At 44.7% G+C, this 67,763-nt stretch overlaps 1 protein-coding gene across 1 annotated transcript; it reads right to left on the bottom strand.

Moving 5' to 3' along the window:
- Nucleotides 1-21,986: 21,986 nt before the first annotated feature.
- Nucleotides 21,987-46,331, bottom strand: OTUB1 (OTU deubiquitinase, ubiquitin aldehyde binding 1). Its single transcript, XM_082270666.1, has 7 exons — nucleotides 46,231-46,331; nucleotides 33,127-33,188; nucleotides 31,416-31,514; nucleotides 23,902-24,020; nucleotides 23,616-23,700; nucleotides 23,211-23,405; nucleotides 21,987-22,334 (listed from the first exon to the last, which is right to left on the bottom strand). Exons 1-7 carry the CDS (start codon nucleotides 46,274-46,276, stop codon nucleotides 22,137-22,139), a joined length of 804 nt encoding a protein of 267 aa, XP_082126792.1. The 5' UTR covers nucleotides 46,277-46,331; the 3' UTR covers nucleotides 21,987-22,136.
- Nucleotides 46,332-67,763: the final 21,432 nt, after the last annotated feature.

The following is a 67,763-nucleotide window of genomic DNA, read 5'->3' on the forward strand; positions in this document are numbered from 1 at the left end:
GGTAGCCCTCTTTTCTTCTTTGCAAAGTTCGGTATCCTCCCGTACCTGGCGGCTAAATGAATCTCAACTCAGCAATCTGGCTATTTGCCTTGATATCGAGATGAGTCTAAAGGAATTTTTCTCTCTGAACAATACAGCACAAACACCCTCTTATGCACTTGGGCTGCTCACAAGGCCACGATCAGGGGTCTTTTAATTCAATTGGCTGCTAGATACAAAAAAACGATATAACGCTTTGTTAAAACAAAAAGAGGACAACCTTACAGCCCTCCTCAAAGAGCACAAACATAACCCTCGGACAGATTTACAGTCAATTCGAAGCCACCCAATTAGAATTAAATGTATCCCGCACTACAAAGGCAGAAAAGCAAATGTGCTGGTCACAAGTCAGCTTTTATTCCCAAGCTGACAAACCAGACAGGCTCCTAGCATCAAGATTGGCCCCCAGGACCAGGACAGGGATGCTGCTGTCCGTGGACATTTGTAATGCTTTCAACTTACTGTCATGGTCCTTCCTTTTCAGGGTAATGTCGAGATGGAATTTTGGTCTGAGATTTTTGGCCTCGCTACAATCATTATATAGTTCTCCTACTGCCCAAATAGTCATACGTGCCCACAAATCAGATCCAGTACAACTCCTATCGGGTTCTCGAGCAAGGATGTCCTCTATCCACCATCTTGTTCGTTGTAGCTATAGAAACCCTCGCAATTGCAATACGTCGCAACCCGGACACTTAGGGTATAGAAAGCGGAAACAGAAATCATAAATGCGCATTATTCGCAGATGATTTGTTATTATTTATCTCCTCCCCTCACACCATGCTACCAAACCTGATATCTCTACTGAAACGGTTTGTGGAAAATTTCAGGACTCATGGTTAACCATGACAAATCAGAAGCATTGAATATCAACCTCCCAAATTCGACTCTGCAGAGTATTTAAAATCAATTCCCTTTTCAGTGACAGCAGACATCCCTCTCCTATTTGGGGATCAGACTGACTCTGAACATCTCCTCTCTATACAAAGCCAATTATCCAAAATTGTTTGACCCGCTACTGAAGGATGTGCAGACGTGGTCTGACACGGGTTTGTCTTGGATGGGCAGGATCGCTTCAGGGAAAATGACAGTGTTACCTAAGTTGCTATAATATTTTCGTACTCTGCCTACCCAGTTCCCTACTTATGCCATGCGACAGTTTAAAGCGGAGTTCCAGCCATTTCACTCACCTGTCCAACGGTCCAGCGATGCGGCCGCCCGAAGCCTCGATCCTTTCCCTCGGCATCACTGCTGTGGGCACCCAGCTGTGACAGTTTGCGGCTTCACAGCCGGGTACCCGCTGCGCATGCGCGAGTCGCGCTGCGCGCCGTGATTGGCCGGCAACCTTCTGGGACCTCTGACATGTCCCAGAAGATTGCAGGGAGGGAGGGGGAGAGGAGAACTTCCGCTCAGGGAGCCGCGGCGCTCCGAGCGGAAGTGGGAGCGGGTACCTGTCAAAACTAGGTAGCCGCTCCCCCCCCCAAAAAAAATGACATGCCAAATGTGGCATGTCAGGGGGTTAGGACCACCTAAAGCGGAAGTTCCACTATTGGGTGGAACTCCGCTTTAAATCACAAAATTTCAGTACATTGGGGGCCCAAAGGTTCCAGAATAGCTTGAGCCTCTATGTATGCCCCTAAAGATTCCGGTGGAATAGGCGTTCCTGACTTTAGGAAATATTATGTAGCTGCACAACTTGCCCAACTAAGCCAACTTCATAGCCGTCACTACCGCCGAGATTGGGTTTCCATAGAAGCCCAAGCATGTTCTCCAATTGCAATTGACTTAGTTCTCTGGATCCCACAGAAAAATCTCAGGGCTATCCTCTGTCCCATGCTCTCCCACTCATTACAAGTAATGGATATGAGCTGCAGAAGGTAGCCCTTACATTCAGCACACACCCCTGTGGCTCCCCTTTTTGGAAATCCCCTGTTTCCACAGGGAACACAACCTGAAAGATTTGCTTGGTGGTTAAACGGATTATATTGCATAGGTGATTACCTTGATCACAGGGGCATACGCCCCTATTTTATTACACAGGTAGCCTGGGGATGCCTCCCATAGAGAACTTCCACTTACTACAAACCTGTCATTATCCTAAATGTTTGCAAAAGGAAAATACAGACATGACAGTCCATACAATATTTGAAAGTAGACGTATGCAAGATGCTGCTCAGCGCAGAGGTATCTCCATGCTATACAAATTACAGGTAAACTCTGACGCGATCTGTCCGTTGCCCCTGAGGTGGAGGACAGGCACAAATGGAGTGCGAGAATCCACAAAGGCATTCTCAACGTTGCCTTAATAGAGGCAGGTTACAAAGTCCAGGCTAGATGGTATTTAGTTCCAGAACGCCTGGCCAAAATGTTCCTGGGCACCTCAGCCTACTGCTTTAGAGGTTGTGGACAGATAGGTACACCATTACACATGTGATGGACATGCCCCAAGGTCCGACGTTTCTGGATGCGGATCCATTCTTTCATTTTCAAAGTCACACAGGTCAATATCACCAAGGATGCGAGTATCACTCTGTTAAATAAAGGAGGGAAAGCAGCGCTCACAATGGTTAGTATAATGGAGACTAGGAGAGCAGCCTATGAGAGAAACTCATGTTTATTTGAGAAAATACATGTATAAATCAATAAAAGGTTCCAAACCGGTAGCCTATCCAGGCTGGGGCTGCTGGTGGTGAACGGTGCACAACTGGCAGAACCGCTGGGTGAGGGGTCCGGTATTCACGATGGCGTGGGGAGAGCCCCAGTTCGATTATGACGCCTGGGGGCCTGGGAGCGCCGGACCAGCCAATGTTCAGTGGGGACCACATTCTGCAATGCAGAGCCGAGCGGAGCAGAATCGCCTGGACCGGAATCAAATGAGCAGATAATATTGCCCGAAACACTTCAGAATTCATCCTTCTGCTTTTGTCAGCAGTCACATCATCAATAAATACAAGAGAACCAGTTCCATTGGCAGCCATACATGCCCACGCCATGACACTACCACTACCATGCTTCACTGATGAGGTGGTATGCTTTAAATCATGAGCAGTTCCTTTCCTTCTCCATACTCTTCTCTTCCCATCACTCTGGTACAAGTGGATCTTGGTCTCATCTGTCCATAGGATGTTGTTCCAGAACTGTGAAAGCTTTTTTAGATGTTGTTTGGCAAACTCTAATCTGGCCTTACTGTTTTTGAGGCTCACCAATGGTTTTCATCTTGTGGTGAACCCTCTGTATTCATTCTGGTGAATTCTTCTCTTGATTGTTGACTTTGACACACACACACCTACCTCCTGGAGAGTGTTCTTGATCTGGCCAACTGTTGTGAAGGGTGTTTTCTTCACCAGGGAAAGAATTCTTCGGTCATCCATCACAATTGTTTTCCGTGGTCTTCCGGGTCTTTTGGTGTTGCTGAGCTCACCAGTGCGTTCTTTCTTTTTAAGGATGTTCCAAACAGTTGATTTGGCCACACCTAATATTTTTACTATCTCTCTGATGGGTTTGTTTTGTTTTTTTTCATGATGGCTTGCTTCACTGATAGTGACAGCTCTTTGGATCTCATATTGAGAGTTGACAGCAACAGATTCCAAATGCAAATAGCACACTTGAAATAAACTCTGGACCTTTTATCTGCTCCTTGTAAATGGGATAATAAGGGAATAACACACACCTGGCCATGGAACAGCTGAGCAGCGAATTGTCCCATTACTTTTGGTCCCTTAAAAAGTGGGAGGCACATATACAAACTGTTGTAATTCCTACACCTTTCACATGCTTTGGATGTAAATACCCTCAAATTAAAGCACATCTTGTTTGTTTTATTTCAAATCCATTATAGAGCCAAAAAGAATTGTGTCGATGTCCCAATATTTATGGACCTGACTGTACATGTCTTTTCTCAAATAAACATGACTTTCTCTCATGGGCTGCTCTTCTAATCTCCATTATACTAACCGTTGTGAGTGCTGCTTTCCCTCCTTTTTTACAAACATTCATGCTGTCATCAGCATTTCCCAAGCACCATTGGTCAGTTGTAACTTTGGAAGTGAGATTGCTACAGTGTCAGCGCTGGAACTTTTGGTTTTGTATGGCGCTCTGTTAAATAAGCCTGTCGAAAATATCCCGAGACATACCCAAACATTAATCGACTTCATGTTTCTGTCAGCCAAAATTGCTATAGCAACAGCATGGAAAAGTCTGGTCATAGGCATAGCACTAGCAAAGTGCAAACTCGCATGGATTATGTTTATTGAAAAAATTGAGAGTGTTCTACGCGACAAACAATTTTCGACAAAATATGGTGTCCCTGGCTTACCTACTTACAGGTTCCAGGGGAGTGAACCTAAACACGCAAAACGTATTGATGGGCGAGGCGCCAGGATGGACACATCCACCTACTTTATTCTTCTTTTTTCCTTTCTTATTTCTTTATACTATTCTTCCGATACATACCAGTCTGGTACCGTATTCTTAATGTTCTCCTTTCCTATCTCGAGGTACAAGTGTTACATGTAAATGGGTACCTATTTACCTACACATGGGTGCGCCATAACACTTAGAAAAGTTTTATATATACTGATGTAGCAAGGTTTCTAGGCCTGTGGCCTGATGCAGGTCTGCCATTAGTACCGGAATCTACTCCAGCCCATGTGAGCCGAGTCCCTGGGTGTGACAACTGAAGCAGCGACAACTCCGGCATCTTTGTTTGTGGTTTTTATTATAAGTTAATGGGGATGGGAGAAGGGAATGAGTGGGATACTCCTTTAGGCTCGAACTAATTACAATTGGGACTTTGATCCTGAAAATGCCGTTGGCGCTTAGTTGACGCCAGCCAACGGTCACTAATACTGAGTACACACTACAACCAGGACTGTGAAACTGTAGAACTCCTGACACTGTAAGACTGTACAATTCACTGAATACTGTCCCCCCCCCCCCCCCCCCCGCTTTGGCCAGCTTGAGGTAGTATGAAGTAGAACTCTGCAAATCTGTACTTGCAACTGACACCTCTATACAATTCAGTGCCCAGATGCAGGTGCCCCCTTGACTGTAACTCTTCAGGGTCCACTGACTATGTACCCCCTTGGTAACTTCAGGGTCCTCAACCTAGGTACCCCCTTTTGCAGCTAGCTAACACTGGATCCCAGAACCTCTTCCGGAGTGGTCCCCTCTGACTCTGGGCAGACCCCCAGGAGCAATCCTCAGTAATCACGACCTGTGTAGGCTTTCCTGGGACTGGACCCCTCTCGCTCTCCACAGGCTCTCGGCACACCTGATCCCCTCAGCTCAACTTAGCACTCTCTGGATACTCAGGCGACACCCCGAGATATCCTCTTCCTCAGACAGGAGGAGAGACAGCCGTACTCTCCCTCCTGGGACTCTGCTCCTTCCCAAAGCCGTGCCACGCACTTCCCCCAAAACTTATATCCACTACCAGAATCCTTTGCAGCCTAATCTGCCTTCTAGGGTAGTTACAAGCTTGGATGTGTCCCAAGATTGGGCTTCCCACACTGACCTATGAGAAGCCTCTCACAGGAGCCAGTGGGGATACTTCTCCCCTCAGCAGGCACATCTGGAAGCCCTGACACCCTAGCCAAGTAAATCACATCCCTGCTGTTACATAGTTACATAGTTACATAGTTAGTGAGGTTGAAAAAAGACATCAGTCCATCCAGTTCAACCTATGATGCGTGCTTGTGTTTGCTGTTAACCGTACATTGTATACCCCTGTATGTTGTGGTCTCTAAGGTGCCCATCTAATAGTTTTTTGAAACTATCAATGCTTCCTGCTGATACGACTGCTTGTGGAAGAGAATTCCACCTCCTTACCGCTCTTACAGTGAAGAACCTCTTACGCATTTTAAGGTTAAACCGCCTTTCCTCTAGTTTTAGTGAGTGGCCACGTGTCTTATTGTATTCCCTTACTCTGAATAGTTTGTTCCTTATGCTAGGGTCGCCAATACAGTATTTGTACATTGATATCATATCCCCCCTCAATCGTCTCTTCACCAGAGAGAATAAGTTCAGTGCTTGTAGTCTTTCCTCATAGCTGATGTCCTCCATTCCCCTAATTATTTTTGTTGCCCTTCTCTGGACTATTTCCAATTCCAGCACATCCTTCCTGAGGACCGGTGCCCAGAACTGGACAGCATACTCCAGATGTGGCCGGACCAGAGTCTTGTAGAGTGGAAGAATAATCTCTTTATTTCTGGAGTGAATCCCCTTTTTTATACATCCCAGCATTCTGTTGGCTTTGCTTGGCATTGCATGCCACTGCCAAGCCTGTTATCTACCAGTACCCCCAAGTCTTTTTCCATCCTAGACTCACCCAGAGGTTCCCCCCCTAGTGAGTAGCTTGCTTTCTGGTTTCTGGCCCCCAAGTGCATTACTTTACATTTTTCAACATTAAACCTCATCTGCCATGTAGTTGCCCACCCCGTTATTTTGTTCAGGTCCGCTTGTAAGGTTTCCACATCCTGCATAGAAGATATTGGCATGCTTAGTTTAGTATCATCCGCAAATACTGAGATTGTACTAGATATCCCCTCCTCTAGATCATTTATGAATAAATTAAACAGGATTGGTCCCAGGATCGAACCCTGGGAGACCCCACTTTCCACACCCGCCCAATCCGAGAACTCCCCATTAATCATCACCCTCTGGACTCTCCCTTGGAGCCAGTTCTCTATCCAGGTACTCACCTTATGGTCCATACCTACCTTCCTTAGTTTGAACAGTAAGCGTTTGTGGGGAACGGTGTCAAAAGCCTTTGCAAAGTCCAGATACACCACATCCACAGGCTTTCCTTTATCTAGATGGCAGCTCACTTCATCATAGAAGGTTAATAGATTGGTTTGGCAAGAACGATTTTTCATGAATCCATGCTGATTACTACTAATAATGCCAGTTTCATTACTAAAGTCTTGTATGTGGTCCCTTAACATCCCCTCCAAAATCTTGCAGACTACAGATGTTAGGCTGACCGGCCTATAGTTACCCGGGATACACCTCGGCCCCTTTTTAAATATTGGTACCACGTTGGCTTTTTTCCAATCAGCTGGCACCATACCGGTCTGTAAACTATCCTTAAAGATCAAGAATAATGGTCTGGCAATCACCTGGCTGAGCTCTTTAAGAACCCTCGGGTGCAAGCCATCCGGTCCCGGTGATTTATTTATGTTAAGTTTCTCTAGTTTAGTTCTAAGTCTATCTTCTGTTAGCCATGGCGGCACATCCTGTTAGGCAGACAAGGCCCACTATACATTTACCTAGCACCTACCTGTAGGGTGCTACACTGAGAACTGGGCTCACTGGTCGTTGGGGTGGTCTATGGCCGAAGGGTGCGGTTTAATACAGTCTCAATCTCAGGGTCTGGGGCTTGTGTGTTCCATATATAGCCTTGGATATGGATATGTAGATTTCCAGTGCTAATGACTAGATTATTCTTGTTGCTCCATATTTATGTTTTCATAAATCGCATCCCTACTGGGCCTATTATGGTACATTTGACAACTAATAATGCATCCTTGACCTCTGAAAAGATACGATCTGCTTTCTGAATTACTATGTTGATGTTCCCTCACCAATATATCATTATTCTGTCTATACTGTACAGTACTTTTGTTACATTGTTTTTTATTGTCAAAATATGAATAAAAAACAATTGAAACAGAAAAGATATACACATATACTGATTATTCAACATTAGATAAAAAAATAACACACAAAATAAAAAAAAATTAAATACTACTAGTAGAAATAAATAAAAATAAAAACCAGCAAAAATAACAAAGTGGATAAGGGGAGAAAGAGTTAATTAGATAGAGTTAAATTATACATAAAACCCAAAACATTTATCATTGTGTACCGCACCCAACATAGGAGTCACTGGTTAATAGGAATCCCCCACCCTGCACAGCCAGGCACACCGAATTTCCACAGTCACACTTGAGACAGGAAGCAGTTCAGCAACTTTGTTTTTGTGTTTTAGAAACTTGGATGGGGATTGGATGATTATGGGATGCCCACTTGACTCATCAGCAAAGAACTCTTCAGGGACACTTCAGCTTTCTATAGTCTATATACAGTGGGTATGGAAAGTATTCAGACCCCCTTAAATTTTTCACTCTTTGTTATATTGCAGCCATTTGCTAAAATCATTTAAGTGCATTCTTCTTCCTCATGAATGTACACATAGCACCCCATACTGACAGAAAAACACAGAATTGTTGACATTGTTGCAGATTTATTAAAAAAGAAAAACTGAAATATCACATGGTCCTAAGTATTCAGACCCTTTGCTCGGTATTTAGTAGAAGCCCCCTTTTGATCTAATACAGCCAGGAGTCTTTTTGGGAAAGATGCAACAAGTCTTTCACACCTGGATTTGGGGATCCTCTGCCATTCCTCCTTGCAGATCCTCTCCAGTTCTGTCAGGTTGGATGGTAAACGTTGGTGGACAGCCATTTTTAGGTCTCTCCAGAGATGCTCAATTGGGTTTAAGTCAGGGCTCTGGCTGGGCCATTCAAGAACAGTCACGGAGTTGTTGTGAAGCCACTCCTTCGTTATTTTAGCTGTGTGCTTAGGGTCATTGTCTTGTTGGAAGGTAAACCTTCGGCCCAGTCTGAGGTCCAAAGCACTCTGGAGAAGGTTTTTGTCCAGGATATCCCTGTACTTGGCCGCATTCATCTTTCCCTCGATTGCAACCAGTCGTCCTGTCCCTGCAGCTGAAAAACACCCCCACAGCATGATGCTTCCACCACCATGCTTCACTGTTGGGACTGTATTGGACAGGTGATGAGCAGTGCCTGGTTTTCTCCACACATACCGCTTAGAATTAAGGCCAAAAAGTTCTATTTTGGTCTCATCAGACCAGAGAATCTTATTTCTCACCATCTTGGAGTCCTTCAGGTGTTTTTTAGCAAACTCCATGCGGGCTTTCATGTGTCTTACACTGAGGAGAGGCTTCCGTCGGGCCACTCTGCCATAAAGCCCCGACTGGTGGAGGGCTGCAGTGATGGTTGACTTTCTACAACTTTCTCCCATCTCCTGACTGCATCTCTGGAGCTCAGCCACAGTGATCTTTGGGTTCTTCTTTACCTCTCTCACCAAGGCTCTTCTCCCCCGATAGCTCAGTTTGGCCGGACGGCCAGCTCCAGGAAGGGTTCTGGTCGTCCCAAACGTCTTCCATTTGAGGATTATGGAGGCCACTGTGCTCTTAGGAACCTTAAGTGCAGCAGACATCTTTTTGTAACCTTGGCCAGATCTGTGCCTTGCCACAATTCTGTCTCTGAGCTCTTCAGGCAGTTCCTTTGACCTCATGATTCTCATTTGCTCTGACATGCATTGTGATCTGGAAGGTCTTATATAGACAGGTGTGTGGCTTTCCTAATCAAGTCCAATCAGTATAATCAAACACAGCTGGACTCAAATGAAGGTGTAGAACCATCTCAAGGATGATCAGAAGAAATGGAAAGCACCTGAGTTAAATATATGAGTGTCACAGCAAAGGGTCTGAATACTTAGGACTAGGGCTGTGCATCTTCACTTACCTCACGATTCGATGCGATTACGATTATTAGGGTTGCGATTCAATACGATTCGATTCCGCGATGCATCACGATTACTATGGGGACCCTTTTCTAAAGGGGGATCTATGGGGACCCTGCTCTAAAGGGGATCTATGGGGACCCTTCTCTAAAGGGGGATCTATGGGGACCCTGCTCTAAAGGAGGATCTATGGGGAGCCTGGGCCTGCCCTAAAGGGGATCCAGGGGAACTGAGCTCTAAAGGGGGATCTATGGGGACCCTGCTCTAAAGGGGGATCTATGGGGACCCTGCTCTAAAGGGGGATCTATGGGGAGCCTGGGCCTGCCCTAAAGGGGATCCAGGGGAACTGAGCTCTAAAGGGGGATCTATGGGGACCCTGCTCTAAAGGGGGAATCTATGGAATAGATCCCCTTTAGTGCAGGCAGGTCTCCCGTAGATCCCCCTTTAGTGCAGGCAAGGGCAGGTCTCCCGTAGATCCCCCTTTAGTGCAGGCAAGGGCAGATCTCCCGTAGATCCCCCTTTAGTGCAGGGAAGGGCAGGTCTCCCGTAGATCCCCCTTTAGTGCAGGGAAGGGCAGGTCCCCCATAGATCCCCATTTAGTGCAGGCCCCCCCTTTAGCGCAGGCAGGTCCCCCCATAGATCCCATTCCCCTTTAGAGCAGGCCAGGGTCCCCTACCAATAGAGCCCCCTTGGAGCAGGCCAGGGTCCCCCTTCCACAGACCCCCCCCTTAGAGCAGGCCAGGCCTGCTCTAAGGGGATCTATATGGGGACCCTGGTGGTCCTGGCCTGCTCTAGGGGGATCGATGTGGGGAGGACCCCTGGCTTGGTGACTGGTCCCAACCAATAGACCCCCACCCCCCTTAGAGCAGGCCAGGGTCCCGACTCCCAAGCGACCCCCTCCATTATAGATCCCCTATAGAAGAACACTGCAGCAGACCAGGGCCCAGCCCAGTCCCCCCCAGGGTGGATCCTCCATAAAGAACCCTTAAAACAGGCTAGGCCCCAGGGCCAGAGCAGGTCCCATCCCTTCCTGAGGTGGCCTACTGGCTACTGGCCCCCCCCCCCCCCAAAGTTAAAACTTTAAAAACTTCTTCTGTTACTGTACCTTGTGTAAGTTGTGTCTCCCCTCAGTCTCTGGTCCCCTGGTCAGTCCGACTCCGGCCTCTCTCTCTCCACTGGTCCAGCAGTGGGGCCCCCCAGCTGCCTGCAACAACACGGTTCTTCCAGTGACCACCGGAGTCTCACCGCCGCACCAATTCCACAGTCCATCCCCCAGCCAGCAGAGAGATAATCTCACTGGCCAGCAGGACTCGGGAGGCTGAGCGGGACTGTCTGCAGGGGGGAGCGGCGGGCGGCGACTCCGGCCGGCGAGGCAGTGTCAGTGAGCACATAATCATCTCTGGGAGTAAAAAAAATAAATCAATGATGGCAGGGCAGCGTGGCGGACCCGGCAAGAACCACTCACGGACACCGGTGTCCGTGAGCGGACACCTTGCGGACCCCTGATCCCGGGGCCAGAGAGAGCACCGATAGCTCCGCTCTCCTCTACCGCGCCGCAAGGAGAAGCTCCGTGTTCCACAAGCCCGGCCAGCGGCCCAGCGCCGCCATGTCACTTCTGTCCCCGCCCCCGGAACTGACGTCATTAGTAATCGATTTTCCAAGCACCCCGAATCGATGCAGAATCGCGAAGGGTCGTATCGCGATGCATCAATCTTCCGATTATATTGCGCAGCCCTACTTAGGACCATGTGATATTTCAGTTTTTCTTTTTTAATAAATCTGCAACAATGTCAACAATTCTGTGTTTTTCTGTCAGTATGGGGTGCTATGTGTACATTCATGAGGAAGAAGAATGAACTTAAATGATTTAAGCAAATGGCTGCAATATAACAAAGAGTGAAAAATTTAAGGGGTCTGAATACTTTCCATACCCACTGTACACTCCTCTTCTGCCTCCTGGAACTGCATATTCCAGATGAGGTCTTACTAATGATTTGTACAGGGGCAATTGGCTAGCACTTGGGAGGAGTTATTTAAATATTAAAATGCCTTAACAGGTGGGTGTCAATCTCAATGAGTGGACATTTCTTGGCAGGCTGCATTTGCATGGCAATATCCACATACTTTTTGTGCAGTCTGATGCGATGTGCAGCCAGGGCCGGATTTACATCCCAGGAGCCTATAGGCAGGAAATTCTGAAGGGTTCAGGAGTGCATTTTGCTCAGAAGTGATCAGGAGCGTGTTACACTCAGAATGCAGGGTTAAGGAGTGCATTGCACTTAGAATGCAGGGTTCTGGAGGGGTTGGGGGTGATGTGAAGGGTGGTAGAGGATATTATGGGGGTGATTTTGCTCATACAGTGTCCCCCCCCCCCACACACACACACACACAATGGTGTCCCCCCCCCCCTTTTCTCCATAGCTGTGCTGCCTCCCGGTCTCTGTTGTGCACTGATGACAGCGGCAGAGGAGGCTGGGGGTGGGAGGGAGAGAGAAAGACTGGGACATAGAAGGCGCGGCAGGGGGGCTGGGTGGAGACAGAAGGACCAGCACCTAAAAGGCGGGGGTCTGCGGCGCAGGAACCTGTTCGCAGTCTACCTGTCACCGGCCCAAAGTTGACAGGTAGACCGCGATCGATGGGTTGTCTGATCGCACCTCATATGGGCAGGCAGCTACACAATGACAGGAAGAATCAATGAATTACTTAAGAGTGCCCTGGTGGTTCAATGAGAACTATAAGCTGTCAGCCGCAAAGGCTGTTGGTACTTGTAGTTCGTTCATTCACAGAACTCTGTGAATAAATGACGCAGCCATATGGGCAGACCCCTGCACGGCCGTGCTCTTTTCAAATAGTGATAGGTGCAGTGAGAAGATGCAGGGAGAGGCTGCAAAAGTGGGAACATGTTACATGTTCCACTCTAAAAGGTGAACTTGTCCTTTAAAAAGGGGCTTTTCCTTCCATTTGTGTTGTTGGAGAGTTTCCCTCAATTCCTGTCTGGAGTAAAGGTTTTCCCTGGGACAGTGAGTAAAAGGAAATCTCTCTAATGAAGCTCTGGACAGCAGAAAAACCTGACAGTGCTTCTCTGTGCAGAGGTTTTGCACAGGGCAGCATGGACCCTCCTCTTCTCGGGTCCCTCTTCACTGCTGCTCCTGGCCCCTCCCTCCTGTCGAGTGCCCCCACAGCAAGCAGCTTTCTATGGGGGCAGCCGAGCCACGCTGCAGCTCAATGTGTCCATTCAGACACGGAGCTGCTGTTTGGCCCTGCCATCTCTCTCTCCTGATTGGCTAACTGACTTTGATTGACAGCACTTGGAGCCATTGGCACCGTTGCTGTGTCTCAACCAACGAGGAGGGAGAGTCCCAGACTGCCAAGGAACTCATAGACATCGCTGGATAGAGATGGGGCTCAGGTAAGTATTAGGGGGTCTGCTATACACAGAAGGCTTTTAACCTTATGTATGGGGGTGGTTTTATCATTATTAATTAAGCTGCTGAACCTGCATGGCTCTAGCGAGGAAAGTGACAGGGTTTGCATCCCCTTAGATGTGATTTCCCTTTGGGAATATCTCACCAAAAATGCAATTTTTATTGCAGGGGATGCCAAAAATCTGACTTTTCTTAGTGTAGACTTCTGGGAAAATCAGTAAGCTAATCACTCAAGCAGGAAATTACATTTCTGCTGGATGTTCTGTACACCATCTGTATACAGAAAGCCTCCAGCTTGCCTTTGTGCATTTTACAGAAAATGACAGTGCTGCAGATTGAAAAAGAAAGGTAATTTTTAACCACTTACCAACTGCCGACAGTAATCCTACTGCGGCAGTTTGGCTCCCCTAGGTCTACGTAGCTGGACTCCTAGAGGCCCTAGAGCCTCGATGCTGCTGTGTTTAGACACAGCGGGAGACGGGCTGGAGGAGGAGAGGCGGCAATCGCCGCCTCTCTTCCCTAATTGTCGGGGAAAGTGTGAGAAGACCCGCCTGCTTATGTAAACAAAGCAGATGGATCTTCTCAGTGACAGACAGGGAGAGATCACAGGATTCAGCATAGCTGAACCTGCGATCTCTGTCTGTGTCACAGAACCCCCTCCCCCCACACACACGTCAGTAAGCATGAGGCATACATTTAACCCTTTGATCACCCACAATGTTAACCCCTTCCCTGCCGGTGTCATTATTACAGTAACAGTGCATAGTTATAGCACTGATTACTGTAGTAATGTCACTGGTCTCCCCAAAAGTGTCAAAATGTCAGTTAGGGGTCCGATCTGTCCGCCGCAATGTGGCAGTCTCACAAAAAAAAAAATCGCATATCGCCGCCATTACTAGTAAAAAAAAAAAACAATAAAAATGACATAAATCTTTCCCGTAGTTAGTAAACGTGATAACTTTTGCGCAAACCAATCAAAATATGATTATTTCGATTTTTACCAAAAATATGTAGCAGAATACAAATTGGACTAAAATGTTAAAAAAAATTAGATTTTTACATTTTTTTTGGGAATGTTATATAGCAAAATGTAAAAATATTGTTTTTTTTTCAAAATTGTCGCTTTTTTTATAGCGCAAAAAATAAAAATTGCAGATGATCAAATACCACCAAAAGAAAGCTCTATTTGTGGGGGAAAAAAAGACGTAGATTTTATTTGGGTACAGCATTGCACGACTGCGCAATTGTCCATTAAACTAACGCAGTGTCGAATCGCAAAATAGGGCCTGGTCAGGAAGGGGGTCAAATCTTCCGGTCTTAAAGCGGTTAATAATATTCAGCTACAATAGGACTTAAGTCGCAATTGTATACGCTATATTATTTTTTTTTTTTTTTATTTGCTACTTTTTTCCCCACAAAAGTGGAGTCAACCTTTATTTTGCAAATGTATGTTCGCTTTACAAAGTAAATGATAGCACATGAAATGAACTTTTCTTCAATTTGAATACCCACTCGTGTGCCGGAAAAGAAACAGGATTTTCGCTAACATGATTGGTTGACTGTAAGTAAGCAAAGTTTCACCATATTTACTAAGCTCAGTCTCTACTTCTTTAATAAATAAATCCTCTACCATAATTACTGAAAACATGGTTTTAATTGTTTTATGCCCTCTCACTGAGCACTCTGGAACAGTTGTCACCCGTCTAGAAACCAAACGAAACAGCTGCTGGTTATGGTGCCTGAAATGGAAGCCTTCACAGAGCTAAAATAAGAATGCCCAATTCAGGACTGCAAGTACACTTGTGCACTCCTTTTTCATAAGGATGCAGGGAGCTGCCTGCAAGAGTTTGATATCTTGTAATGCAATGTACTTCTGCATTATGCAGCTATGTAATCTGCAGGTATGATTGTTAGGTAGCATTAGGAAGAAAAAGGCAAAACAAGACCATCCTGTTGTATAGTTAGTAGTCAAGTTTAGAAAAAGATTAAAGTCATTCTAATTTTGTTAAGCTATAGAAAGCTCATACTTGTGTCTTTTATAACAAATAAATATATATTCAGCTGATAAAATATTGATACCTAGTTTACTCCCATTGTATAACAGTAAAAAGAGCATATCAATTTTTTAAATTGTACTATCAAGACTTGTGTGCAATATTTTGCATGTCATGGGCTGAATTTGCTCTGGATTTCTAATAATTATTGTAAATTATGTATCAGTTCATTTTGAGTAGTATTAGCCTTTGGTGAGTGGTTTCAGCTACAAACAATGACGTGTTTCTTGTTGCAAACTAATTCTTGCATTTCTCAGATCTAAAGCAGTATTAGCCTTTTCTCTGCCAGAGTGGTTTTTGCTTTTTATTTTCCACACGTTTAAAAAATAATTTTAGCCCTGAAGATGTAAAACACCCAAACATATATTTGCTGAAAGCAGACACCCTAGAGCAGTGATGGTGAAATTTGGCACCCCAGATGTTTTGGAACTACATTTTCCATGATGCGCCACTACTCTGCAGAGTGCATGAGCATCATGGGAAATGTAGTTCTAAAACATCTGGGGGGCCAAGGTTTGCCATCACTGCCCTAGAGAATAAAATAGAGGTGGTTCCAATTTTTTATCGATATTACAAAGAACTAGCAAACACAAAGTTTCAGTAAACAACAAGCTAAAGTGAATTTTAGCAATAAATTACCGGTATCCACGTTTGAGAAAATATAAAAGACGAGGTTGCACCGAGTAAATAGATACCCAACATGCCAAACCTTATATTTGTGTGTGTGCACATGAAATGGCGACAAACTTCAGTACCCTATATTTTCTCATCAAATTTGTTTATTTTTTTAAGTAAAACAGAGATTGACAAATTGAGTACAAATTGAAAACAGAGATTGACAAATTGAGACACAAGTCGCTCTGACTTAGAAAAAGGGTCCGAAGCTTCTTTGGGGCGACCAGGAGGCGACCGCCATAGATTTCAATGTTATGAAGTCCATGGCGGCCGCTCCGAGGTCGCGGCGCGCTGCTCGAACCGCGACCTCCCACCGCGACCTCGGAGGTCGCGGTGCGAAGTAGCGTCGCTTGTATGTGAACGGGGCCTAAGTGTCCATTCACACTGGTACGACTTGTCAGGCGACTTGGTCAGCCTGACAAGTCGTGCACCGTCGCTCCCACTGTGTAGTACAGGAGCCGTTCTAATAGGAGCGACACAAGTCACTCCGACTTACATTGACTTCCATTATGTGAAGTCCGTGCAAGTCGCGCCAAAGTTGCGCTGCACGCGACTTCACAGGTCGCCCCCCTAAGTCGGAGCGACCTAATGTGAACGGGGTCTTAGAGAGTAGGTCTGGTGATAGAAGAATTGCTCTCACTCCGGCATGCGCGATGGTATGCAACGTGTATCGCAATCAATGTTTTCACGACCCTGCATGTCTCCACTGGGCTTCACTGAATGTTTTGCAATGCAGATCGCATTGCAAAACATTCCTTCCCAGCTATGCTAGTCAGGGACACCGAGAGGCTGACCCAGGAGTGACATCAGAGACGTCGCTTTTCAGGTCACAGCAAGGGGAGGAAAGCGTGTCTGCTCTTCTCCTCCTCCCATGCCATCGGCACCCACCATGCTTGTCCCAGGCCTGCAAGTGGGCAAGCAGAGCCCCGAGAGCATGGCGGGGCGCCGGTACTGGGGTGGGTTGGAGCAATCAGGCAGCACAGCCATCCAAATGCTTTCACCTGACAGTTTCACACACAGCCCATATGACCTATGACCCTGGTAGCGAAAGTGTTAAAGTGATTGTAAAGTCTCGGTTTTGTTTTTTTCTATTAAAATAACAAGTGTTATAACTTACCTCCTCTGTGCAGTTGGTTTTGCAAACAGCAGCCTGGATCCTCCTCTCCTCAGGTCCCTCTTCTGTGCTCCTGGCTTGTCCATTCAGACACAGAGCCATTCGGGCCTGCCCCTCTCTCTCTCTTGATTGGCTAACTGAGTTTGATAGACAGCCGCAGGAGCCAATGGTGCCTCTGAAGTGTCTCAGCCAATCAGGAGAGGGAGTCCTGGACAACTGAGGCACTCATAGACATCGCTGGATAGAGAGGGGGCTCAGGTAAGTATTTGGGGGGGGGGGGGCTGAAGGAGGCTGCTGCACACAGAAGATTTTTTTACCTTATCTAATGCATAGAATGCATTAGGATAAAAAAAACCCTCTGACTTTACAACCACTTGAAACCCAAAACCAAAAAAGTAATTTCTTACAGGTTACCAATCATTAGATGTGGTGGCTGCATTCGTTTTCTTTAGGCTTTTCCCCTTTGTTTCACCTGGTGATCTGACCAGTAACACACCTCCTGTGTGAGAGTGCCTACACTCTGAATGAAGGAGCACAGGGGTCACCTTTGGACAGCACACTTGTCAAGCTGGGGGTAGGGGAATGTTAAATGTATGAGCAGATTTAGATACACTAACAAATTGAAACCAAACTCCAGATCACACAGCAGTTGCACAAGCAGTTAAAGCAACAGTTTTTTTTTTTTTTTTATTTACGAGATAAAGGTCTTGTACAGCGATATCACTTCAGGTTTCATCATGTCCGCCCCTGTGGAACGCACGCTGACACAGAGCGACGTTTCGAATAAATCAGGCCATTTGAGTGGGTGCCGCTTGAAGGCACAAGGAAATGTGAGTTTACACCTTTTGTTTTTTTATCCAATTTTTAATTAAAAAAAAACGATATTGCGCTATTATTCATTTTATTTTGTATCCTGGGAAACTTATGGCATCTAATCCTCTGCTGTGAAATGGGTATGCAACCTTCTTGCAACTACACCCAGGGGGAAAATCTTAGCGATTTTTTATGGTCAGGGACTTAACATATTGAAGACTCTGATGGACATGATGGACAAGCAACTAGCATTTTCATAATAGTGCAGCCTTCATATTTTTTTTTTTTTGAAAATTACCTTCATCAGTCATTGACAAGCAAAAGGATATATGTATCAGAAGAAACAATGGGTGGGGAGACATTTATCACTCCTTCAACACCTCAGAACTGCAGAGATCCTTCAGGGTCACCTAATATGAATTTCTGACTAGCTCTGAGTGAAATCTGGAGTACACTACTGGTTCACACCGAATGTGAACAGACACTTTAATGCCATGTAGGCATGTGCAACAACAAGTTCATTTTAGTGACAGCTAAAAGGCACTCAAGAGAAACTACAGATTTAAACCTTGAAAATAAAGTGTCCACTAGAGTAAAATGCAGTGCCTATTTTGAAGAGATCAGCATCCTTAGAAAGCAGTGTCTCTAGAGAGCACAAGGCTCAGGGGCCTCCAGACCATTGCATGTGGCCCTCACACTTCTCCTGCCGCTGCAGCAACCCCCTCATTGTTGCCCTCGCCTTGTTTCAGCAGTCGGTAGGAGAGAGAAAGATAGGTCTCCTACAGGTCTTGCAGACTCCAGCCTTCAGACTGCACTTTTTGCTTCCAGCTCCGCCCACAGCTTCTTCCTGGCCACAGCACAAGGTAAAGGGGTGCACTGTGATGTAAGGGAGGGTGACTGATAAATAGGGGGTGCTGCTCAAGGTTCCAGCCAGGCCCTTTCCTGTAGTACACAACTGGGATTGCTGGCAAGGACAGAGCCAAACCCAGCTCCAATGATACGAAAAAAAGTCTTATGCCCTACACCTCACTGCAAGACCCTGTGGCTATGTGAAATGACAGCCTCAGCCCGGGTCCAGCCAAGCCATACCCCCAATGCAATTCACTCCACCCCTGGAGCATAATCTTGGGGAAAATCATGATTAAGCCAAGGGGCAGAGTGAAACGAGTTGGGGGTGTGGCCTGGCTGCAACCTGGGCTGAGGCCATCATTTCACAAATCCACAAGGTTTGCAGGAAGGTGCAGTGCATAAGACCTTTTTTGTCTCTGGTAGCATTGGGGAATCTTAACATCTGATGTAAGGTGAGTGGGGTGCTCTGCACATCTAGTCTTACACAGATACAACTAGCCCTTTGAGAGCAACCATAATGCTGATAAGGCCTGTGATGAAATTGAGTTTGACATCACTGCCTAAGAGGGACAGCAAGGCAAGACTAGACAAAAATTGTATACCATATGAAGTAGCACTATTGGCCAATATACAAGAAAGGTACAACTGCCACAGAGTAAGTATATAAAGCCCAGAAAAACACAGATACATTTAAAGTCTTTGTGTACCAGTATGAGATGTGCTGTACAGGGGACTGCAAGAGCAGATACCAAATTAGACTCAAATACTTATTCAAGTAGTTGACAAATGGCACTGTAAAACTTTCAAATTATTATTTTTTTTGTTTTATTGAGGCACTAGTGTAGTTGGATATTCCCTATGCTGTTTGCCCTACTTTGGAATGACAGGCTTACATTTTATGGCTGTAGTTTCTAGTGTGATCAATTATGCTATGTCCATGTATTTATTATGCACCTAGCTTGCCCTTAGCCATGCCTCAATATTTTTTTTTTTGTCTTGCATTACAGACGTGGGAGCATTAATGTGATAAAAACACATCTCTTGCCTTCAGTGCCTGCACATGTTTCAGGTCTAATTACTATGCAGCTTTCACCTGCAGAACACTAGAATGTAGTCTGAGTTCTTACCATACAGAGGTCATGCCACACCACATGCCTCATGTTTGAACACAAACCGAAACTGACACCGGAATATGAATATTTACTATAAGCTGTGCATACAGGCCAACAAATGACACCATAAAACTATATGATCAACACACATCTTGTGAGGGTGAAAAACAAAAAGGTGCAGCCAGCAAGACTTATGCTTTTAGTAATATATTAACGATTACAGATAAGCATTAATGTAGATCTGCTTGAGGTTCAGCTTTAAAGTGAACTTGTGCCTAGACTATGGACAAACTATTTAGATAATCTTGAACATAAAAAAGTTTCATAAGCCCTCTCACCTTTCTAGCTGCTAAGATTCTAAAGTGAAGTGTAGAGGTCCTTTCATAGGGAGTGTTTACAGTCTGGATTAAACTGTCAGTTTTTCAGACTGAAGCAAAATGTATATCTATAGACATGTGGATTTAAGCAGACGTACATCTGCTTACATCCAGGAAAAAAACTGAAAAGGGGTTGCATCCTTTTATGTTTTTTGCAGACATAAATGGTTGTTCAGATACTTCCATTTAGAGCAGCACAAAAAATGTTAAAACACTTTTGTCCGCCTTTGACTATTTCTATCAAAAAAAAGAAGTATACAGATATAAACTAACGTAAACTAAAAAAAACAGATCTACAAACTGATTCAAAAGGATTCAGTTTTTTTTTTTTATTGTTTTCATGATGGAATACATGGCACATGTGTAAAAGAATCCCAAGCCTCGGTTCACACTATGAATCCCACAGGAATGCGCACATGCAATTCAGTGCAGTATGATTTAAGCCCATTTATTTTGAATGGGCTCAAGTTGCACCAAAAAGTAGTGCATGCACTACTTTGGGAAATGCACTGCAACTGAATTGTATGGTACTTTTACACCATGCAATCCAGTGCAGGCAAACACTGCATTTGTGACCTGCATTTGGGTGTCGTTACTGACACTCGCTGCAGATCACAACTAGAGTGCATTTTAAACAAAGTGCGGAAAATGTGCATAGATCGCAGGTTTCCAGCACTACGTCCTAGTGTGAACCAAGGCTTATTTCGATTCTAACCTTTAAAAAAGAAAAAAAACACATGCAGTAGCCTCCTGCAATCCAAATGTATTTTAGTACTAGTTTCTTTCAGCACTAGGCCAAAGCAGTTACTAACTGAAAGGTTAAGTGTAGACCTGAAAGGGCATTTCAATAATTCAGGCTGCCAAAAAAGGGTTAAAGGAGATTTACAGCCAAAGCTTGTTTGGCTGTGCTTCTTCTGTAGATCACAGGAGAGCAGTTCGCTTTGCACTCCTGTGACCCGTTTTTAGCAGAGAGCGAGCTGAAGTCCAGCCCAGTGCTCCAGTGGGCGAGGAGGGGGCAGAGCAGAGAGCTGTTGACTGTCAGCGGCTCTATGGCTCACGGAGCTGTAAGAACCGAGCGATTGGCAGGGTTCGTTCGCTCGGTTCTCAGTGTTAGAGGCGCTGGGGGACAGATGCGGAATCGCACCAGTAAGTAGGATTCTAAATAAAACAAAACAAAAAAAACAAACATTCATCTCTTATAGACCCCATTCACACTGCCGTGACTTGTCAGGCGACTTGTCAGCCTGACAAGTCGCGGTCCATCGACTGCTACAGGACCCGTTCTAATAGGAGCGACACAAGTCGCTCCGACTTAGAAAAAGGGTCCTGTACTACTTCGGGGCGACCTCGGAGCGACTTGCATAGACATTATATGAAGTCCGTGCAAGTCGCGCCGAAGTCGCGGTGCACAGGACTGACAAGTCGCCTCCCGAAGTAGTGCAGAGTCGTGTCGCCATAGTGTGAACCGACTGTGAAAGATTGGCTTGTAAAACAGAAAATAAAGAAAGTATAGGTACAAGTCTTCCCAGCAAAAGAAAATGGGTAAAAAGGTAATGTAAAACTTAAAATGCTAAATAAAATTTATTTCAAAGTTATTACCACTTGTGCCCCTTTAAAGCACTAACCAAAAAGGTTTATAGCAATTACAAACTCTCCAAAAAACACTCTCAGGTTCAGAGAATTCTGAAATACTAGTGTCACAAAATTAGCAACTATTTGCATACAACTCCTAAAAATTAACACACTGGATTGTCAAAGGATTACAAATTCAAAAGAAAAATGTCAGGCTCCATTAATGAGAAAGTAGATGCAGATATTTCTCACCTTTTCTTTACTTCATTTCTAATATTTTGGAGTTAGATTTTTATTTCAAGAGCATGACCACCACTATGATACACAAAATTTCATCTAAATTTGACATGTGCCCTCTGCTTCCCACATTAACCCATGCAGTACCAGCACATATATACATTCACCACTCTGTAGAATTCCTTTATTTTGCTCCACTGAGATAAAATGTAACAGACAAGGGGTAATGTACAGACAAGGGGAAGCAGGTCAAAGCACAGAAGGTGTAGAGAAAAGAAGATGACTTCATGTAGGGGAAGAGCTGAACAATTCAGGATAGGTCACTTATAGAGAATGTCGTAGTGTCCAGGTCGGTAGAGCAGGAAAACCTGTGGATTTGATCCCTCCGGAAACACATGGGTGACTGTGCTTCCCCCCTCACCCCTGTCCATATATTCAACTTGGATGGAAACATTCAAGGCCTGGGAGAGAGCAATGATGTGGATGTGATCACTTTCCTTACACATGGGCTCCACTTCCTAAGCATAGAAACAGAAGAAAACACCACCATGGTTGAGGAGAGCAGCAGACACAATAAGAAAAGATGAGGGAAAGAAAAAAAAGAAAAAAGAAAAAAATGGGAAAACGGATATTAAACTGCTGTGTCTACAACTGCAAGGTACACACATTAAAAACATTTACAGAGGAAAGGTCATGAATACTTACCTTCACTTCCCCTGCTGCTCTGCAAACCGCCTAGTAGCCGGTACTTTGACCAAATGCTTACAGGTAATAAATCTGATTAGCACCTTCCAAAGAGACAAAAATACCATAAAGCCAGCCATTACTGGGTCTCAGGGCAGCAGTGAAGGTATTTCCAGACTTCTATGGTATGGGATGGGCTGCAGGGCAGCATGTTTATGTGACCATAAGTCTCCAATAAATGAAAACAATAGAACAAAGTTAGATCCTAGGAATAAAGATAAATCCTGGGGTGGGTTTTAAAAAACACATCTTTTCTTTAGAAATACACTTAAGGCATCCACAAAATGTAGATAGTAGGTATCCTTTCTGCACCATCTGAATACTAATGGCATAGGTTTAAAAATCATTTAGCACATATATTTATTTTTATGTATTGATGTATTGCTGAAAGAGCTCCTATGGGTCCATATTGTTACCCCAAACTGTTCTATTTTCCACAAGATATAGCAGTCCCACAGCTGGTATGCTTTTCTATCCAGATACATTCCATTTCTGCAAAGTACTAAACGTACACTAATAATTCTATATGGCTTCACATCAAAATATTTCCCTTGCTTTCCTTATTACAGAAAGGAAATGGAGTAAGCCATCTGATAGACTATTCCCAAGAGATGGTGAGCTATGAAAAACAAAGCGCAGCTTTTCTTTACCTGCTGGCAGAATTCCTTGACGCTTCTTCCCCCTTCTATAAAGTGCTGGTAGAAGACACCGTCTCTCTGCAGGTGACCAGATGTCAGAAGACGCAGGTAGACAACCACATAGTCTGAAACAGTCTGCTCATTAAATGCAGCTAGTAGCTCTGACGCTGCAGGACGCTTCTCCACAAGAGCGATTAAATCCATGAACTGCAAATATAGAAGGAAAAGAACACTGGAGGTCATATTAAATAATATAACTTTGCCATTTTCTAGAGCAAGCAGTACATACACCAATTACAAAATGAAAATATTTACAAAAAAAAAAAAACAATGGAATTGTATGGAGTATTATCTTAAAGTGACAAATAAGCCTTAGGGATGATCAGTCTGGATAACATTGTCAAAGCCAGTGCTCACCGTATTGTGAAAATCTTCTATAGTAAACTCTGTAAATCCTTGTTTGATGAGCTCTTCCTTGCTGTGCAGTGACACTTCCTTAAACCTACAAAAGTGAAAGGAAAAGACAGGAGGAGGTGAAGATATGAGGATGGAGAGTGCAAACGCACGGAAAAAGGGAACGTTTCATCACAGAGAAGAGCCCCACAGTGATAACTGTAAAAGTAAATAACCAACCCGTCCCTTGTGCCATGCTCAACGAAAAGACACTTTCTAAGCATATGTAGAAAAATCATTTCCATCTTACCTTGTTAGGTCAGGACCTCCATCCAATAAAGCTTCTAAGTATGAATAGCCAAACGCTCGATAAAAGCAATTTCCATCTGGTCGCGTTCTGCGTATGTAAGCATATCGTCTGTGTAAATCCTAAAAAGACAAGCGACATGCATCTTAAATATAGCATTTGTATGCATCGGAATTACTTTTTACTGTAAAATACATTTAGGTAATGATAAAACTAGTATATTGCAAGTGTGGTAAACCATTAGTTATGCAAGTGACAAGAAGCATGAAAGGAAAAAAAAAATCCCCACTCAGTCATGTTATGTATGATGCAACAAGAACCCATCATCATTCTTACCTGGCTCCTATATTAAAGCTACACATCTCTGAATTCCTAATGCAGTGCAGTTTTAGTGTGGAACATTTTACATGCATTAAAGTAGATGTAACCCCCAACTAAATGACATTTACCCTGTTTCCCCGTAAATAAGACAGTGTCTATTTCCTTTTTTTTTTGTTCAACAATAAATGTGTACCATATTCCTCTTCATGGAAAAATATTACCTGTATACGGTACGGTAGTAGTTGTCATCACAAACCAGCAAATTGCATCCTCTTGTGTCATTTTGATTACCCCCCTCCTTCTGATCCTCCTTTGTCATTTTGATTGCCCCCTCTGATCCTCCTGTTTAATTTTAAGTGATCCCACTCCCCCCTCCCCTGTGCCCGTGGACACCTTCACCAGACATCCACCCCACCCCTTTATCAGACATTTCCCCCCTACCTCAGTCACCCCTGTGTCCACACAATGTGCCCAACTCCTGCCCCGCGCGATTCACTGTCTAATTGCGAGTCAGCCAGACTCTGTCAGGGCAGAGTGAGCAGCAGCAGGGGGCAGCTTGTCCTGGCGGCGGTGTGGGCTCTCTGATTAAAATAGACCTCGCACTTCCTGTCTGCTCCGGCTGCGCTACGGCCAACAGTGAGCTGCGCAGCCACGCCCGCCGCTACGGTCCAGAGTTACGGTAGCTTCGGGGGGCCTTATTATCGGCGAGACCTTATGTTCGGGGGAGGCCTTATATTTCAGCAAGAGGCAAAACTGTAAGTTGGTCATATTTTCAGGGGATGTCTTACTTTCGGGGAAACAGGGTAGTGCTCTAAAAGAAATAAGGGTCATACTACTGTTTCTTTTAACCACTTGCCGACTGCTCACACTGAGCGTACTGCGGCAAAGTGGCTCGTTATTGTCCAGCGACGTAGACCTACGTCGCTGGACTCCTCCCCTTGTGGGCGCCGCGTGCGGCAGGAGGCTCGCTCCCGCTGTATTCAGACACAGCGGGAGTCGGGCCAGGGGAGGAGAGGCGGTGATCACCACCGCTCTTCCCCGATTGTCGGGGATCGAGTGAGGAAATCCGCCCGCTTGTGTAAACAAAGCGGGCGGATCTCCTCTGTGACAGACAGGGACAGATTACAGGATTCAGCATAGCTGAACCTGCGATCTGTGCCTGTGTCACTCAATCCCCTCCTCCCCCCACACACGTCAGTAAGCACCAGGCATATATTTAACCCCTTGATCCCCAATAAAGTTAACCCCTTCCCTGCCAGTGACATTATTACAGTAACAGCGCATATGTATAGCACTGATTACTGTAGTAATGTCACTGGTACCCCCAAAAGTGTCAAAAATGTCAGTTAGGGGTCTGATCTGTCCGTCGCAATGTCGCAGTTCCGCAAAAAAAAAAAAAACGTAGATCGCCGCCATTACTAGTTAAAAAAAAAAAAAATTACATAAATTTCCCATAGTTAGTAGCTGCGATAACTTTTCCGCAAACCCATCAAAATACGCTTATTGCAATTTTTTTTAACCAAACATATGTAGCAGAAAACAAAGTGGCCTAAAATGTTAAAAAATTTTGATTTTTACATTTTTTTTGGGGAGTTTCATATAAAAAAAAGTGAAAAATAGTTATTTTTTCAAAATTGTCTCTCTTTTTTTGTTTATAGCGCAAAAAGTAAAAATCGCACAGGTGATCAAATACCAATTTTATTTGGGTACAGCGTCGCAAGACCGTGCAATTGTCTGTTAAAGTAACGCAGTGCCGAATCGCAAAATATGGCCTGGTCGGGAATGGGGTAAAATCTTCCGGTCTTAAAGCGATTAAAAATACACTCATTGAGAATTTTTTTGTCAAAGACATGTAGCTAAATACATTTTGGCCTAAATATATGACAAAAAATGAATATATTGGATATTTTTTAACTGTCAAAGTAGAAAAATAGTTATTTTTTCAAAATTATCTTTTTTATTAATATCGCAAAAAATTAAAAGCGCAGAGGCGATCAAATACCACCAAAAGAAAGCTCCGTTTGTGGGGAAAAAAAGGACGTAAATTTCGTTTGGGTACGGCGTTGCATGACCGCGCAATTGTCAGTTAAAGTCACGCAGTGCCAAGTTGCAAAAAGTGGCCTGGACGTAAAGCAGGAAAATCCTCCAGTGGTAAAGAGGTTAAAATATTATACCCAATATCTTTTTTCATCCTTTGTTAACATTCCATGCTGATCTCCTGCAACACCTTTGTAGTCACTTCCTGTCTACATCCATGTACTTTAGCTGCCTGGCATTTCCAAATGGTAACAACATTGGACAAACACAAGCGTGTTGAAACAGTCACCTAGTGTCTCCATCAGAAGCACAGGATCATAGCATGGAGTACAAATGGAAGACTGGGACACAGTGCAGTCAAGTCACCCTATAGCAGTGATGGTGAAACTTGGCACCCCAGATGTTTTGGAACTACATTTCCCATGATGCTCAACTACACTGCAGTGTGGATTGCAGAGTGGATGAGCATGGGAAATGTAGGTCCAAAACATCTGGGGTGCCAAGGTTCACCATCACTGCTCTATAGAGAGTGTCTGAACAATGACCTTCATTGGCAGGATTGCTTGTAAAATTTATGGAAAGTCCAATTCTAGATTTAACCACTTAAGCCCCAGCCCTATTTCGGACACTTTTTGTTTACAAGTTAAAATCAGTATTTTTTCCTAGAAAACTACTTAGAACCCCCAAACATTATATATATTTTTTTAGCAAAGGCTCTGGAGAATAAAAGGTCGGTCATTGCGATATTTTTTGTCTCACGGTATTTGCGCAGCGGTCTTTAAAACGCATTTTTTTGGAAAAATCACAAAAAATACTAAACAGTAAAGTTAGCCCATATATTGTGAAAGATGATGTCACGCCAAGTAAATAGATACAACATGTTATGGTTTAAAATTGCGCACACCCGTGGAATGGCGACAAACTACGGTCAATAGAAATCTCAATAGGCGACGCTTTAAAAAAGTTTTAACGGTTACCAGTTTAGAGTTTGAGTGTAGCTCTTTTTTTTTTTTTTTTTTTAATTATTGCTCACGCTCTGGCGATCGCAGCGATACCTCACATGTGTGGTTTGAACAGTGATTTCATTCGCGGCTCGACTTCCGTATATGTTTTTTTTCGTGCGCAAGCTAACGGTGACAGGGGCGGCTACATTCTTTTTTTTTTTTTTTTAAACTTTATTACAGGTTTTTAAAAAAAAAAAATAATAATCTGATCACTTTTATTGCTGTCACAAGCAATGTAAACATCCCTTGTGACACCAATATGCAGTGACAGGTACTCTTTATGGAGGGATCTAGGGTCTAAAAAACCCTAGACCCCTCCACTACACTTCCATGTATTCAAAACCCCGAAAACGGCATTTTTGCATACAGATGTTTTTTTAAATCTGCCACATTTTGCAGCAGAGTAACCCAGAAGTGACGTCATGGACGCCGCCTCCGGGTTACGTCATCGGAGACTCGATCGAAGCCGCTTCCGGCTTAGATCGGGACTCCATCCAGGCGGCGGATTTGCCGGCTGGGTGCTCGGGTCACCCGGTGGGACGGGAGGCCCGGGCAAAATCACGGAAGGCGGCGGGAGGGGGGACGTCCCCTCCCGCTTACCTGGGTAACGATTGAGCGGCTCCCGAGCCGCATCGGTCATTACCGACGGTCTTTACCGTCGCCTCTAAACCATGGTACCGGGATGGTGCCTCTAGCTAGAGGCATCATCCCGGTATAACCCCGCAAAGTCTGCCGACATAAATATACGTCACTTTGCAGTAAGTGGTTAAAAATATAGAAATTTTGCCCTTATTTAAGTGTGGAAAAAAACGTGGTCATTTATACATAAAAATAAAAAAAAGTAATCCTCTGCCCCGACACAAGAACATAAATGCATTAAGGCAGGTGAACCTACATATAAAAAGGACAATTGCACTATACATCACATATTGCCATGAACATCAGAATGAGGGCCATCAGTCACAGTTAACTCTAAATGAGAACCAGTAAAGGTTTTTAAAGTGTCGTCTATGAGCAATTTTGGGCAGGTGTAAAAAAAATGCTGTATATAAAAGGCTCGTCACACTGTAAACAAAAATTTTAAAGTCAGCAACTACAAATACTGTATTTACTGACAGCGATGTCCTCACCTGACCTGGCTCTTTGCTGGTCTTGGGGTCCGTGCGCTGGCAACTTAACTGTTGGCAGCCAACTGACTGCTTTTGGCTTCACAGCCGGCTGCCCACTGCACATAAACGAGCTGCACTGTGCCCCGTGAATGGTCCTGCAGTCTCCTGGGACCTTTGACGTGTTGAAAGAAGCTGCGGGGAAGGGGACGGGGAGAGCAAACTTCCGCCAGAAGTGGGAGCAGGTACCCGCCCAAAAAGCATTATTTACACTCTTGGGTGAAGTATCACTTTAAGAATGCTTTCAGAAATAGAAGTCTTAATAGTTTCTTTTTATCAAAACAATGGAAAGTAAATGAACAGAAGAGAAACCTGCACAGTTTTTGAACGAACAGGCAGGTAGGTTGTTCCAAACATGATACGCATGTAATCCCAGACAGACTCATGTTGAGATCAGGGCTCTGTGGGGTGAAAGCATCACTTATAGGATTCCTGGTTCTTCTTTAGGCTGAAGATAGTTCTTAATGACACTGGCTGCATGTTTGGGGTAGTGTCCTGCTGCAGAATAAATTTGAGGCTAACCACACGCCTTCCTGATGGTATGGCATGATGGATACGTATCTGCCTGTTTTTCTCAGCACTGAGGACACCACTGATCTGGCAAAAAGTAGTAAACTAAAAAGCAAAACTTTCTTTTGGACAGAGTAGGAAGGGTTGAAACTCCTATTGGGTTATGTATGGTTTCTGTACCCTGCTGGAAAAATGTCTATTCACTTCCTGTCTTGAAGAAAGAACATGAAGTGAGAGGAAATCTACACAAAGTGAGGGGATTTCCATCTTAGACAGTAGTCACCAACATTTGTCCCCATTGAAATATTTCCCATAACCTCTAGCTCTCATGGTGACTTTAAATTTTAGTATTTACCATAATTTTTTGTCTTAGTGACAATGGTCACCTGTACAGAGGGATAAATCTCCCCACAGACAAAAAGCCTAAGCAGTTAGGAGACCCACATAGAACATATCCCTTTTATAATACCTATTTCTAGAGTGTTTTGGAAAATAAACCCCGACATACGAATAGCTTTGAAGAATAATGCATCCAACTGTGATTGCTGTTAAAGCTTAAGTTTAGCTAAAATTACAAACGGGGAAAAAAAAAAAAAAAAGGCACAAGGTACACAATTTACAGCTAGTATGAGGTGTCCCTTGTGTTGATTCTTCCCCTTTCAGCTGAACTGCTACTCTGTCCTACCCCCCACCCCCTGCAATCTTCCGATGCAGCAGGGCATTAAAACAGACAAGGGGCTATGAGGAGCTCTCAAGACCTTGACTATGCCCACCCTGCTAGATCTGCCATTTATAGAAGCCATATTAAAGCTGAATTGCCATAGCCATGTTCTCAGAATTGAAGGGACAGAGCTATCAATCATCTACACAACCCACATTCAGAGGGTATGTACAGCTTCCATGAATGGTAGATCAGAAAGGGGCGGGCATACTTGAGCTCTCTTAATGAGAGCGCCTGACAGCCCTTTGAAGCTGTATTAATCCCCACCGCACCAGACAATTACGCAAGTAGGACAGAGCAACATTTTGGCGAAAAAGAATCAACTCAGTGCTTTGAGAAAGTATTCATACCCCTTGACATTTTCCACATTTTGTCATGTTACAACCAAAACTGTAAATGTATTTTATTGGGATTTTATGTTAGACCAACACAAAGTGGCGCATAATTGTGAAGTAGAAAGACAATGATAAATGGTTTTCAAGATTTTTTGCAAATAAAGATCTGAAAAGTGTGGTGTGCATTTGTATTCAGCTCTGAGTCCATACTTTGTAGAGCCACCTTTCGCTGCAATTACAGCTGCAAGCCTTTTTGGGTTTGTCTCTACCAGCTTTGCACATCTAGAGTGTGAAATGTTTGCCAATTCTTCTTTGCAAAATAGTTCAAGCTCTGTCAGATCGGATGGAGAGCGACTATGAACAGAAATGTTTAAGTCTTGCCAACGATTCTCAATTGGATTTAGGTCTGGACCTTTCTAAAACCTGAATATGCTTTGATCTAAACTATTCCATTGTAGCAAAGTTAAATTTTGGTCTAATCTGACCAGAGCACCTTCTTCCACGTTTGCTGTGTCCCCAACATGGCTTCTCGCAAACTGCAAACGGGACTTCTTATGGCTTTCTTTCGATAATGGATTTCTTCTTGCCACTTTACCATAAAGGCCAGATTTGTGGAGTGCCCGACCAATAGCTGTCCTGTGGACAGATTATCCCACCTAACCTGTGGATCTCTGCAGCTTCTCTAGAGTTACCATTGGCCTCTTGGCTGCTTCTCTAAGTAATGCTCTCCTTGCCAGGCCTGTCAGTTCAGATGGACAGCCATGTCTTGGTAGGTTTGCAGTTGTGCCATACTCTTTCCATTTTCAGATGATGGATTGAACAGTGCTCCGTAAGATGTTCAAAGCTTGGGATATTTTTTATTTTTTTTTTTTTATATAACCTATAACCTAACTCGGCTTTAAACTTCTCCACTACTTTATCCCTGTCCTGTCTGGTGTGTTCCTTGGCCTTCATTATGCTGTTTGTTCACTAAGGTTCTCCAACAAACCTTTACAGAACAGCTGTATTTATCTTGGGATTAAATTACCCACAGGTAGACTATTTACAAATTAGGTGACTTCTGAATGCAATTGGTTCCACTAGATTTTAGTTAGGAGTAGTAGAGAAAAAAGAATAAAGGAAAAAAAATGCATGCCACACTTCAGATATTTATATGGAAAAAAATTTGAAAATCATTCATCGTTTTCCTACGACTTCACAATTATGTGCCACTTTGTGTTGATCAATCACATAAAATCCTAATAAAATACATTTACGTAGTTAGTTGTAACATAAAATGTGGAAAATTTCAAGGGGTATGAATACTTTTCCAAGGCACTGTAAGTAATGTCCCTTGTGCATATTTTCCGGTTTGCAATATCAGAAAATGTAGGCTTTAATTCTATCCTTCAACCTCAAACAATTTTATACAGTGTAAAATTACCTTAATTTTCGCTTGGTACACCTGATCATCGGAAGCATATTCTTGATATAGTACAGATAGATCCAACCGATCTGAGAGTAGTGGAGTCTGTCCAGCAATCTAAGACCACATAAAAAGATTAAAAAAACTAATTTGTAAGACTGATTTGCAGAAACATCAGCAAATTTCTCTAAGAGACAAAAAAGTACCTTCTATTACTCTAAGCCTTGTCCAAATCTCCAAATTCCTTTTTTGCTGCTGTGATCCAACTACCTGTTAGAGGGTGGCTACATTCATTCTCCATGGTCCCACTTTATGCAGGAACATGCCACCCCACCTTTTTTTTTTCGACTTGGACTAGGGACTATGGAATCTGTAGAGTGCACAGAGCAGTGCATATGACTGCAACTAACATGCACTGCTTGTTCCAAACAGAAGGGAGTTGGAAGAGGAGGAAATTGCAATGAGGGACAAAAATAGATTACATGGCCATTAAGTAGTAGATGTGTATGGATTATTTTTGGACACTAAGAATATTGTCTAGAGCAGTGATGGCGAACCTTGGCACCCCAGATGTTTTGGAACTACATTTCCCATGATGCTCATCTACACTGTAGAGTGCATGAGCATCATGGGAAATGTAGTTCCCAAACATATGGGGTGCCAAGGTTTGCCATCACTGGTCTAGAGGAACGGAATGTATTCTCTTGAGAAGAGGAGTTTAAGGGGGGATATGATCAACGTGTATTAATACATAAGGGGTCCATATAGTGAACTTGGTGTAGTTATTCACTTTAAGGTCATCACAGAGGACAAAGGGGCACTCTATGTCTGGAGGAAAAGGGATTCATCTCCAAAAACTGAAAGATTTCTTCACAGTAAGAGCTGTGAAAATGTGGAATAGACTTCCTCTAGAGGTGGTTCTGGCCAGCTCTGTAGACTGCTTTAAAAAATGCCTGGATTATTTTCTAGGTGTACATAATATAACTAGATACCAACATTTATAGGTAAAGTTGATCCAGGGAATATCCAATTGCCTCTCGGGGGATCAGGATGGAATTTTTTTCCCCTGCTGTAGCAAATGGGATCATGCTTTGCCGGGGTTTTTCTCCTTCCTCTGGATCTACTGTGGGTATAGAATTGTGTGTATGGGATTGTATGGTTGCGTTTTTTGTTTTTTTATTGGTTGAGCTAGATGGACTCGTGTCTTTTCAAACTGACCAACTATGCAACTATATAAGGAACAATGTCACTTTCTCTATGAGGTATGAGAATGAAGATAGAATACTTACGCTACTCCTTGCCTTTAGGGATTAAAATTAAGCTAGAATACTTACCTTACTTCTTGCTTCATCAGACTCCCGCACACTGCTCCGGGTTGTGGGTAGTCACTCATCACCCTCGCATACAACGGAGGTCTATTGGCTCTGCATTGTACTAAATGTCATGCAACGGAAGCCCAGAGTGACTTACATTAGAGGTTTTAGGGGACCAGTCTCACACATGGAGGGAGCCTGCTGGAATGTGGTTTAATTAGTATTACAACTTATTCCTCAACTTAGCGTAACCAGCATTTAACCCTTGCAAAATGTTATTTTATTTTTTTATTCCTGAATATGGGCTTTAATGAATGTTAAAATCCAGAAGTGAGCTTAAAGTAGCGCATAAAAAAAAAAAATCTATGTGCCTCTCAGCTCTCATGCATGGTTATCCCATAATGTGTCACACTAACCTCTTGTTGTATACGATCTTGCTGGGCAATAATAGCTTCATCATATGTGAGGCAATTCACACCTACGCATAAAATAAAGGTTAGGATAGTTAACTGATAAATCAAAAAAAAAAAAAAAGATCCATACATTTCAACAGAAATGGATAACAATCCTTTTTATAAACTAAGTAAATTAACAAAATGTCCATGCCTTGAACTTACGTAGGAACAACTGAATCTAAGTAAATGGGTCAGATATTTAGATTAACTGCAAACATTCTACTGTACGGTGAATGCATCGGGCAAACATTTTCGTCCAAAGAATTTTCATACGATTTTCGTATAGCGTGTACAGAACTTTCTACAGATGATTCAGAATTTTCCTACGAAAATTCTCGAAGGGACAAACTCCAAAATTTTTCTCGTACGGGGAAAAAAACAAAAGATTTTTGTTTAATGTGTACCATTTTCGTACAATTTTTTACAACAAAAATCTAAAAATGAAGACTGCACATGATCAGAAACAATACAATAAAAAATATGCGTGATGCAACCGGTGACACACCTCCATCCCTCAATAACATAGAAAGTTGCAAAGATTTGCCCTTAGGACTTTAAACGAGGTGCGACACACCCAATGATACAGTGTAAAAAGCAAGTTTATTGGAACATACAATGTCAGCAAGTATACACAGTCGGCAGGTACCATATTATGAAACAGATTTCTGATGTTATACATAGTATATTAATATTTATAGTCAAGTTCAGTATTCCATAGAGCAATCCATGGTAGGTAAAAACTGCATCTTGATAACCCGACGCGTTTCATGAACAACCATTCACTTCCTCAGGAGTTGATGCGATACATGGTTTCTAAGAAATAAACAATTTGCTGCATGTAATAAAGATAGTAGATAACGTTATGCTGATGCGAAACACTAAGGGGTTATCAAGGTGCCCATACTTAAAAATCTGTTAAGAAATCGCATGCTCATGATCCATTGGCTGCTGCTGAGAATGTCTATCCCGGGACCTGTGGGCCTGGGATCCGCGAGGGCCCAGCAGGACAAACGGGGCCAAACACAGGCACAGACCAACATGGTGTGGCATCCACAGTAATGGCTAGAGGAGACATATCTATGTATCGGACTCGTATCTAAAGTGTATATGAATAGAAATATCAGCAATCAGTACAAGGGGTATAATACTGTGCAGTAAGTAGGGGTATCAACTGGTAACACTGAGGGAGCCTGAGTTCAAAAATTGAAGCAATACTCTGGCCAAAGGATGTATGCGTCATCACCGAACACTGTGGATCCACTTAAGGCAATAAGATAAGAGAGCCCAGCTCTGCACTTGCCTTCAGTGGCTCCACAGTAGGGCTGAACGATAGTTGATATGATATCGACTATCGTTCTGCGGACGTGGGCGATATTCATATCGTCGAGGTCACGATATTTTGCATAGGCAGGCAGGGAGAAGTCGGGACTCGGAGGAGGACTCACAGCCGTCCCACACTTCAGCGGTGAGCAGCGCGCCGTGAGCAGCTGCACAGCTAACCAATCACGCGTGCCTGCACACCTGATTGGTTCGCTGTGCCGCTACTCACGGCGCAGGGCCGGACTGTATGAATGGCCGCCCCCGCCCGTATGAATGTATCCTCCAGTGGCAGTCCGAGTTCTCTGGGACGAGCATAACTTGCAGCCAATAGGAGGCGAGCTCTCCGCCCTGAAGAGGAGTGCGAACACCGAGAGAAGAGCCGGGAAGTGCGGAGTGTCCGAGTGATGCCTGCTGTGCTGACCCCCACACCATGAAATAAAGCAGCCGGCCCCGCTCCTAGCTATTACACAGCACGGCCAAAAACATGCTGGGCATGTACATGCCAGACAGATTTTCCCTGAAGTCTTCCCAGGTCCAAGACGGGATGGGGCTGTACACCAGCAGGAGAGTGGAAAAGGTTTGTGTCCAAGGGAGGAGGGCAGAGAGGGGGAGAGCGCCGGGGTACAGCTGGGCAGAGTGTGGGCAGCGGAGAACCGGGAGGGGAGATGCCAAGTCTACACTATGAGCTCCTGCAGTGCTGCGGGCATGGTACAGGAGATTTTTCTGTACCATGCCCGCAGCCCTGCATCTCCTGCACTATGTCCACAGCCCTGCATCTCTTGTGCAATGCATGCAGCCCTGCACAATGCCTGCATCTCCTGTACTATGCCCACAGCCCTCCATCTCCTGTACCATGTCTGCAGCCCCTGCACCTTACCCACGGCCCCTGCATCTCCTGCACTATAACTGCAGCCCCTGCATCTCCTGTACCATGCCCGCAGCCTCTGACATGTTCTTCTGTACCATGCCCGCAGCCTCTGACATGTTCTTCTGTACCATGCCCGCAGCCTCTGACATGTTCTTCTGTACCATGCCCGCAGCCTCTGACATGTTCTTCTGTACCATGCCCGCAGCCCCTGCACCATACCTGCAGCCCCTGAATCTCCTGTACCATGCCCGCAGCCTCTGACATAGCTGTCCCAGGTGTCCCTTGTAAGGTAATTGTTGACTTAGGCCTGGATTGACGCGTCTCTCAATATTGCAATATATATCGTTGAAAAAAAAATATCGCAATATATTTTTTTTACAATATCGTGCAGGCCTACTCCAAAGTGTTCGGTGATGACCCATACTAAGTTCATTTTCATCCTCTCTCTCCAACTCTCCTTCACCCTTACATTATAGGTCATAACCTATGCACCTAGGGAGCTGTGTTTATTTCACTTTGATTGCACAATATAGTACATTGTTGCTACATATTCCCCACTTAGGTAGGTCACTTCAATTCACTATTGTTTCCTTTTTGAGGCCCCTGGGGCTATTTAGTTTACTTCTTGATTTGTCATGTCATTCAACTTTATTTGCAAGTCATTGATACTCTCTTGCTTTATTGCTCACTTTTAGCATTTAATCTGAGCATCAGATACATACTTTTTGAACTCCGGCTCCCTCAGTGTTACCAGTTGATACCCCTACTTACCGCACAGTATTATACCCCTTGTACTGATTGCGGATACTACTATGCATATACACTTTAGATAGGAGTCTGATACATAGATATGTCTCCTCTAGGCATCATCCCTGTGGATGCCACACCATGCTTGTGTTTGGCCCCGTTTGTCCTTCCGGGCCCTCATGGATCCCAGGCCCACAGCTCCCGGGATAGACATTCCCAGCAGCAGCCAATGGATCATGAGCATGCGATTTCTTAACAGATTTGTAAGTATGAGCCCCTTGGTGAGCCCTTAGTGTTGTGCATCAGCATAAAGTTCTCTACTATCTTTATTACATGCTACAAATTGTTTATTTCTTAGAAACCATGTATCGCATCAGCCCCTGAGGATGTGAACGGTTGTTCATAAAACGCATCGGGTTATCAGGATGCATTTTGGATACCCACCATATATTGCTCTATGGAATATTGAACTTGACTATGAATATTAACATACTATGTATAACATCACAAATCTGTTTCATAATATGGTACCTGTTGTCTGTGTTTACTTGCTGACATTGTATGTTCCAATAAACATAGTGTTCACACTGTATCATTGGGCGTGTCGCACCTCATTTAAATTCACGAGAGCAAATCTTTGCAACTTTCTATGATCAGAAACAAACAACAAAAAAAAAAAAAAAAAAAAAAACCTGTGTCGTACGAGAATTTTCATTCATTGGTTCCGATTTGCTGTGAAACAACAAAGAAAATCAGACGATCGTTCGCCCGATTTTCTTATAGTGTTTACCCCACTTTAGTCTGACTCTGTATAATGCCTGAACAAAGATAGCATTGAACTTCTGGATAGAAAATAAGGTAATATTTTAAGGAATACTGTAGTCCCTTTGTGAGGTAAGCTATACCCGAAATTGATACATATTACTAAGCATGCACCCAGACATTTCAACTATGTATATGAAAAAATGGATTTTTGTCTTACCGTAAAATCCATTTCTCTGATGTTCATTGATGGACACAGCTCTTCATCTTTTTGACCGTAGGGTTATACTGTCCCCTACTCCTGTAGGGGGCAGTAAAACCCTACGGTCAAGAAGATGAAGAGCTGTGCCCGTCAATGAACAAAATATATATATATATATATATATATATATATATATATTTTTTTTTTTTTTTAAATAGGGTATGGGTGAACTAAAAAAAGTTTATTTTCTGTAAAAGGTGTCTGGTTGGGAAGATTTCCTTTTACAGGAAATGAGATAAAATCCATAATGTAAGGGGAATTCTTCTCCTAATTTTCACCATAATAGGTGTTACCATGAAAGGTTTATTCCCATCATTTGTTCTAGTGACAACTCTAAGATTTGGATTTCTCATCCTCTCCTGTCTCTTGAATACTCAGCATAAAAACAGAAGGTGCATCTTCCTAGTGGGGATAGAGACAGCAATAAACATAACGGGGGTTCTAAACATGGTATACGCTATAAAAAAAATGGATAAACATCAACTTTAAGACCAAACTCCAGGTAAAGCTTTTCCTTTATAGAGTCAACATGATAAAATACCAAGATTAAAAAATTCCCCATTACAAAATGCTTTCACAAGGCTGGTAGCTGATAAGCACTTTGTAATGTGAATTTGCTGATCTTGGTATTTTATCAAGGGACTTTTTATTTTCATGCTTTACACACACACACAGTCATGGCTGGGAGCAGGTTGGGGGAGGATTGGGTCACCTCCAAGCTCACCTGTTTCCCATCCATCCATTAGCACTCATGTACTCCCATGTTTGGAGACACTCAGGTTGAGTAGTGTTGGGTAGTATTTAGGACTGCAGGATACACAGGGTGCCTTGGAGTGGCCTGCAGCTTATACATGCGTTTGCAAATGTGTGTTAACTAAACCCCTGTTTTTAACCTATTATGTTAGACAGGTTTATTTGGTTTGTCAGCAGACTGGTGGGTAAGTATAGCAAGCTAAGGGCCGGTTGGTTTCTACACACACACACCTTCTTTAATCCCCTTTTTCTCTTCAGTTCTGTTATATACAGTAATGGAGACGCTGAGCAGTGCTCGCCGGTGTCTCATGTAAAGTCCCAAAACTGCCCAAATTTTCCATGTTGCCAGGGATGGAGACGCTCGCTTTACAGGCTGGTGTTTCATCTAAAGTCCCAATTTGCCTTTACCATCTATATTACTGGGATGGGGGTGTGTGTTTCCCAGCTGGTCATTTTTTAGTTTACTCCCTATGGCTTTCACATAGCCATTCGTTTTTCAATACCAGTCATGGATGGGAGCAGGTTGGGGGGAGGATTGGGTCACCTCCAAGCTCACCTGTTTCCCATACATCCATTATTATTCATGTACTCCCATGTTGGAGACACTCAGGTTGAGTAGTGTTCGGTAGTGTTTAGGACTGCAGGATACACAGGGTGCCTTGGAGTGGCCTGCAGCTTATAAATGCGTTTGCAAATGTGTGTTAATTAAAACCCCTGTTTTTAACCTATTATGTTAGACCGGTTTATTTGGTTTGTCAGCAGACTGGTGGGTAAGTATAGCAAGCTAAGGGCCGGTTGGTTTCTACACACACACACACCTTCTTTAATCCCCTTTTTCTCTTCAGTTCTGTTACACACGCACACAAACATTTTGAATCCATAAACTTTTAATAACCCTATTTTAACCAAAAATGGATATTCATCACCTGAACCCTATACTGTACATTACCCATTGAATGAAGCATTTGTTTTTTACTGTGTTCTTGTTTAAAATAATCTATTCTTAAAGCAGACCTTTTATGAAACCACATTGGCATGCATCTGCATGAGCACGACATGAGTGGGCATGATTACCTGCAGAAGCTGGCAGCCTCCCACTGCTTTCAAAAGGGGGCTGCCTCTCATAGCAAATTGTGGGAAACCCCACTGGAGTTCTCGCGTCTAATCTTTTTTTTTTATTTTTTTAAAGAACAAGTCTGTTATACTTTTTGCACAGAGCAGCCCAGATCCTCTTCTCTCGTCCCTCGCCAACAAACCCGTCTCTTCCCTGTTGCCGGGTGCCCCTATAGTAAGCTGCTTGCTATGGGGGCACTCATGCAGGCTCTCTCCCGAGCCGGACTCTGTGGATCCATTGACATTCACGCAGTGCTGCTCGGCCCCTCCCGACTTATTGGCTGTGATTGACAGCAGCAGGAGCCAATGGCTCCCTTTTTGGTGTCTGAGCCAGTGAGGAGAGAGAGAGAGAGAAAAAGAGCAGCGATCCTGCTCTCGTGCACAGCATGGGACCGACAACAGACTTCTGTATGTATAAGGGCAGGAGGGTGAATTGGTGGTGGGAGCTGCACACAGGTGTTTTTTAATACCTCAATGCATTATGGTTAAAAAAAAAAAAAAATAAAACCTGACTTTAGAACCACTTTAATGTAACACAGCCTAACGGTACATCTGAAAATTAATGTTTGCATTTCAGTTTAGAGGAGCTTCATTGCCCTTTAAAAGCTACCCTGTAACGCACGCATTACGAAAAAAAATAAATAAATAAAAATCGGTATGCATACATTTTTATACCATTCAGATAACAGCAAGTCTGGCTGGCGGTGTCACAAGTTGGAATGATGGTGACATTTTCATAGGTTTGGAATTTCTTGAATTCCAATGACATTGTCATGTATTTTCCGTTCAGGCAGTAAAACACAAATGTCATTCCGATCAGCCCATGCAACTCTTAGGATCCGGGTATAAATCTGGGGAGGGAATCATTTTTTAAAGCCTAACTCCAGGTTTCACTTAACTTTAAACACTTCTTTCACTAATACATGACTCCGCTGCCATCACTGTATAAACTATGCAGCATCAGCTACATACAGTATACAGCACTGTGTTTTGGAAACCGTACAGGGACATTCCTGTTCCCAGAACAAGTCAGACTGAGTGCTGCATAGTGATTTACAAGAAGCTTTGTAGATTATGAATACAAGGCTTCCTCTGATTGGCTGAGGTGGAGAAGTGGGCAGATGTCACAATTTCCACCTCATCCAATCAGAGGAAGCCTTGTAATGGCTGAGGTGGAGACTGTTCCAAGAAAGGGATGGATAGTCCCCGTACCCCTGTCAGAACAAAGTGCTGTATACTGTATGTAGTTAATGCATAGTTCATACAGCGCTGAGAGCAAGCACATGTATTTGGGAGGAGATGGTTTCATTGGACCAGCTTGGTTAGATCTATTTAAAGTCAAATAAACCTGAAGTTGGGCTTTAAACATTTTTTTTTTCTTTATAAAGGGGAGAGGGTCTGGATCAGAACAATGGAGCAACAGATGACTAACAATCTAAAGCAGGCCATAGACGTAAAGTGAATCTGGCAGGCTGGTTGTACCAAAGTTGATTGATCAACTTAGATACTGTACATTCAGCCTGCCCACATACGGTTCAAACCTCGCCAGTTCAGCAGGAAACCAAACCATCTATAGCCGGCCTAAGGGTACATGCATGCTGGGCTTAAAAACACGGCTTCTACAGGAGCTTTGCATTTTTTTCTCCTGCCTGTAGAAGCAGCTTGAAGCGGTAGTATACTCTGCTTTTTAACTTTTACCTACAGGTAAGCCTATAAAAAGGCCTACCTGTAGGTAAAATTAATATCTCCTAAACCGCCTGCATACAGCCGCTGACAGCAGCGGCGCATGCGCTCTGAAGGTCCGGCGTATCTTCCGAAAGTGAACTCCTGAGTGACGTCATCGCGGCTCCAGCCACTCACAGCGCCGGAGTCGCCGAGGGAACATGACAGCTCCCTCAGCAGTGTCCGGGCGACCGTGTCGGGGCTTCGTTCTAAGGCAAGTATTTCATAATGTGCTAGTATGCGATGCATACTAGCACATTATGCCATTGTCCTGCTGGGTTTGTTTTTTGGGGATACAACCACTTTAATGTTATCCTTCGTGTCCATGCACATCAGGACACTTAGAGGCATATTTTAAGCTCCGCGTTTGAAGACAGAAAAAAAATAATACATTTCTGGATCTCATTTTTGAGAGGGGCTTTCATGCATAAAAAACGGCTAATGCTCAAATGCTTCTAAACCCTTCTAAGCGCGCTTTAAGGCCACATACACACTGGACGTTATTACAGCTGCTGTTTTGGGCATCAGCCGTTTTTTTTTCTGCAGCCAATAGACTCCCCAGCATGTTATCCTATGTGTCCATGCACACATAGGCTGTTAGTTTTTGGCAGGGCCGTTTTCTGGCTGGAAGTTTTTCAGCTGTAAAAAAATATTGCTAATGCTGAAAAACGCTGCTATTCTGTGTCTATCAGCGTTTTTGAGCCATAAGCTACTGCAAAAACGCTGAAAAACTCCTTCAGCTACAGTTTTCTACAGCGAATGTTACCAGCATTTTTATAACAGCCAGTGTGCACGAGGCCTTAGGAATGTTCCTGTTTTTAAGTGTGCATAAAAAAAAAAAAGGGGGGGGAAAAACGCTTGTAAAAGCAAATGCCCGTAAAATCTTCTAAACTGGATGGACTGGTGTCTTTTTTCAACCTCACTAACTATGTAACTATGTAAACTCTTGTGCAAGATCAACCACTTTGAGCATTTTTTAATGCCTTTTTGTCAGAGGTTCTGCCATTTTTTTCTGCTCCTATTGTGCATGGACCTAATGCCATCTGAAATAAGCCAAAATTAGCTCGATATAGCAGTGATCTATTGCTGCAGACAGAGGTTGGACTGAGCTACTTCAGCTCTTCCCAAATCTCAATACTGAATGGCAGTGACATCACAGCATTTCCTGCCTAAACATAATGTGGAAGCATTGTGTTTACATTTTGTTACAGAAAGCTTCTACGGAGTAGTCTGTAACAAGATTGGAAGTCCAGGAATCATTCATTTCAGCTCCTGGGCTTAGCACTGGGCCCCAAATGTCACTGACAGCTGAAAATTCCAGAGCTTCTACCAGCTGGAACCCAGTGAATGCTGGTGTAGTTTTATTGGACAAATTGGCTCACAAAGCCTTCACGCTCAGACCTGGGTGCATTTACTCAGCGAAATGTGAATTATTTTTTTGGACAAATACCACCTTGTTGGGGATAGACTGACCTGCGAGGAAATGCCAGGCAAGTGTGCTAAACAGAGGCTCTCCTATTTGACACTGCTCTACTAGATGCTCATAACTAGTAATATTGCACATTAGTGCTTTGACAAGCATTTTGTACAGCACTTTTTTTTTTTTTTTTTTTTTTAACAAATCAGGAGTGCTTTATTGAATAAACAGGACAATACAACATAAGGCAGCTCAGAGTACAATGCCATAACTGAGTAGCAGTTGAATAAGGCTACAAGACCCAACCGTACATTGTCATAATACATATACCTCGTACACTGACAGAAAACCGCACATTTTTTAAAGCAAATCTGTGAAGAAACCGTCATCACTGTCAGACATTAGATAGTATGCACCGATCAGCCATAACTTAAAGCGGAATTCCGGACAGAGAAACGATTTTTTGCTGAACATACCCCCGGGACAGTCAGGGCTAGCACATTCCACAATGGCTAGCCTCTGATCTGTCCCGGTTCGCACTTACCTTTTAGAAGAAATACTTACTTAGAAAATTTCTTCCACAGCGTTTCCATCTCTGTTGTGGGCAGCTGAAGCCGGCGCGATCCTCTTCTCTGTCTTCTTCCGCGTCTTCGTGTCCCAGAATGCACTGCACCGGCCCCTCTCGTCACTTCCGGTGCGGCGCCGCATTCCTAAACAGCTTCTGGGCATGCCCAGAAGCTGTTTAGCAGGGGAATGCGGCGTCGCCCGGAAATGACGAGCGGGGCCGGTGCATTGATTCCTGGGAGCTATGACGTTTAGCTCCCAGGAATCATCGCGAGGCAGGAAGTGACGGGGTGAGCCTCGGCGCTGGAGGAGGAAGCTGTCATAGGTGAGTATTTACGATCTTCAATAAAAAGGTGAGTAAACAAAAAAAAAAATAACTATCCAATTCCTTTTCAGGTGAGTTCTACCTAGCGGAGGGGCACAAAAAAAAAAAATCGTTTTTGTGCCCGGAACTCCGCTTTAATGATCACTGAAAGGTTAAGGGAATAACATGAATTATCTCATTACAAGGACACCTAAAAGTCAGTGAAATACATTAGGCAGGAAGCAAACATGTTATCCCTGAAGTTGAGGTGTTGAAAGCAAAAAAAGGACATTGCAGTTTGTGGTGTATGGGGCTGCGTAACCAAAAGCACCTACAATGAGCAGATGGGCATAAGAACTGGACCACAGATCAATGAAAGAAGGTGACCTGATCTGATAAATCCTGTTTTCTTTTTCATCATGCAGATGGCCCAGTGCATCACTTACCTGGGAAGGAGATGGCACCACCAGGATGCACTATGAGAAGAAGACAAGCCAGCGGAGGCAGTGTGATGGCTTTGGGCAATGTTCTGCCTTGGAAACCTTGGGTCCTGCCATTCATGTGAATGTTACTTGACACGTACCACCCACCTAAACATTGTTGCTGACAAAGTACACCCCTTCATGGAAATGGTATTCACTGATGGCAGTGGCATCTCTCAGCAGAATAATGCATCCTGCTACATTGGAAAAATGGTTCAAGAATGGTTTGATAAATGTAACAAGAAGTTTGAGGTGTTGACTTCATCTCCAAATTCTGCAGATCTCAACCCAATTGGGCATCTGTGGGATGTGCTGGAAAAACAAGTCCCATGGAAGCCCCACCTCACAGAACTTAAAGGATCTGCTACTGACTGCTTAATGCCAGATACCACTGCATACCTTCAGAAGTCTAGTGGCTTCCATGCCTCAACAGGTCAGGGGCCTGCTTTGGCGGCAAATGGGGACCTACTCAATATTAGGTGGGTGGTCATGTCATAACGTTCTGGTTGATCGGTGTATAAACTACCATTCACATTGGTTCCTCCAATGATGTCCGAAGCATCCTGGCTGTCTTTGTCTTTCAATAGTTTGGTAGTGGAGAATGCGCATGTCTTCTGTGCTATCCTACAATACAATTATTGTGCCTGTCCCTTTGGTAAGGAGGGGGGGGGGGTCTAAGGATTTGTAAACTCTGCCAGGATCTCTCTGCATTCCTGCATTTCCTGCTGATACTAATTAACGCAATGTGTATTCAAATATTGTCTTTTTAGTTGTTCAAGGCTGGCATCATTTTGGCCTTGCACACTGCGGTTTTTTCGTGAATTTTAGACAACATTTTATTGCAAAGACAGCTCCAGCCGCTGTCTCGGGTTCTCACTGGACAGATGGATAGCAGCAGGGGCCATTGACTTCTGCTTCTGTCAATCAAATCCAGTGACACGGGAGAGGGGGCCCAGCTGGGGCCTACTGTCTGTGTTAATGGATGTAGCAGTGGGACGCATGAGCGCAAATGCACGGGTGCCCCCATGGAAAGCGGCTCTCCCTGGGGACACCCAATAAAGAGAAGGAGCCCCACCATGGCACCTGAGAAAAGGAGGATCAGGGCTGCTCTGTGTAAAACCCTTGCACAGAGCAAGTAAGTATAAAATGTTTGTTATATAACAAAAAAATAAACAAATAAAACAAACCTTTTACAATCACTTCACACTTATGCGATGCGGGAAGGCTGCGAATCCGCAGCCTGTTCCCGCATCGCAAACGCACCCCCGGCAGTTCACACTGCCATATGCGATACGCTGGGGGTGTCAATGTAATCTTAATGACACCCCCAGTTTGATCGCATATCGCAGTGCGATCTTGCAGTTCGCACAGGATCGGATCGCACAAGTGTGAACCGCTGTGCGATCCGATCCTGATGCTGCTGCAAAAAAGGGTCCTGTGCGTGTTTGCTGCGGTGCGAATTTAGCCATACAAAGTGTATGGCTAAACTCGCACCGCACAGCCGATCGCATGTAATGAAGGAGCAGTGCGCTCCGACATTACATGCGAACGCCGCAGCCGCAGAAATGTGAACCGGCTCTCAGAAAGAATAGCAAGGGTCTGAAAGAGCAGCGTATTTTGGGTTAAGGTGGTGGTGGGTGCGGGAAGAGAACACCTGAACAAGTAAACCCTGCCTTTGCCGGTTCACATTTGTGCGGCTGCGGCGTTCGCATGTAATGTCGGAGCGCACTGCTCCTTCATTACATGCGATCGGCTGTGCGGTGCGAGTTTAGCCATACACTTTGTATGGCTAAATTCGCACCGCACCCGCAGCAAAGTCGCACGTGACCCTTTTTTGCAGCCACATCAGGATCGGATCACACAGCGGTTCACACTTGTGCGATCCGATCCTGGGCGAACTGCACGATCGCACTGCGATATGCGATCAAACTGGGGGTGTCGTTAAGATTACATTGACACCCCCAGCGTATCGCATATGGCAGTGTGAACTGCCGGGGGTGCGTTTGCGATGCGGGAACAGGCTGCGGATTCGCAGCCTTCCCGCATCGCATAAGTGTGACCCGGGGCTTAAATAATGGCTTCCCAAGGCCGATGCGTGTTTTGGCGAGTTCTCAGGAACATGTAGAGAAACACGTTTCTGTGTGCGTTTTCCAGGACGTAAAGATGTGATCAAAGCCCGATTCTTAATGCCCCCCCATTGGAAGACGAGGTGCATTTTAGTGTGCACAATACAGCATGATGCCAAAACACCCCGCGGTTCAGTGTGGCCAAGTTTAAAAGAAACAGAAAAAAAAAAAAAAGAAAACACACAGGGTTGGGGACTGGTTACCCCGCGTTTCATGCAAATACAGCAATGGAAGGGCTGCTGTGCCCATGTAAACATGCAGGAGTGACCCACCCAAGTGTGAACCTAGGCTTGCAGAGAGCATGCATTGTAATGTACCACAGGCTCTGCATAAACAAACAATACAATGTCCCCTACCAGAACATTCCACCCCCCCAGCTCTGCCCCACATTGCACAGTGCCATGTATGAGGGAGGACTGAGCACACAGGCCGCCCCGTATGGGTATGCAGCCCATGCAGTGCCCGGTGACGGTGAGATGCGGACACCCAGAGCCGAGGAATACAAAGAGCCGGCCGGAGCTCCTCACACTCAGCCCTGCTGGAAGGTAGACACACTCCGGGGACAAGCTCCAGCGGCCTCCCCCTCCTCCCCTCACATATATTCACACGCAGCATCTCCTCTCACCGTCAGTACATTCCAACTGCTGCCTCTCAGGTTCCTCGGCCGCCATCTTTTCTCCGGTCCACCTCTTCCTACACCACTTCCGGGAGCCGCATACCGGAAACTCTGCAATCCTTTCACCCCTGCGCTCCGGATGCAGCGGTCACCATGGAAACTGTGCAGTAACCCTAAACCCTGCCACCACATGGCACATGGCCTGCAGACATGCTGCACCCCAGCTCCAGGCTATGGCTGCCAGGACATGCTGGGACTCCCGTGTTGCTGGCCAGGGGATATTATTTCTTAAAACCCAAAAATATTTTATATTTTCTGAAAGCGGCATTTTTTTTATGTCATACCCATATTAAAAAAAAAATATATATATATATTTAATAAAATCAATTTAGTGCAATCGCAAACAATGTGATATGCAAGTTTTTGGTGACATAGAAGATGAGGTTGCATCGAGTCAATAGATACCAAACATGTTTGTGTGTTTCCGTGGTATCAGAAGAAGCCACCGCACCAAAAAATCTCCATTGGCAATGTTTTAAAAGCCTTGACAGCTCATCAGTTTGGAGTTACAGTAAACCCCCCTCCATTGCGGGGGTTACGTTCCGGACCCAGCCGCGAAAAGTGAAAATCCACGAAATAGAAAAACCCTATTAAAATGCATTGTAGGCATGATTTTTTTACTGTCACTGTACGTGTAAAAGCATTTTAAGGTCTTTAAACACACTTTTAAAACAATAGAAACTCATTTAAACACATAAAAGATACTTAGAGACAGAGCAAGAGCTATGAAAAACACAAAAATCTTTCATTTTTAATGATTTATATAGTAAAATAACATTACAAAAAAAAACGCGAATTACCGGGACCGCAAAAACTGAACCGCGATGTAGCGGGGGATTACTGTAAAGCAGAACTTTATCCATAACAACTTGATGAAAAAAATCACCTTATTTAGTAAGGAACATGCATTCTACGTTAATAATTATGCTACCAAAATGAGTGTGTGCTGTAAATTGCCTCCATCATTGCTCCTGCTTCTTCGTGCTGGAGGCTGCTATTTTGCCGTAGCCCAAAGCCCCTGAACAGCAGTAAATCATAAAGCAGAACTAAACCCATCAATTTTAACAGTTTAAAAAAAAACTGTTACATTTCTGGAATGTCGGGAAGGTAACTGTCATATTTAATTGTATCCTCAACCAAACTGTCAAACCATCAAATGGCTGGTGTCCTAACTGATCTGATGTGCAGCACCATGGTAGTTGCAGATCAAACAGAAGCAGCTTCCTTGGCTGTAACGGATAGAAGGGTTTAATTCCACTTTAAAGAAGAAGAAATTGTTTTCAGCCAAGGAAGCTGCCATCTTGACCTCTGTTTGATCTTAAACTGCAATGGTGCTGCACATGAGATCAGTTATAACACCAGACATTTGATGGTTTGACAGTTTGGTTGAGAGCACAACCAGTGTAACAGTTAGCAATTCCGGCATGCCGGGAATTTAACTGTTTTTTTTAAACTGTTAAAGCGGAATTTACCGATTACAACTTGATAAAAAAATAATGCTCTCTCTTTAGCAAAGAAAATACATTCTGCATTAATAAATATGCTACCAAAATTAGTGTGTGATGAAAATTGCCTTCAGCATTGCTCCTGTTTCTTCTTGCCGGAGGCTGCCATTTTGCTGAAGCCCAGAGCCCCGATTTAAAGCGGAGTTCCACCCAAAACTGGAACTTCCGCTTTAGGTAGTTCTAACCCCCCGACATGCCACATTTGGCATGTCATTTTTTTTGGGGGGGGGGAGCGGGTACCTAGTTTTGACAGGTACCCGCTCCCACTTCCGTTCGGAGCGCCACGGCGCCCTGAACGGAAGTTCTCCTCTCCCCCTCCCTCCCTGCAATCTTCTGGGACATGTAAAGATGGTACAGCGCCACTAAATAGATAACTAGCTAATATGAAGGTGAACCAAAGTCCATAAGTCCATAGGAGGGAGATTTCAGATGTTGGGAATATGACCGTGAATCCCACATCAATCTTGCAAGTAGAGTTTCAGGCAGAGATCACATAAACAATAAGGATGTAACCTTACCGGACAGTTGGACCCCCTGTTACGGAAGGTCAAACAGGCATGCGATATCCACCACCAGGAACAAAACTGCAACAGAATTCCTCTCCTATCGACCACAGACACTCCGGGTAACCATAGACCATGGATCCGGCGAACCTCACTGAACCCCGGGTGCACACAGGGGATGACCTTTTCTGCTGCCAGCTCCAGCAATATCTCCACTCTACTTCCTCGCATGCCTGTTTGACCTTCCGTAACAGGGGGTCCAACTGTCCGGTAAGGTTACATCCTTATTGTTTATGTGATCTCTGCCTGAAACTCTACTTGCAAGATTGATGTGGGATTCACGGTCATATTCCCAACATCTGAAATCTCCCTCCTATGGACTTATGGACTTTGGTTCACCTTCATATTAGCTAGTTATCTATTTAGTGGCGCTGTACCATCTTTACATTTTTCTGGGTTTGATATACTTTGTACTAGCAGCCTTTAGCTTCACATTTTTTGTGCGCAGCTTTCTTTCCCTTTATTGTAATCTTCTGGGACATGTCAGAGGTCCCAGAAGATTGCCGGCCAATCAAGACGCGCAGCGCGACTCACGCATGCGCAGTGGGTACCCGGCTGTGAAGCCGCAAACTGTCACAGCCGGGTGCCCACAGCAGTGATGCCGGAGCCGAGGGAGAGGATCGAGGCTTCGGGTGGCCGCATCGCTGGACCGTTGGACAGGTGAGTGAAATGGCTGGAACTCCGCTTTAAGAACAGTTAAAGTTACATTCGTGGAATGCTGAGAATGCTGTCACATTTGCTTTGATAGCTGTTAAACCATCAAATGGCTGGTGATATAATTAATCACACGTGCAGCACCATGGCAGTTGCAGATCAAACAGAAGCAGCTTCCTTAGAATAGGAGGGTTTAATCCTGCTTTAAGGCTGTCAGCAGATCATCCTGTACAAATTCGGCAGTGCCTAAAAATGCCTAAAATTGGAGAGCAACTGAGCATGTGCAGAGCAGGGTGAGGCAATGTAATACTGGATTTTAAACAGTATAGATAATTATTTTTAATGTTTTACATAGCTATACCTGCAAAGGAGGCCAGCCTGAAGTGACATAGTAGAACTTAAAGGGGACCTTCAGTCATTTTTTCATCTTTCCATCTAATAAATCCTCTGCCCTTGTTGTTTTAACTTTGGATAATAAAACATTTTTTTTCTGCCAGTAAATACCTTATACAGCCTACTTCCTCTTTCCTATCTGGTCATTAGCCTAGGCCAGTGATGGCAAACCTTGGCACCCCAGATGTTTTGAAACCACATTTCCCATGATGCTCAACTACACTGCAGAGTGCATGAGCATCATGGGAAATGAAGTTCCAAAACATCTGGGGTGCCAAGGGTTGCATTCATTGGCATAGGCCCTAGGCTAATGACATCATGCACAGCTCTCTCTCTCAGTCTCGATAGAGTTTGCCAGCAAGGGAGGAGGGGTGAATAATGAGAGAACCGAGGAGAATTGCAGAGCTGGAGGGGCTGGATGAGGGTGGAGAAAACAGGAGACTGCAGAGATCCATGAGTATTCATCAAGAGAGGAGACATGTGCCGGCAAGCAGTGGTGTTAGTGTATCCGTCTGCATATATGTAAATGTGTATATGTGTGTATGTGTATGTCTGTATATAAATGTGTGTGTGTGTCTGTATATAGAGGGCAGCAGGGCTTTGAGCAAATATTTATTAGTGCAGTGGAACAGTTCCTATACTTTACTTGGCTGTCACACGCATGCGCAGGAGATACATGATGCTGTTACTCTTTATGGAGACACTGGAGATCTGCTCAGTTACTGCTTCCATGGCTGTATCAGCCAGGGAATGACAGCATAGAACCCTAAAGTGACAAAAATTGGATTTTTGACTTACTATAAAATCAATTTATCTGATGTTCATTGACAGACACAGCTCCTGATTCTTCTTAACCATTGGGTTATACTGCCCCCTACAGGAGTAGGACACTAGGAAGAAAAAAGCTTGACTACGCCTATGGGCAGTCCCAGGGGGTATACACTCAGCTATAGGCACTCCGTTTTGTTACAAACAGTGTCAGAAGAAAGCCATATCCACAGAGCGGTGGGTGCTGTGTCCATCAATGAACATCAGAGAAATGGATTTTACGGTAAGTCAAAAATCCGATTGTAGCACTGCCCCCATAGGAACTGCTGTAAATTGCCTTGAAGTGCTTCCCTGGTTACCAGCACACAGTCATAATTAGATTAAACTCCTTGCTCCCATGGGCTCTTCACAGTAATAAACAGTCTAGGGATGTTGGTTTTGTTTCTTTATTTTGTAGTTGGGATAGTGGGATACTCCAATGGAACTATTCACATAGATGAGGACTTCTACCTCCAGAACTTCTTCAGTACTTAGGAACAGCCAGGCTGTTAATCCACACTACCACAAGTGTAGATGGGGTTAGGTATCAAGCTCTCTCTATTCTCTGACAAGATGACTTGGTGATTGATATCTTATCTTGAGGACACTCTCACTAGCATCCCCTTTCAGCTGACACCCGTCCACTGACTATTTTAGGAGCAGGGGTGGCCCCCTCAGGTCAGGCCCCTTGACACGAGTTCCTGTACTCACGACACTGCAGAAACAGGACCTCCAGTGTCTCCCCTCTCAGTCAGCTTCCCTGGACCTCCAGGTTCAGCACCTCCCGACCACTCCTTCGGCCCTCAGATCGACCCTCTGAGGCCCCATGGCACCTCTACAGAGGAGGAGGCAGCCGCGCCCTCCCTCTGGGACTCTGCTCCTCAACTAAAGACCCTGAGCACATGTACACATGGCTTTTATACAGTATTCCAACATGCACCGAGGCATCCTGCCCTCTGCCAATCATCAGGACTGTATCAAAAGCTCATGCACACATTCGTCAGGTTTCGTCCCACTGTCCAACATGCCTCCCTATTGGACCAGTGTGAAACACTCTCTAGACTGAATGATTTGCATACTGAGCACAATCAGCAGACCTTACTAACAGATCCTGCTCTCTGGTAGATTTACCTGCAGCCCCTCTGGTAGGCAGACAGAGCTCAAAACTATACTCTCTCACTAGCACCTACCTAGGAGGGTGCTACCCTATTTTCTATTTTTTTACATTCATTGACAGACACAGCTTCTGATTCTTCTTAACCATTGGGACATCCCAAAGCAGTGGTAAACATTAGGGGTGGGAAAAAAAATCAGAAAAAAACACCCAAGGCTAACCACAGCCAACTAGGGAACATGGAGCTCAACCATAAACAACTGGAGCTCACCTAAAAAAAAAAAACAATACAATAGTATTTCAGCCAGATAATACGCCGAAGGACCACTGCTGATACAAACAGCCTAGAAATCAAAGGAGCCGAATCCAAAAGGCATCACAGATAAACAGTAGCCCCTGGACCAACTGATCTGCCAGCTCCGCAAAGATTGGGGGAAGCTGTTTCCCCTCCAGGTCCCAGCGTAAAAGTTCAGCCCACTCGGTCAGAGCTTGCAACCCCAGGGCAATAGTAAATACCGGCCTAAGTGCTGAATCAGCCACAGTGAACATATGGTGGGCCAGAGCCTCCGCCCTCCTATCTGCTGGATATTTAAAGGCCGGGGACTCCTCAACCGGAATGAAGGTAGCTTTATTTAACCTGGAAACCGAGGAGTCCACTACAGGTGGAACCATACCCCTTTAACGTAGTTAATCCTCATAAGGACACCGCAAGCAAAAAGCGCTTAGGAACCACTGCGTTTTGGACAACCCCACTGTTTCGTGACAGTGTTGTCAAAGTAAGTGGAAAAGGGAACTCCCTCCCTGCTTTGGAGAGCCTGTGAGTGCCGAAAGGGATCATCACCTCTGACGCAGCATCAGCTGCTACCTCCTGTTTTAAAGTGTCAGGCACTGACACAAACAGTGCATCCACCAGTGCCTTTTCATGCACAGCTAGAGAAGCAGAGGAATCATCCTCACTATCTGAGCACTCAGGGTGGGTGGACGCAGACCCAGTAGGGTCGCTATATACTAAGCTCACTCGGAAAACATAACAATCAGGGGAGGTCGCCAACTGCGATCCTGCAAAGGGGACGCCAACCAAGGGCCCACGAATGGACCACCAAGTGGACCCTGCCAAAAGACACGGGGCGCCCTGCGAGCCTTCCATAGAGGGCATAATAGGAAATAGCCCCCTTAAAAGGGGTGACGCGGACGTGCAGGCAGGGTACCCTGATGGTCCCTCAGCGCTAAAAGGGGCAGGTGCCCTACACAATAATGGCAGCAAGGTTGTCATTAAAAAATGAAGCGCCCCCACAGTGCCACCCCTTCCAGGGGAGGCGCCAAGCTGACCACATGGCCTAAATTTTTGTGGAGGCCCAGCCGCAAGTGCACGGATCCTAGCCTGGCAGATGCCCAAAGGAAGAGTGCGGGCTTCAGCTAAATGCATTGGGGCCACCCCCTAACAGAGGCAACCAACTCAGCCTCATGGTCTATTAGGCCGCAGGCCACAAGCCGCAGCTTAGGTTTCTGTGGGTGCCCAGCCGCTTGGACACGAGCCCTCACGGAGCCGACCACCCGGGGCAGTGGAAGTGAGGGCGGATGCCCAAACAGGAGGCAGTGGCTTCAGCCACCCTCACAGAGGCTGCCTCACGTAGTTTCCGACTAGAAGGCCGCAAGTCGCAGCCTAAATTTTCAGCTGGATCCGGCAGCGTAAGCTGCTACCTACGGATGCTAAACTATGCACACCCCCAGCCCAACAACCGCCGCAGGGACCCCAGAGGACATCCTTGCCCCAGTCACCAACCCCCAGGGTGGCAGGGATCCCTGCTCAAACCCCCCCCCCCCCCCATTCCACACCAGGAAAACCCAGGCAGCAACAACTCCAACCAGCCCCCCCTTAAGAGCATGTGGCAATAGTCAGCTCATAACCTCACCCAGAGAGGGGTGGAGGGGGCCGAAAGATCCACAGTGACCACCAAAATTTTAGAGGGACTGGGGGAAGGAGGGGAAAACAGGGGTCCGACTGTCCCAGGTAGGGGCCGACATCCACCCCAAAACCCTCCAGAACTAGAGATGGGAACAGCTACTTACCGAACCAGGAACAGAGTGGGCACTGCTACAGACAGACCACCACTCCATCGTAATATGGGTGCTGTCGGCCAGGAGGAAACGCTACGACTCAGGTCAAAGCCAGTTCGTCTGTGCCCTCGCGATACGTTTAACTCGCAGGCCAACCCCTGTCTAAGTGGGGCTATGTCACGGCCATCCTAGCACAGAGCTGCGGTCTGCATGCGCTCGCTGGTCGGACTGGGGGGACCCTAAGGATTTAGATTATTCAGGTTGTCGCCCAGTCCGACACTTGATTGTAGATCACACAGGAACAAAATAATAAAAAGATAGAATAAAAAAATTACATTCAAAAAGAAAAAATTTCCAGGACCAGATATCCCAGCAAGGTCCTTACTCCTTCCTTACTCCTGACTGGGCACAAAAAAAAGTGCCTATACAGTAGCTGAGAGTGGGTGTATAACCCCTTGGACTGCCCATAGGCGTATTCAAGTTTTTTCCTGCCTAGTGTCCTACTCCTGTAGGGGTCAGTATAACCCAACAATGATTAAGAAGAATCATGAGCTGTTTCCGTCAATGAATGAAAGAAGAGAAATAATCATTTCTTCTGGCTTCATTCAATGCACAGAAGATCCAGAATAGTCATTCTACTGTCTCCCCTCCTCTCCCCATCCTGAAGCTGGTTGATGTAGTCCCAATTTCCCAGTAAAAGCAGCAGGGGGGGGATTGGGAAGAGTCACAGGGGGGGGGGATTTCTGAGGGGGGAGGTGGTGTGGGGGGATAGGGACCATGCCACCTGTATCGTGAAAGTGATAGCCACCCAATCGCTTTCATTACAGCCAAGAGTCGGCTGAGGAAAATCGGCAGCATATATTTTTTGCACCAGACCACGTGTAAACACACTGAAATGCACAAAAACACATTTTTCAAGCAAAAATAATGCAAGACCCTTACTGGAATGCATTGCGAATGCCCTACAAATGCATTAAATGCATAAAAAAAAACATGTACAAAAGCACATGTGGAAACGTACACTGAATACAGGACTTGTGGTGTGAACTAACCAAAAACGTCCCTCCTTTGGTTCTGGTGTAAAGATCTGTATATATAAAGATAATATTTAAAACCTAGAGTTTCTTATATTGCACTACATTTTTCAATAATCCTGCAATATTGCATTGGTTATTGTTAAATGGTAATATAACAAAAAAGTAGAGGTAAAAAAAAAGTCCCAGTGGGTTCAAAGGGATCCTGTCAGTTGCAAACAAAAATCATAATGGAGTTTTCCTGAAAAAGAAGAAGTAATATATTCACCTTCCCGGTAGCCCGTGTCTACTACTTTCTCTCCATTCCCAAGCTGCAAGCTCCATCAGACCCATCAGGAACCGCAGAGCACAGCAAGGAAATGGTTAAAATAACTGGCATTCTTTTTTTTTCACTTCAGTTCGATTCCTGTTTTGGAGATACAACGGGAATTGAAAGGAAATTTCTCTAATATGAAGGAAATTCTATTTTAGACAGTTGTCACTAGAATAAGCGTCCCCATTAGAACAGTGGCGGAGCCAGAGGGTTAGCTGGGGTGGCAATTGACACCCCAGAAGAAGTCCTTGCCACCCCTGTTGCCACCCCAATCCTGGGTGGGTGGGTGGGTGCATGACAGCGCCGCAGCGCCACGGAGGAATCACAGGGGATGAGGATCGCCGTACAGGAGCTGCGGAGAGAGGCGGATCGGATGGAGAGCTGGTAGGCAGTGGGAGGGAGGCGGAGCGGAGGAATCACAGGGGACTGGAGCGCCCTGGGCGGTACCATTTACTAGAGGAGGGGGGGGGGCGCAGGTGAAGTGCTCGCAGTCCGCAGAGTAACTGTGTGTGTGGATGACTACACTACACACCATCCGCAATGTAGCTGCAGCCTGCAATGATGTGCCGAGTGCGCTCCTCCTGCACTCGGTACAAGCCTAGAACAGCACAGCAGAGCCCTTCCCCTTCCCTGTCAGCAAAGACACTCCCCCCTGACGTGACGTCACTGAGATGCCGGCGCCGGCGGGATGAGAGAGAGGGGACTCAGTCAGAGGAGAAGAGTGTGCTGCCAGGGCTGCCAGAGGAGGAACCAAGTTAGTAAGGAACAAGTAAGCAATACTTAGGATTGGGGGGGCTTGGGGAGAGAGAGACTGAGGCTGTGGGGAGGTTCATTGTTAATGATATTTGTAATATGCAGCATAAGGAGGTAATTCATTTCCACTGGTCATTGATGCATTAGTGACTGACCAGTGGCAGTAAATTAACCCCTATTTGCTGCATTAGTGGCACCAGTGTCAGTGTTAACACTAACATTGGTGCCACTAATGCAGCACATAGGGGTTAATTTACTGCCACTGGTCGGTCACTAATGCATCAATGACCAGTGGAAATGAATTACCTCCTCATGCTGCATATTACAAATATCATTAACAATTAACCACTTGCTGACCCGTTGCAGTATATGTATTGTGATGGGGTGTCAGCTACAGGCGTACGTCCCTGCCTGTTTCAAGGTTTCTGGCACATGCCCCCACCCACCTACTCCCCTGTGATTTTACACAGCAAGAGACTGTCAACAGATCTCAGCCAATGATTCACGGCCGAGACCTGCTGATCGGCTGTGTCAAATCACAGCCCAGAGCTCTGTGTTGACAATCAATACAGGGCTCTTTACAGAGGGAATGATCGCTTTTTCTTTCTTTTCCCTGCAAAGCAGAGAAAATAAACGAATCGATCGGTAGTAAAAAGCAGCACATGTTACACATTGTTAGGCACACAATTAGCCCCTTGATTGCCCCTAGATGTTAACCCCTTCTTAGCCGGTGCCATTAGTACAGTGACAGTGTATAGTATTATCACTGATCACTGTATACGTGTCACTGGTGATGTGGCAGTAAGTTAAGGCCCGTACACACGTACCGATCGTCGGCATACAAACGTCGGTGGACGAAGGATCTGCCGATTGTACGCATGTTAGTATGGTGCCTCCGACAGATGTCTGCGCACAATCCGCGGACAAAAGTCTTTCGTGCAAACATGAAAATATTTGTATGCCGACACCAGAACGGACGATTGTTCGCCTGTCAGTACACAATTCGGCCGACAGACCGCAGATTTGCAAGACTGGGCATGCTCAGAAAATAGAAAACACAGGGAAAGTTAACCATTACATGACATCACTTCTGCAGTCGGCGGACAAAATTCTTGTGCTGTCCTTGTGCTGTCTTTGCACTTTTCAGCAGACACCGACATCCCGGGGAGAAAAGAGGAACATTTGTAAGCCGACCATCGGTACGTGTGTACGGGGCTTTAGTTACCACAAAGTGTCAGGCCCGTGTCAGGATCACACTCCCACTATTAGGGTCCTTTAACAAGAATGATCTGATCAGATCCGCCTGTACGTTTTTCAGGTGGATCTGATTGGATGCTCCATGCATCCCTAAGGGGCAGCGGATGACACCCGCTGCTATCCGCTTCCGATCCTATCCGTGAAATCCGGACGGATGGAAACCCTATTTTCCATCCATCCAGCGGATCGGATGGAATCGGATGAGAATGGGCAGACGGTCCATCCTCATCCGATTCCCCCATAAAGGACAGCGGGGATCTGACACCTCTGTCTCCACACACAGAGCGGAGACGGAGCGGTCATCCGCCTGCTCAGCGGGGATCGGGGGATCGTTCCCCACTGAGTAGAACGGACTCCGTCAGCGGATGCGGACCGTGTGAAAGGACCCTAAGTTGCTGATCACCACCATTTCTAGTATATATTTAAAAAAATTCCATTATATATCTCATTTGTAGGCATTAATATACACTTATTTTTTTACTAAAGACAGCAGATTTCATTTTGGTCTAAATTATGGAAGAATTTTTTTTTTTTATTGGATGTTTTATAGCAGAAAGTAAAAAAATATTTTTTTTTTCAAAATAGTTTTTTTCTTTTTTCATTCACATAATAAAAGCGAACACACACCAGTGGTATGCAAATACCCTCAACAGAAAGCTTTTTTTTTGTGTAAAAAAATTACATACATTTTATTTGGGTACAGCGTTGCATGACGGGGGTAAAATCTTCTAGAGCTCAAGTGGTTAATTAACCTCCCAGAGAGTTAACCACTGCAGCCAGTTCACATGGGGATCGCAGTCACTGCCATCAATGCTGGGGGTTATTAAATAAGCTAGCACCATTGCTGGGGATCATTGTTGCAGAAACTGATGCGAATGCTGTGGATTATTATTGCGTAAATTGGCTGCTGTTTTAAGTATTTTCTTGTTTTGAAATGACACTAAATCTTTCTTTACACCTGGGGGGGGCAGTTTGCCACTGCATCCTGTCCGCATGCTGTATCCTGTCCGCCACCTGTATCCTGTCCGCATGCTCTGTCCGCCACCTGTATGTATTTATTCTGACACATATTTTTTGTAAAAAATCCTAAGTGTATTTTGATTGGTTTGCAAAAAAGTTATTACATCTACAAACTATGGAACTTTTTATTTTTAAATTGTTTTTACTAGTAATGGCAGCGATCAGTGATTATTAGAGGGACTGCGACATTGCGGTGGACAAATCTGACACTAAATGACACTTTGTATATTGACCCCCCAAAATAATATCTTGCCACCCCTTTGCCACCCCTGTTTTAAAAGTCTAGCTCCGCCACTGCATTAGAAGATTTCCCCTCTATTCCTATTCTGATAAAAACATAAAATTTAGTATTTTCCATTTATTTCAGTCGCTGTGATAATGCTCAACAGGGCAAATAAAGAGAGACAAAGACAGCAAAAACAACTTGACAGGGGTTATAACCCTTCACCACTCTATCCAAATCTAAAAAAAAAAATAGCTTTGGATACACATTAAATTGAGTTTTAGCATGCACTTTTTCACACCTACTACACTGATGGCTTTTATTGTAATGCACAGTAGTGAGAATATTCTGTGGATACCTAAATGGAAAAAGTTAAAATCTATCTAAGTGACTCTATATAGTTGAGTAACTGCTTTTGTACTGTATTGTGATAACAGAAATGTGAAAAAAAAAATTAACAGTGCTGCCTACATGTAACACATAACCATAGTCCGTGCTTCATGATCACTCCAATAAATAAATTGTGACGCTCAATAGTGCTTCAAAAAGAAAGGTTCTTCGAAGTGCCGAATCCTCTAAGAGAGACAGATCCCATGGAATTCACACCCCACTCACCAGATCATTTTGACCCCTTGTGTTGGCAAGCAAGTCAGATTGAGCATGGTACACAGGACCAGGAATGTGCAGCTGTCAGTGCCTCCAAAGATCTTCTTTTAGCTCTATAATGTAGTTCAGCATCACTCCCTGGATTGTGCCTCAAAAACTCTTATTCTCCACATTAAATATGCAAGACAAGGGAACCTCACATAGTGAAGTAGATTTTATTTAACAATAGATAGAAATGCACTTCCATATGCAAAAAGCCTAAAGAAACGCAGAAGTTGCGCTCATCAAAGATGGCCACCACACATTTCTGGTTCCGGATTTGACATCAGTAGGAAATACTGCCTAGGGATGAGCTTCGAGTTCGAGTCGAAGGTAAGCTTGACTCGAACATCGCTAATTCGATTCTTCGCGGGAAATTTGAGTTTCACATAATGCACTGCATGCACACCACGCGTGCAGCGCGTTATGTGATTGGCCAAAGCATGCACCCTGACCTCATGCTTTGGCCAATCAAATGATCTCTGCCATGATTGGACTAAAGGCAGGCTGCCTTTAGCCAATCATGGCTCAGGGGCCAAGTACACGCCCCACACAACATAAAGGCTGCTCGCGCAGCCGCAGCGTGTAGTGTCATTGTGCGGGCGATCAGACAGGGACAGGCAGGCAATTCAGGCAGGGAGAGAGTATTTTTTTTTTTTTGAGTCAGACAGTGCAGAGAAACATTCCCAGCAGTGTAGGGAGGGCCAAGGTTCCTGTGTGAGGTAGGGTCAGTTTCTGCAACATTCGAAAATATTCATAGACCTGTAGGAATAGAGATCACTGCTGATATCAGCCACAGTAACCTTTGCTCAGTTGTGGATCTCTCTATAGGGGTCTCAGACCTGTAGAAATAGAGATCACTGCTGATATCAGCCACAGTAACCTTTGCCCAGTTGTCGAATTTCTATAGGGGTCTCAGACCTGTAGGAATAGAGATCACTGCAGAAATCAGCCACAGTAACCTTTGCTCAGTTGTGGATCTTTCTATAGGGGTCTCAGACCTGTAGGAATAGAGATCCCTGCTAATATCAGCCACAGTAACCTTTGCTCAGTTGTGAATCTTTCTATAGGGGTCTCAGACCTGTAGGAATAGAGATCCCTGCTGATATCAGCCACAGTAACCTTTGTTCAGTTGTGGATCTTTCTATAGGGATGTCAGACCTGTAGGAATAGAGATCACTGCTGATATCAGCCACAGTAACGTTTGCTCAGTTGTGGATCTTTCTATAGGGGTCTCAGACCTGTAGGAATAGAGATCACTGCAAATATCAGCCACAGTAACCTTTGCCCAGTTGTGGATCTTTCTATTGGGATCACAGACCTGTAGGAATAGAGATCACTGCTGATATCAGCCACAGTAACCATTTTTAACAGCAGGCCCTGTCCCTGTGCCCTGCTAACTGTGAGGGGTTAGAGTGTTCAGGCACCACCAACACCAAAGGCCCAATTTTAGGCACCTGTGTAGCACATGCGATTTTAAATTTGCATGGAATACTTACCAGCAGGTCCCGTTCCTGCATCCAGCAAGAGTAACTGCGAGGCCTTGGTTACGGTGTCCAGGCAACACCTATCGCAAAGGCCCAATTTTTGGCACTTGTATAGCACATGCGATTTCAAATTTGCATGGAATTCTTACCAGCAGGTCCCATTCCGGCACCCAGCAAGAGTAACTGCAAGGCCTTGGTTATGGTGTTCAGGCACCACCTTCCGCAAAGGCCCAATTTTTGGCACTTGTATAGAACATACGATTTCAAATTTGCATGGAATTCTTACCAGCAGGTCCCGTTCCTGCACCCAGCAAGAGTAACTGTGAGGGGTTGGTTATGGTGTTCAGCAACACCAAAGGCCCAATTTTTGGCACCGACAAGTACATGCGATTTCATATTTGTATGGATTTTTTAGCAGCAGGGCCCGTTCTTGCACCCAGCAAGAGTAACTGCGAGGGGTTACGGTATTCAGGCACCATCAACAAGCAAGGCCCAATTTGTATGCACCTGTATGACAAGTACATGCGATTTGAAACTTGTATGTATATTTGTATATGACATTTTTTGCTTTAGAAATGTCAGTATAGCTGCAGCAGGCTACATACATCGTAGAGATGCACTACCTTACACCGGGCACGATATTTGAAGGAATTTTTCATTTTTATAGATTCACTTTGAGCCTCATTAAAATCAGTAAATCAGTGCTCCTTTAAAAACGATTGTTTTTAAAAACTTTTTTCTCGTTGCTACATGTTCCCCAGGTCAGGACCCGGACCCTCATATACTTTTTTGGGGCAACAACTTGCATTTAAGCCTTCAAAATGAGACCGTTTGATTTTCGAGGTTCGAGTTCCATAGACTTCAATGGGGTTCGTTTGTTCGAACAAACTTTTCCTCTGTTCGCGATGTTCTGGTGCGAACCGAACCGGGGGGTGTTCAGCTCATCACTAGTACTGCCCCACATGTTTCATCATCAAAAGCTTACATCTTCAAAACCTAGTGTTTTGAGGCATAATCCAAGGGGATGAGTGATTGCTGTCTGCTCCTTTTCCTCTGAGTATGCTTTTATAGCAAGCTGTGTGCTATGGGGACAAATGTGTGGGTGCGCTCCCAAGCCTAGCTGTGTGTGTCCATGGACGCACCTCTGTTGAGCTTTCTGCAGGAAGGTGCACCCCCACTTCTACAACTGGAGGGCTGTGTATACATCCAGATTATTCCTTCGGTAGCGTGCTTCCTTGGCATTTGTGTACTCAGGATACCCCTTTTAGCCCCTAGGCTAACCTCTTAGATAAGGCATCCCCATCAATTACCCCTTACAATGTTTCTGGTGCTACAGAACATAGCTATGTATATACCCAGGTCTTCCCATACCCTGGAATTCCTTGTTATGGTCTAGTGGGAACCCACATTTGGAAGTTATTTCACACAAAGTTTTTCATTCTCTCATTCAGAGAAATTATGTATCTCCGGATAATGTTGATCCCTTCAAGCTACTGGGTACCCCACAATATTTCTTTCTTCCAGGGGGCTATTCTGCCTAACAGGATTGGGTGGGACAAGCTTCCACTGCTTCCATCCCTAACAGGGACTGGACTCCTCAGTGTCCTTGCAAGGCATTTGTTGTTACTTTTAGCACTTATGTCGACTTCAACATCCCTGTCAGGATGGTAGATGCAGCCTGACTAATAGAGAGAACTCTTACCTGATGAAAGGCCGCGGTAGCAGAGCTGGATGCCGGATGGACACTAAGGCAAGTACTCTGATAAGGACACAGGTTCACCGGAGGTGCGGAGTCTAAGTGTTAGCTGGTTTTCACCAGAGCCCCTAGTGGTGGGGATGGACTACGCTGCAAGCTAGCACCAGGTCGCGGTCCCCAGGATCACCCAGCCAGGCAGGGTGCAGGTTCTGGTCCAGAAGCGGTGAAGCAGACAAGGGATAACCAAAAGAGTAGTCAGATGAGCCAAAGGTCAGGGCGGGCAGCAAGTAGCAAGGTCAAGAGGAAGCCGGGTCAAACAATAAGGAACAACAGGTACACAGGAACACAGGATCACAAGGAAGAGCTAAAGATAACACAGCAATTACCTGGAGTGACTGCTGTGTTTAAATAGGCCGTTTTGGCGCCAAATTAGTAGCCTCAAACTATTCTAAGGTAGCCTCAAACTATTCCGAGGTAGCCTCTGACTATTCCAAGGTAGCCTCGAACAATTGCAAGGTAGCCTCGAACTATTGCAAGGTAGCCTCGAGCTATTCTAAGGTAGCCTCTAGCTATTCAAGGCACCTCTTCGTACGCGCATGCGCATAGGCATTCGCCGGTTTGCGGCGCCAGTGCGCCTGCGCATGGCAGTGGATCCCTGACAATCCCTATTGATACTAACACTCCTGCCCCTTCCAAACTTCTCAGTCTAACCTCCTCCTTTGACCTGAAGCAATGGATACATGCTTCTACTCAGTCTGAAGGCAATATCCTTGACCTTGTTTTCTCACACATATGCACTCCATGCAACCTCTCCAACTATCCTTTCCCTCTCTCTGATCACTACCTTATTAGTTTCACTCTCTCCCTGTCCTCCACCTCCTTTCCCTCCAACCGCCTAACTGTTACCTGTAGAAACCTTTGCCATGTCAACCCTTCTCTTCTCTACTCTGCTACCGACCACCTTTATGACAAAATCTCATCCCTGCCAGCACTGACTTAGCTACTTCTTTCTACAAGGCTTCACTGTTAGCCCCCCCAGTGAACACATTGCTCCCCCCCCCCCCCACTACACACAGAATCAGGCCCCATCCCTTTCAACCTTGGCAAACAGATATCACTATAAGTCTGAAAAAGCATAGCCGTGCTCTTGAGCTCCTGTGGCGTAAGACTAGGTCTCAGAAAGATTTCAACCAATATAAATCTGCCCTCCAAAAACACAATTCCAGCCTCCACACTGCCAGACCTATTTTGTAACTCCTATTAACAACTTATCATCTTGTCCCTGTCAACTCTTCTCTACCTTCAACTCTCTACTTTGTCCTCCACTTCCTCCACCTACTAACTCACTCACTGCCCAGGAGATCGCCAATCACTTTAGGCAGAAGATTGATACAATTCGCAAGGAGATCTCGGCTGTTCAGATACCCTCTACCCTTCACACTTCATGCCCACAGGCACAATCATTACTTCCCTCATTCAACCCCACCACTACAGACGAGGTTGCAAAACTACTTGCTAACATCCAGCAACCACCTGCCCTCTGCATCCTGTTCCCTTGCTAAGGCTACATTCACCTTCTGCCTCTATTCTACACTCTCTAACCCACATCTTCAATCTTTCCCTCTTTTCTGGCATCTTCCCCAAATCTCTAAAACATGCACTAGTCAGCCCTATTCCTAAAAAGCCCTGACTGGATCCAACCAATCTTAACAACCTATGCCCCATTTTCTTGCTACTCTTTTTATCCAAAGTTCTTGAATGTCTGGTCTACAACAAACTAAGCGACCACCTTGCCAAGAATAGCCTTCTTGATCCCCTTCAGTCTGGATGTCACACCGCTTATAATTTTTCCTCCACCACGTGCCCCTTCCCCTGATCTCTTTGTCAAAATCGATGGCACAACTATCACCCCATTCCCGCATGCCAAGGTCCTAGGTGTAGTCCTTGACTCTGAACTCTCCTTTAAGCCCCACATTCAATCACTGTCCAAATCTTGCTGCTTCAACCTCTGCAACATTTCTAAAATGCTCCACTTTCTAGCCAATGACACAACAAAGCTCTTAACTGACTCCCTGGTCATCTCTTGCCTCGACTACTGAAACTCCCTTCTCTTTGGTTTATTTTTACATATGCTATCCCCCTTCAGTCCATCATGCTGCCTCCACCTTACCAATCGCTCAGTGTCTGCTACTCCTCTCTGTCAATCCCTCCACTGACTTCCACTCACCCAACAAATTAAATTCAAAATACTAACAACAACTTACAAAGCCATCCACAACTTAGACCCCAGCTAAATCATTAGCCTAGTCTCAAAGTACCAACCTAAGCGTTCGCCTTGTTCATCTCAAGACCTCCTGCTCTCCAGCTCCCTCGTCACCTCCTCCCATGCTCGCCTCCAGGACTTTTCCAGTGCCTCCCCAATCTTATGGAACTCCTTATCCCAATCTGTCCAACTATCTCCTACTCTATTAGCTTTTAGGCATTCCCTGAAAACCCTTCTCTTCAGAGAAGCCTATCCTACCCACACCTAACAACTGTATTTTAATTTTCTCCACCAGCTCATCCCCAACAGTTATTACCTGTTGTTTCACTTGATACTCCCTTCTAGATTGTAAGCTGTAACGAGCATGGCCCTCTGATTCCTCCTGTATTGAATTGTATTGTAACTGTATCTTGTAAAGCACTGCACACTGTTGGCACTATATAAATCCTGTATAATAGTAATATTAATAATAGTGTCTTCCCCTAGTGCTTTTTCTTGGCATCCCCACTGTGGAAAGCTTCAGTGATCATACTTGAAGAGGGTAAGCTTTCTGGTCTTTTGCAAGCAGAGTTCTCTTGAAGGGCACAACTCCAATGGAATGAAGCCTAACAGCTGTCTACTATTAGTGACTGTCACCAATAGAAGAGGCTGTTCAGCAAAACTCCTTGTTGAGGAAGTCCACACCTTGTGTGGCTCCTTTCCTGACTGTCAAGAATATTCCCCCTATTTCAACTTAATGTTTATTTGTGCAATAAAACTTTCCGATTTTAAACTATGTGGAGCCTTTTATTTTTTGGGGAACTTCTTTGACACCTTCTACTCTATTTATAAGAATGTGCAACTTTTCAAAAATGCCAGTACTAGCTGCATACCTCAACGGAGTCCATCCAAACTGGAAGTAGCATTCAACACTAAATCCTGAATATTCACCTTCCAGCAGTAGGAGCATTCGTTAATAAATCTTCATTATTTTCAGACACCAAATATTTGTTAATTTTTTCTCTCTGCTCTCCGTAATCCCCAATATCCCAATTATCGTCACTATTGCTGCTCTCTCCACTACCAGGAACCGCATGGAAAAGGCCTGCCACTGGCAGATTGCAGGTTGTTTTGCGTTTTTTTGGGTTGTTTGTTTTATGTTGTCCACACCAGCCTTTATCTGGTGTCCATAGTGGAAACTACCTGCTTTTAGATTTTCTTGATTTTTTTGACTATATGTTACCTGATGGTAATAGTGTGTTTGGCGCTTAAGGATTTGTGTTTTTGTACTTCTCATGGGACCCTACCTCATATTTAGTCTCGTTGACTTCTGGGCGGTACTCTTAGAGTTGTTCCCAATTCCTCATTTCTTTGGCTGTCTCTTTGGAATATTACATTGTAGGGCGTCTCACTGCCTTCAATATCTCCTTGTGAAGTTGGTTGTCTGGCCAGGCAACATCAACTTATTCATGGAAATTGTCTTCTTAGTTCCAAGGGTGGAAAATTTAAGGCTTTGGCATTTTCACTTACACTCACCAGCCACTTTATTAGGTACACCTGTTTAATTGCTTGGTACCACAAATTGGTAATAAGCCAGATACATGGGAGCAACTCAATGCATTTAGTGTCCACTCACACTTGTGCAATTTAAAAATTGTGCAATTTACATTGTGACTTTACCCTGTGACTTGATGCTACTTTATTGCATTTTTGATGCGACTGTGGATGAGTGTGACTTTGTTACGACTTTGGCTTTGACCAATGTGATCCTTTTGTTTGTGCTCTACAAAGTCGTTAAACATGTGCAGAATGGAAAAATTTGTTTAGTGGCGTATGGATTCTTTTTTTTTTTTTAACGAACTCCAAACTTTGAGAATGATTTGAATTCACATCTGTCAAAAATTGATCCACCGATTAGAATTCTGTGTAAAGAAAAGCTGGTTGTTAAGAAGCGGGCTGGGGAAGCTGGCCACCCAGTCCTTAACAGCCGATGACTCATCAGCTGTCAGCGGGTTTCCCTGCTGACAGCTGAATGTAAAAATAAGGATGCCAGCAATGGAAATTTAAAAAAAATGGCTCCGTAATGCGTTGCGGGCTTGTGACGTCAGAGGAGCAATGCTGCCCTCCATCCCTGCTGGGGGGTTCACCGCATTCCATCACCAGGCAGATCCAGCGGTATAGAGAGGAAGATCCTGAGAAGGCACCAGCGTGGGCATCACTGCCCTTACCCCTCCAAATGTCCTTCTTGGGCATTTCATTACCTTATATGCTCCACCTCACGAACTTCTATGTGAGTTTTTTGTTTATTGCCATTAAAATTGAATATACAGTTTACCTTTAGAGGCTCCTTTCTTTTACCTTGTTTTTTTTACATGTTTGGGGAAGCAGCTTCTACTTCTCCCCCATCCGAAGGGCAGCCCTGAACAGTGGACCATCACCTTCATCTACCTCCATATAGACTTTATATGGACTCAAAAAAGGTTTGCACCTTATTGTTTGCACCTTCAGTGAAGTCTCATGCACAGATGGACATGTACTAGCGACTAACTATTCACATGTTTTTTGTAAAAACAATTTTTGCATACTGACATTTTTTGCTCTACACTTTTTTTTTTGGTGAATGAGTAGGGGTACTATGTACCCCATACGTATTTACATAGAAGGAGGTGGGATCTGGGGGCCTCTTGTTAAAGATTCTGATGAGCCCACCACCCGCAGCCTTCCACAACCACAGGCCAAGGTTGTGGGGAAGAGGCCCTTTTCTCCCCCTGCACCAAAGCACCCCCTCCTCCATGTGGCCTGGTATGGTTCAAGAGTGGGGAGCTGCTCACTCTCCCCCCCCCCCCTTTCTTGACCTGCTGGGCTGCATTCTCAGATAAGGGGCTGGAAAGGATTATGGGATGGTGGGACTTCACGTATGCATTCGGGAGAGACCCCACGCCGTTTTTTTTCCATTGTCGGCATTCTTTTCACAAGTCGCACCTAAATCGCATCTATATCATGCAGGTGCAACTTTCTTGCAAGCTTTGAGGGGTTACATTGAGGTTAGAGTTAAAGTTAGACCAAAGTAGTGCAGGAACTACTTTGAAATCGCTGAGACTTTAAGTTGCACAGATATGAACGGTTGCCATAGGGAAACATGGGATGTGCACAAGTGTGAATGGGGCCTTAGACATCTACACGTGGTGAAGACAACTTGCTGAAGTTCAAACTGAGCACCTGAATGGGCAAGAAGGGGGATTGAAGTGACTTTGAACGTGGCATGGTTTTTGGTGCCAGACAGGCTGGTCTGAGTATTTCAATAACTGCTGATCTACTGGGATTTTCACCAACAACTCTAGGGTTTACAGAGAATGATCCAAAAAAGAAAAAATATCCAGTGAGCGGCCGTTGTGTGGACGAAAATGCCTTGTTGATGTCAGAGGAGAATGGGCAGACTTGTTTGAGATGATTGAAAGGCAACAGTAACTCAAATAACCACTCATTTTAACCAAGGTATGCAGAATACCATCTCTGAATTCACAAAACATTGAACCTTGAAGCCGATGGGCTATAGCAGCAGAAGACCACATGGGGAGCCACTCCTGTCAGCTAAGAACAGGAATCTGAGACTACAATTAGCACAGGCTCACCATAATTGGAAAATAGAAGATTGGAAAAACGTTGCCTGGTCTGATGAGTCTCAATTTCAGCTGGGATATTCAGATGGTAGGATCAG

Source organism: Pelophylax lessonae (assembly GCF_965119305.1).
Source record: "Pelophylax lessonae genome assembly, chromosome: 10".
NCBI classification, from domain to species: Eukaryota; Metazoa; Chordata; class Amphibia; order Anura; family Ranidae; genus Pelophylax; species Pelophylax lessonae.

Coding starts and splice junctions, on each gene's coding strand:
- OTUB1 (XM_082270666.1), bottom strand. CDS start 46,276: ATGGCGGCCGAGGAACCTGAGAGGCAGCAGTTGGAATGTACTGACG. Junction 23,406..23,615: donor TAGAAGATTTTCACAATACG/GTGAGCACTGGC, acceptor CTATATTTGCAG/TTCATGGATTTAATCGCTCT. Junction 22,335..23,210: donor TCAAGGAATTCTGCCAGCAG/GTAAAGAAAAGC, acceptor TTCTATGCTTAG/GAAGTGGAGCCCATGTGTAA.